Genomic DNA, 70,381 nt, shown 5'->3' on the forward strand with positions numbered 1-70,381 from the left:
ACCTATTTCAATGTATTTGGCTTAATTGCGACTTTCTCTTCAGGTTCTTAAACTTTAGGTGGTGCAGTTACAACTGAAGCATAAGCTAGGCAAGGCTTCCTTGACTACAGTCTGGTAAAGACCTAAATAGTGCCTCTATGTTTTGGCTTTAGGCTATGGTGATTTTCATGCTAGTTCTAAAGTATGAGCATGCACTTGCTTTATTTTTAGTTTTGAATTGCTCACTTCAGTTCTTTTTCTTGCAGTGCACTTTAAACTGCATTTTTGCCTTGGTGATTTATGTTGCCAGGTAAAACCAGTAATGCTCTTGTAGTACTGATAAGTAAGTTCTCCAAGCAGCAACTTTCAATTAAATATTTGTGTACAGATTATCTTTTGCCACTTTAAGTAATACTGCTATTAGAAAAGTGAACTGTTATAGTCCCTGGGATTTGGACTAACTGCTCCTTGGAGACCTTTGTTTTAAAGGAAACCAGATTCAAATTTGATTTTTTGAAAAGGGGAAGGTGGGAAAGAATAGATTGCATTAAATGTTTTTTTTTTTGTTATCGTACCTGGATGAAAGTGTGGTTGGTATGAGCTGTCTTAGCAGGAGTGCAGTTTGGCTGATATTAACTAGGTCCACTCAAAGAATGTTTTGCAGGTAGAGTACCCAGTAGACAGACACGTAGAGTTCATAGTATAAAAGCAGGCATAAACTGGATCTAGGTTAGAGAAACATGTAAAGGCCATAGGAGAACATATGAGAAAATTGGCTTGATGAGATGTTATGTCCAATTTCTTGATAACTAAGTTGTGTGGTGATTAATAGAAGGTTACAAAAGAGCTAAATCCATTGCAGCATTTATACTGTGAGGCTGTACTGTCTTCCACATCTCTGTCAATGAAGATAGTTTGTTTCCTTTCTAAGTTGTAGGCAGTGAACTCCTGATTGTTTTTTATATGAAGGGAACACCTACCAGAGGGCTAAATGATGTTCTTTATCCTCATGCTTCTATTCTTCCCTTCCCCACCCTTCCAAAAGTTGCCACCTCCTAGTTATGTATAAAATCTGGTAGATTTAAAAATACAGAAGAGCTTGTTAAATCTGATTTTAAATGCCTGTTTTGGCAGGTGCCTAATATTCATTTTTGCCTTTAAAGTCCAAGTTATTAATGTTTTATTTACATTTAAAGGCTCCTTTATTTTAAGCTGTAGATGGTCCCTACATGTCATGCTTGAGTCTAACATGGCTATGTAAAAACTTGTAATAGTAGTTCTTAAGTCAGTTACAATTGTTTAGTGAGAGGAAGGGAGCAAAATCCAAATGAATAGCTGGACTGTAGCTTCTTGAGCACCCTTATTGTCACTTCTGAACTTGGGCAAAAGTATGAGCCCTTTTGAAATACAGTAAGTGATGTACTTGGTGAGACTGGGACAATTTGTACGAAACATCCTTTCTTTGTGTGGATGATGCCTTTTCCTTTCGCTTCTGACACATCTATCTATAGTGTATATACCTTTGAGTTACTACTTCTAGTCTATGAACTGTGTGCTGTCTAGTGGGGCCGAACAGATAGTGCTATGCAGGCACAGATATTACTATGCGGGCTTTGAATTCGTACACTTGGAAAGTCTCAGATGTGTCCTTATTGCATGCTTTGAGATGCAGGTTTTTAGTGGGAAAAGGAGCTTCATTAAAGCAATGCTAATGCAAGATGCTGGTTAATGCAATGATAAACACCAATAATGGCAGCTTATGGTGTTGTCTTATGGAGTAAGCAACAGAGGAACCATTTCGTAGAGTAAGCTGTGCCATTCTTCAAACAGAGCATCAAAGTTTCTTGTTGCAATATGTGAATTGCTGTTACTTTAAGTGAAAGAACTCTGCAAGTGCATGAACATAATGTCTGCCAACACTTACTGCACAAAAACAAGCATTCACTCTGTATTGTGCTGACGGAATCAGGTATCAGCACACACTTGTTGACTAACTTGGACTTCAGTGTTTTGTTTTTTAAAAGCCTTTTGAGACAAGCTAATTAACTGTGCTTTATGACCTGGCTATTGAGAGAGATTTCACCTGAGGCCAGAGAGTCAAAAATTAGATATAGGGAGGGTGGGCTGGGTAGGGATTACCTGTTTATTATTCTACCTCAGGGGAAGGTAAATGAGAAAAGAGCCTGCTTATGTGCTGAGCTGTTGCAGCTCCAGTGGCTTTTTTTCCTTTTGGTATGGGTGAGAATGTCCTAGGGAATGTGGAATTGTTTGGGAGGCGGGTGGAATTTTAGATAGGCATGTTGCCTGAGGAATGTGCCTTTAGTGTTTTGCTGTTATGTTACCCTTCAGATAACTCTGAATTCATTTCCCTTATTCTTTCAGCTGTTTTTCAAGATCATAATGCAGCAGAAAAATGAAAGAACATAGAAGAAACTTGCTTTATAAAAGAAGTCAGTTGCTTGCCCAGTCTAGAAGATGGACCCCTGGATTTTGGGAGCTCAGGAAATACCACTTCCAAAAGTATTTTTTCCTAGCTAAGAAGAAAAGACAGCATGCTCAGCTAATTGTGACCTTAAATCGCAACAAATTGCACCCAAGACTCCAGTGCAGAAGGAAGGCACTTGAGCCCCAGTGCAGGTGGGCTCCTGATGCGCTTCTAAATGCCAAAACCTATCAAAAACCTACTGTTGAACATGGCGGTTTCATTGCAAAAATACTGAGGGCAGGAAGGTCCTGTCCCTATGGTAAAACCAAAAACCCATCTGCTGAAGCAGTAAAAAAACCCTCAACAATGAATCCTTTCAGCATGAAGATCCCTTGAACAAAGAATTAGAAACTGATGCTGTTCTTGATAGCATCTGAGTCAATATCCATTATGTCGCATGTAGTATGCTGCATGGTGCTGCCTTACCTGTAATGAAAGATGGTTTTGTGTGTAATGGGGAAGAGAGAAATAATGGTGAGGGCAACACAGTCCTAGTAGTTTTAAACAACTGTAAAAGGAAATGCTGTTGCAAAGGGAGTGGAATGGAACTTGTGTCCCCTTGACAACTATAAAGAGGTCCAAATTTAACCATCATACTGTAAAAAAGAGATCTTTGTTTATGATGCATAAGAAACTTTCTATGGTTAGGTTTCGGTATAGAATTATAAAATCCCCAAAACTTCGAGCAAGAGGCGGAACCTGCAAATCAAGAAAAATCAAGCCAAGGCAGGTGGAGAAAGTTACAAAGGACCATCAAGAGACTCTCCAGCGGGACTTTGAAGGTGGATTGTGTAATTGGCTTTCCTACTGGAAATTTAAAAGTAACTGTCTTTGGAACCAGTACAGCTTATCAGATATGAACAGTAATACACCTGACTCTTTAGGCGAGGAGAATGAAATATGTGCATCCGAGATCTGCTGTACACAGGATGTGTTACCATGTACTGAGCTGTGTTCTGAGGAGCCAGAATCCAGAGGTCAGGATGGCAGTGCTGATGCTGTCCAACCAGAACTGCATGCTAGAGCTTCTCTGGAGGCAGAGACCTTGCACGAGGTGGAGACAGACGAGGCTCTGGCAGAGGATCATTGCTCTGACCTTTTCATCTCTGTGACAGAAAAAGAAATTGCTATTTCAGGTCAAGATGATGCAGAATCTAATCAGGTTATGAGTGTAGATGAAATGATACTGTTACAATCCTCCTTGCAGGATTCTGATGTGAATGATGATTTTGCAAATGGACCTTTATCCATGGAGCTGGCACAAAGTGAGGACAGCTCTAGCCAAATGGAAGTAGAGGGCTCTTTAAACCTGGACATTTTTAGCACAAAGTTACTAGATCACCCTTACTGTAAAAGTCCTCTTGAGGAGCCTTCACCAGAAAGCACAGGACTAAAATCGGGAACTTGGAAGGGAGGCAAAAGGAACAGTCAGAAAGCTTCCCGGGTGGCTGATGAGCAGTTGACAACGTGGCTTTGTGGTATACCTCTTACACATCTTAGGGCTTCCAGCAGATCCTGAAAACTGCTGAATGTACCATCAAGTTTATATGTTGCTTTAATTCATTTATTAAAGTGGTTTCTCACTGTGAGTTCTAAAAGATGCTTAGCGTAACGCTTAATGAGATGAGGCTGCAAAGAGGAGGGTTGCATGAAGGAAGGCCAAATTAATGCTTAGCTGAAAAGCTGTTTTGGGGGGATTGTTGAATGGTGCGTGTGCTTATTTTTTTAGATAATACAATGTAATTTAATTGGATGCTTTGTGCAGGATTATTGATAGACATTTTAAATATCTCTTACCATGTGGTTTCAGAAGATGATGTGGGGTTAAAACTTCCAAATTTTTAAAATGGGTGATAATTACTACTATTAACTTGATTTTTGAAAACCCTTAGTGTTCTAATACTGTCTCCCAATCTTATTTACTCACCTTCTGCTCTGTCCTAAACTGAAACTAAACCATGTAATTCCATTATCTCATGTTTTATAGCCAGATGCTGGTCATCTTACACTCATTTCTCTCCATGATTATTGATAAGTAGATTAAAAAATTGTCTGATAAGATTTAATTAAGAAGAAAGGCAAGACTTGTCCTTCTGGAGCTTGTTTAGCGAAAGGCTTTGGGATTCTTAGTCAATGCTAGGCATGCATAATTTGATAGTCTCTAATATGAATATGGTTAAAGTTGTAATCATTGTCTTGTGTGTATCAGGATACTTATATAACGTAAGGATTAGTAAGCTAACGCTGTCATCTAGTACCCTTAATTAATATAACATTCAAGTCCAGTGGGGTTCTGATAAGAAGTCTATTTTTGGGAAAGTTGGCTTTATGGATTCCCACAAACCTGAAGCTGGTGTCATCTAATTTAAAACAAACAAACAAAAAATACTGTGAGGTTTGACATGCTCTTTTTTCTTTTCTCCCCTTTGTCCTTGCCTAGAACTCCTGCCTTTCCCTGCCCCTGGAATTTTGTAGTTGATTCTCTAAAGCATAATGTGAAAGAATGACAAATTGGATGCACAAGATGATTTAGCATTCCATATCCATATATGCAAGTTAGTGTGGGACAGGTTGCTCTGTGGTTGACTTCACATGATCCAGCAAGGACTTGACACTATGTAAGAAACTGAGAAACTGCGGTACTACAACAAACAGGCTGTTTCTGCAGTGGAGTTTTAAAGTTTGTCCAGCAGAAAAAGGGATGTAGTCCTTCTTGCAACAGAGAACCAAGATTGCGTCAGGGTGACAAAGGTTAAAGTTTTGGGGTCTGATAAGCCCTCATGTTCCTGTTCATGGGAGGCCTGAATAACTTCTAAAAAAAAAAACCAGAATATTTATAATGGCAACCAACTTTCCAACACTTCACGATTTTTCAGTGAATTCTTACTTAACTTTTGAAAATAGGTGTGAACAGCTTCCATTTCAGGATTCCCCTCTGAGGACTAAAGCTAGGTCTCCACTAGGAAAGACTTATTGATATCAGTACATCAGTGTTCCTGGCAGAAACTAACAACTTACTACAGTTCATGCTCATAGCATAGCGCTTTTGAGTTTTCTCAGCTGAGAGAAGGGCTACAAAAGCGTTTTAATATGGGTATAACTATGTACATGAGTTCTTGCCTGTATAGGAGCGTTAACAGTTAACTATACCCCAAAGTGATAGTGCTAACCTGGCAAAAGTTCCTAGTATAGATGCATGAAGGAGATGTCATAAGTGTTATGGATGCTCTCAGGGTTTTGAACCTCTCTGCAGCAGCTGAAATTGGATGCTAATGGGCTGCAACATTTAGTGCACTCTAATGTACAACTAAGTATCTAACAGGACTCCATGGTAGATTGTTTGTGATGGTAGCCTGATCTCACATCAGATCTGAACTTCGGAACTTGAACTTTCCTCAAGTTTTTTAGTTACACCAACTCAAATGAGGTCAAAATCTAGCTAGATGTCTGCTAAAACTTTCTAGAGCTTTACTACTGTGATTGTAACTCCAAGAATAATCCTTTTTGTGTGTGTATGAATAAAAAGCTTTTTAAAATTTTATGTATTAAAAGTGAGGTAGACTTCTAAGCCCCATGCGTTTTCTATCTAGACTTGTAGCTAGAGTGCAAAATATCCTTCATTTCAGTCGTCTAAGATGCAAGGGATAAAAGTTGTTAGGTAAGTGTGGCAGAGTTGCAGTGAAGGATATCTTCCAGTGATGGATGCTTCCTTGTTGTCTGATCTTGCTCTTGAATCCTCCCTTCCTTCTCTCACATCCAGGTGTATTTCTTGCTATATCTTCACTACTTTTCTTGTCTCCTTGCATTTTGTTCTTGGTCTCTCTTTTTTTGTTTTTTTCTGACTGCTGTTTCTCTGGCACTTTATTCTGTCAGATGTATCTCTTGTCTTCTTTCCATCTCTATCCTTGAAAGATTCCAGGCAATATCATTAAAGCCTAATAAGCAGGGAGCTGAACATCACAATATCCAGTGATATTCTCTCCTGTCATACACAGGGGCTGAGAGAAGTACTGGAATTTGGATTAGAACAATTTCTCTGGACTCTGTTCAGGGATCTAGCTTTATTTCTGTATATAGAACACATGTTTTTTGCTGCATTTTAAAATTCATTTTTGGAAAGCTGAAGAATTTGGCTTTTTTCTTGTTCTCTAAGTGCTGAAATCCTGTTGTTCTATTCTTTCATTCTCAATGTGGTTTTGGATGCTTGGGTGGGATTTATGTCTCCACTGTTCTGGTCTTGTCATCTGTATGAAAATCAATTTCTTAGGGTGTGTTTTAACCCCTCCAGCATTCATCTCTTACTTTTCAGTTAATATCTTTGGTGTTTTGGTTGCCCAGTGCTTTTCCAGACAATGTCAGGCTGATATGGCTGACCATGACACCTCAAATGGCATCCCTAGAATATTAGGGTAAAGGAATTAAACTTGCTGTGAATCTAGTGTATTTTCCACTTGCTATGGTGGCAACTGAGGAGCTGAACAGACTGCAAGTCTGCTGACTGGGGATGTTTACAGTTGAGGAGAGCAAATCTGCATACTGTAAGGATAAGATATTGAGTTCTCAATGAAAACTGTTGCAGAAGGTGATGGTCTTTCATGTTGCACTAGAATTACTTTAGACGCTAATTGAAATAGGCAGTGGGTTGGATCCTCCTCTTAGTACTGGTGTAATTAGTTTGATGTAGGAATCTGTATATGGCAAGAATGGGGTCTGAGCTTTTCCTGTAAAGCTGAGTGATCAGATTCCTGCCTTCCTGTTCTTGTCCTCTCTTCCACCCCCCGCCCCCTTTTATTTAATTTTTGCCATGTGCGGTGCTGTCTGGTTGGGTGCCGAATGCTTTGCTGCTAATACTTGGTAGAAATGACTGCTTTATTGGTCCAGTGAACTCAGAGGCTTTTTCTTTTACATGTTTGCACTTTAATTTTTCTGGTGTATTTAAAGGATTCCTAGATGAAGTTATGAAGAAATATGGCAGTTTAGTTCCACTCTGTGAAAAAGATGTCATGGGAAGATTAAAAGAAGTCTTTAATGAAGATTTCTCCCATAGGTGTGTAGCAGTAACATTCTAGACTTTGTAAAGGAAAAATTGCTTGCATTGCTAATGCACGCTCCATCTGGAACACCTCACGGAATAGAAGTCCATTTGGTATGACCTTGACATTGACTTATTTCTTTCTGCCTCTTCAATCCTGTTTTAGAAAACCTTTTATCACCAGGGAAATCATGAAGTATCGGGAAAAACATCCAAAATCCTCCACTTGCAATTTCCGGGTCTTCTATAATAAGCACATGCTAGATATGGACGATTTAGCTACACTGGAAGGCCAGAACTGGCTGAATGACCAGGTTAGCAATGGTTGGTGTTTATGTGGTTCTTTACCCCTTTCTAGCCCTTAAATGTTAGTGTATCAGTAGCTCGCATACTGCTGCATTATACCTAAAGATTATCCTTAGTTGGGAGGCAAAAGAAAGTGTTGAGGGGCTTTTACAGTGGCAGGTGCAGTAATAGTGATTACAGGTCTGGAAGACAGGAAGTATTACAACTAAATCATTTCCTTTTTGAGAAAATGATGCACTATTTTGAGAAAATAATGGTTACCCATATACACTAAAGTGTACATTCCCCCTCCCCCCCCTTAGCTTAATATTAGAAAAGCAGAATACAAGACCAGCAGAGTGAAGCAGCAGGCTGTGGCCCATAGCCAAAAAAACAAGAAGGTTGCAATGCCCAGGACATGCACCAGTAAACTAAATTGAATTAAACTCTTTCAAATCGAGGCAGCCTTCAAGGAGCAAGTAATACAGTCTCTGTCCTGGCAGGCCATTATTAGTTCCAGAGTGCTTGTCCTCCAGACTATAGCAAAATGTTACTATAATTGCTCACCTCCTTATTACTGTTTTAAGTGTGAAAAGTCCTACTTTTTATGGAAACTTGTGAATTTTAGTTTTACAAAATTATTCTGTACATATTCAATATCTACTAACTCTTACAGGTAATTAACATGTATGGTGAACTCATAATGGATGCAGTCCCTGAAAAGGTGAGGGGTTTTTGTTTTTATGCAAATGTAACTAATGAAAGACTGAGTGGGAAAGGTGAAACACTGAATATTTAGGATACAAGATCAAGATTTAGCTCAAAATGATGTGCCAAGTGGTTTGATTACAGTGTAAACAACACCCTTTTGGCTATCTGCAGCTCAAATTTTGTTTCCTTGCTGCACTAAAATAGTTTCCAGTGCTGTTGCTCTTGTTTCAGGAAATTGTTGGATTAGCTCTGCAGGTGGGCTCTGTGGTAGCCTGGTGTTACTGACCTACCTGCGGAAGGCAGGTGCCCTGCTTTGCTTTCCCCACCCCACGGTCCCCTCTCCTCTAGAGCTTTCCGTCTCCATCATACCTGCTTCTAAAGCGCTTTATCCATGCCCTGGTTCACAGTCCAATCTTAGATGAAATTTCCCCTGAAGATGGATTTCTGCTGTGATGACAGGCCATGAATGGTAGCATCTGAACCATGCACATGTGCTACTTGCCCCTGCCTCCCCCCCCGCCCCAGCTGTGGGGCAGTAATAGTAACACCTCAAACAGCTACAGCTGCCTGTCCAGTGAATGTGAATTAACACATGGCTGCTTGGTTCCTCAGCAGTGTTGACTTTGCAGGACTTTTCTGGTTTGTGCATCCTCAACAGAATGCTAACTGCTTTCTAATTGCAATGCCTCTAACTGTTGATGGTAGTACATAGGACACTTAAATAAATAAATAAATCCCCCCCACACCTTCTGTGACTTGCACTTGCAGCAGTGGCAATTATAAAGAACCATCTGTTTACTAGTAGAGCTGAACAATTTGCAGGTGAGACCACAAAGGAAGAACCAAGCAAAGCCATTTTTAGATCAGCGCTGCAGAATGTAATGCTTAAAATCTTCAAGCTCAGAAGAAAGAGCATTGTTGCTTTGATTGGTGTTGATGGTGATTCTTCATTAATATTCTGTGTACTTCCTGAGCGTGAACTAGGGTTGAGGTATTGGAGATTGTATCTGTTTGCTTGTGCCTGCTTTTTTTCATAGCGCATAATTGAAATCCTCCTGGGAGATCTTGTGCTAGTACCTCAGAATGTGGTTTTGAAGTCTGTTGGCATAGCTAATGGGTGTTAGCCTGCATTTTCAGATGCTGAATTCTCTTAACTTTTTTCAAGTAATAACTCAAGCCTTCTACCACCTCTGCTCTAGCAGAATTATTAAAAACAGATGTCGCAGGTTTGCATTTATATTAATCTGTTCCTGTAATTGCAAGAAGCTAAGCACAGGGATAATAGTGTTAACCTGGAGCTAAATAATTTTTTTAATATAAGTCTACAGTCTCTTGCCATAAATGTAGGTTTTTAGTTACTCGCAGAACAGATGTGGTATAACTTAAAAATGCTTTTAACTAACAGAATATTGCTTTTGTCTGAAGTCTGGAGCTGGCTATGCCAGTTGAATACAAATGATCATGTTGGATTAAATCTCATCACTTTTTTGATCAAAAAAAAATTATTTTTGAGTCTCAGAGCCTCTAGCAACTGAAAGCAGAAGTTATTCCCTTCTCTACCACCCCAGCTTTCCCAGTCCAGTGATCTCTTCCTTAATCTTTGGAAAGGAGAGAAAAACAAAAGTTGCAACTCCTTATCCTCGTGTTCTTCTACCCAGCCTACCCTCAACGAAAGATTAGATATGATATGCCTGGAGATATCAAAGTGTAAATATAAATGCAGCAGTGATTTATATCACATGTTATGGGGCAACAAGGCTTGCTCTATCTGTTCTTCAAAGAACAGCAAAAGTTTGGGCTTGGTAAAGCATCTCTAGTGTTGTTTATCCCTATTGGGGTTCTGTTTCTAAACCTGCATCAAATATTGCCTCATTAAAAGTTGTTTTGTTTAAGTTATCCTTGGGGAGAGGGAATGACTATGCATGAAAATTTCTGTGCTCATTCCTCCTCTCTCTTTTTTTAGGTTCATTTCTTTAACAGCTTTTTTCATAGACAGCTCGTAACCAAAGGATATAATGGGGTAAAACGATGGACTAAAAAGGTATCTTTTAATTCCATGTAGTCAATGCTCTGATTCTTTTGGGCTGGGTTGAACCACTAGCTTGAAATTGGGTATGATGCCTTATATGCAAAGGATGGGGTTAGGAGCTATGCAAAATTGGGTGTGGTTTAAAAAAAAAGCACAGTGATACTGTTCAAGTTAGTATGATTATGTTCTGAAAATGTATTTTGTGAATGGCTATATCTTAGGTGGTAGGTTAATTCCTTGGGTGTGTTCATGCAAGCTGTTTATTTAGCTGCCAGAACTGTCTCTTACTGCTCCTGACAGTGCCCAGTCCACTAGTCTACAGGAGAGCAGGCTTAATCCTGTTTCCTTTTATCTCAAACTGGAGCCATTTGATAAAAACAAATTATTACTGCTTAGTAACATGTACAGATACTAGAGAGCAGATATTAGAGCAATAGTTAATAGGCCAAACTGTTGTTTGTATGACAAAGACAAAATTCACCTTGCTTTCCAGAACCTATGCTGTATCGTGGTTGTGATATTTTACTGGGGCAGCTAATATAAAGAGCACTTTTCTCCTGTGAACATTTGGCCTTTCTAATATGGGAGATGAGACACTACTAATCAAGAGCCACATCTGAATATATGATCTTTTTGCAGAAGCACTTAAATAGCACACATCTGTGAAATGCTAGAGATGAACTCAATGTCCAAATATAAAATCTATTCATATCATTTATTAAAATCACTTTAAAGAGACACTAAATCAAAGCATATTTTATTGGTGCTTATTACTGCTGGATTTAAAAAAGAAAACCGATTTTCTCCGCTTTCTGAAAGCAGAACCCATGTTTGTGTTGCTACTGAGGAGTGCCCAGATGAGAACAGGACAGTTATGTAAATTCCTGAAAAATCTCTAAAGCTATCTCAGCCATTTCCATTGGAAAGATGCAGGTAGACTGCTTCCTCCTGCAGTATGCAATTAAGGCGAACTTGTTTCTCCCTTATAAACACGAGTATTTTACAAGGTTCTATAAATGCATTATGCTCTTTCGGGATAGAGCCCAGAAGGATGCGTTCTTGTGCATCTAGCTGAAGTGGTATCAGACCTCCTGTTCATATCTGTCTGGTCTGGCCGCTGATGAGATCGGCACTCCTGCTCTGATTCACTGTCATGTTGGCTAGCTGACTCAGTGCTGTCTAGGTGAAGTGACTCTAGGCTGCCACAGCCCTTTCTGTACATCAGGTCTTGGTTAAGACACTTCCATCTTTTCCATTTTTCTGCCAAAGGTTTGCACCCCTGCAGCAAACCCAAAGCTGGAGTCCCATGAGGACCCTTGAATTTAGCTTGGCTCTGCCGTTGCTGCACGTCAGACTCTGTCAGCATAGTTCATTTGTCTTATTTCAGTTTTCCTTTGTGGGCTGGGCTTGCTGCTGGCTGACATCTCCCTGCTTCTCCTGCTTGAGCATGATGGATTGTTGTGTACTAAGTGTGCTGTAATCTGGTCAGGCAGCAGTTTCTGCAGGTGGGAGCAGGCATAGTAGGTGCCTCTGACAATCAAAATAGTATCATGAGCAAGGCTCCGCGGATAACTGCTGTGAATGCTCAGACCTTTTCATGCCTTCGGTTTCTTGTTGTTACTCAAAAAGAGTACTTTTCTTTCTTGCAAATGACCTGTCTTGTACCGGTACAGCAGCAATTATGCTCTGTTCAAATTTCATAGTGCTTAAAAAAGGCAGCACGGGAATCTTTCCATAGGATGAGTTCCTCTATTTGTGTCCTATTTCTGTTCCACTGAAACTGCAGCAATTAGATATCTGTTTAGAGAGAGGCTATGAGAAGGAAGATTATGGAAGGCCCTGTCTTATGACTAGCTTCCAAAGTGTAAAGGGACTTGTCTGCAGAGACACCAGGGGTGTTGTGTCTGATCCTGCTTATTCTGTACTTCAGAACTTCCCTTGTCTGCTACAAGATTAAATTTAACAAAGCATGAATCTCTGCTGTCTTCGCCCGTCTCCCTTCCCTTGCTTACCAAAGCATCTTGCACTCCTTGTAGGTGCTGCTCTGAGAGTGACATAGCCCGTGTTACAGCAGAGGGAGTCAGAAAACTGCACCAGCTTGCTGTTTTTGTGGGGTGTTTTTAATCACAACTGCTTAATCTGTCACTGTGATGCAAGTCTGATATAAATCAGTGGCGTTTATACTGCAAGAATGTCATTACAAAAGAGAAGTAATTGACCTAACTTGAGTTGTATTACCAGCATTACTTAAAACAAGTCCCACTTCACCATAAACTTTCAAGTATAATGTGAGCAGGCTTTGCTGGAAATACAGTGGTCCCTAACTCTGGTACTGTACAATGCTCCTTAGGTGTTTTACAGACCATAACTGTATGTTTGTGCCTGCTAATGAGCTATGCGTGAGAGAAACACGAAGAATGTTTTGGAGGAGTGGAGGGTGAAAAAGAAGACTTCAATTAGGGATTGGTGGAGAGAAGACTTAAATACAATTTGTCTCATGCTTTCCTGTGTCCTGCCTGTGGAACTGTTTCTAATGTATGTTGTTCTTCTTGCCAGGTGGACTTTTTCAAAAAGGCTCTCTTGTTGATTCCTATTCACCTGGAAGTCCACTGGTCCCTCATTACTGTGAACATCCCCAATCGAATTATTTCGTTTTATGATTCCCAAGGCATTCATTTTAAGTTTTGTGTAGAGGTAAGAGTGACAGCTGTTTGCAAAGTTTGAACTGATTTCTTAAAAATGAACAAAACCCCTCTGTCAGTTTATCCTTAAACTTTAAATGCAGTGTGTTTTGCTGTTTTCCTGCCACGTATGAGATGAGAATTAGCTTGTTCTGCTAAGGAGGAGTCTGACGGATGGACCTAGAGGGTCATAGAGCAAATCCACACCAGACCTGGGAACTGAGGACGGATTGCCTATTGCTTAAATAGCCTGACCATGTAATCAGCCCACCTTTTGTTGCTCTGTCTTGTCACTCCCACAAAAAGCAGGGTCTCAAAGCATAGTGACATAGGGAAGCAGACTAGTGAGAAGCAGAGCAAAAGCAGCTCTTAAAACATTAGCGGACTTCTGTCTTTAGGAAATGATGAATCTTGGTCCTTTCTGGGGGAGGGTGCCTGGCTGGGAGAACAGGACTGAAGAGGCTGTAGTGCTGCCCGGTGTGCTTTACCTGTTACTGTGCTATTATAGTGCGTTGCCTTTTTCCTGTCCACACCGAGTCAGGGTGTGTACCCCTGATTATAACCCAGCAACCTTTTGAAGCTCTTACCTGAATACTGGAGTTAAAGCATCAGTCTTTCTGGTACAGAGCAGTCAGGAAGCTTTTGCTGGGACTAGCAAATCATAATGACCCTCTTACAAAGGCTAATTTTGTCAACTTAATTGCCTGCTTGATGCAGCAGCCCTCTACTTTTAAGTGTGTGTAGTTGTTGGTTTACAGCAGAGTAGTAATTATTGTACCCAGGAGAGCTCACAGCTAGGACATCTGAATGGAGATACTTGTTCCCTGCTGGCATTTGCTGATGTTGAAGCTCATGTTTGAACTGGGAGGGAGTGGCCTTATGCTCTCTAGCTTCTGAACTTGCTGCATAAACCAGGGGTCCCTCTCAGCAGCGCTACAGTCTCCTGCAGTTTTGCAGTGTGGCCTATCCCATCCCTCTCTGGGCAAGGGATTTGCCCTTAGCTGTCTCACAAATGAGAGACGCTTATTCCTGCCTTTTGGGGGGTTGAGGGGATCAATATGCAGAACTCCCCTGTGATGTGTGGGACTAAGGTGAATGTTAGTGTGCTGGAATGTGTGTTTAAACTGTACTATTAAACACCAGCCTGCTTACAGAAAAGTAGAAGGATTTGCTTAACTCAAGACCAGAGGTTCATTTACCTTGCTTCCTTCTCTTCTTCCCTTCGCTTGTCAAACTTTTTTTCCTATATGTCACTAAAACACTCCCTGGAGCTTTGCTGATGAGCTGCAGAACACAAAGCTTTTCGTATTGAGATTCAAGCTGAAAATGCTATTATCTTGAATGTAAGGGCCTCAGTGTCAGGTGAATGAGTCGGTAAAAAACATGTGCTGGACCGTGTAGTATCTCTCCAGATCCGAGAGCACAATCACTCTGTCTTAGCGCTACATCTAGTCTAGTATTAAATATACCGGTGTACAGTGGGAGTGAGAAGTGTTAAAGCTCCCTTGAAAGACCAAGATGAGCTTTGATGGTAGAAGGTACAGTACCCACCAGAGTTATGTCCTTACCTCTAGGTCTGAGCTCAGATCCTTATACTTAACACTCACCTGAAGTTCATCCTCATTGTCAAAAGGATGCCAAGGAAGATGTCAGTGTCTTTCTCCTGTACTTTAACTGGTGAATAATACTGTTCCTTTTTAATCTCCTTTTAAAGAACATTAGAAAGTATCTGCTGACTGAAGCAAAAGAGAAGAATCGCCCTGAGTTTCTTCAGGGTTGGCAGACTGCTGTGACAAAGGTAAATGCCAGCACCTGAAGCCCTGCAGTTGGACCTTCTGGGAGACTCTAGGACACTGTTTCTAAACTGGCATATTTTTACAAGTAGGAAATTATTTTATACTGACTGTAGGCAGCGTGATAGGAGCTACACAAGCGGCTACACAAGCTAATTAGTACTCTGCTCATTCAGCTCCCATCAGGTCTTTAATACTTTCTGTAAGTGACTTGGTGATCTGAGCCTAATCTCTAGTCAATTAAATACCCATGCAGCAAAACCTGTAGCTGTTGCCCGTGTTGGCACAAGGTCAAGGACTGAATGAGCTGGAGATTCAGCTTCCTGACTTCTCCAGAAGGGACTGTCCCAAATCATGTCAAATGGGTGGGATTTGGTGAGAGAGCGAACAGGCTAATGCTGTTACTGCCTGTATTTTATATTCTCTGTGGATGGAAGGCTTTGGTCTCCCGAGCTGTCTGTGACACATTTTGATCACAAGTAAACAAAGTCTGGCAGCCATAAAAGGGAACAACTTGTATGTAGTGCAAATGAGGGAATCTGTGATTTGCGTAACCCTCCCATAATGGCTTCAAAGATATAAAACAGGTCATTGCACACTAGACACACTCCCAACAGCTCCCTGCTTGCCCAAGATTATTTTTAGGTGCTGATACAGTGATGAAATGATTTCCCTGCACACTCATGCACACCCTGTGTAGTCAGTTTGTCCTCTTCCATTCTGTCAAGTGGAAGATCTGGGAGCTGAGGAAAATTACTTTTCCCCTTTGAGCGCTAGAGACATAGTAGCACTAGTGAGTGGGGCTTTTTAGTGCTGCGTATCAAAATTGAGCACATTTGAAGAAGTTAAGAAGGTTGAAAGTTACCATTTGAGGTTGCCTCACTCAGCCTTGCTGCCTGACAGCATATCGCCCTCTGTTTCTGAGATCCTTTGGTGTGGCTGGGAGAGGAAAGCCACTGCCAGTAGCATGGATGCTGAGAATAATCTTCTAGGCCTGTATGACTTTGCTGATTTAGTTTGGTTCTGTGTAAAGCAGATAGTGCTATACAAACATTTATTTAAACTAATTGAGCAGCTGTTCTGCATAGGTCACCAAAATAAAATAAACTTGAGAGAAAGATCTGTAATTTGCTTTCTGTCCTACGTTATATATTTTTCTAAATGTTAGGTGTTATTCTAACAAGGTGCTGAGTGTCACCTTGCAAAAGTTCGGCTCAGAATAAGTAATTGCAACTCCGGTTTCTAGTGCTGCAGAACAAGTTAGCTCTGAGAACAAAGATCCCTAATCTTTTTTACAGGATCTCGTTCTGGATTTTAAATAGGACTTAGAATTAAAGGACAGCTAAAAATCTAACATGGCGCTTCATGTTTCTTTCCCTTCTAGTGCATTCCACAACAGAAAAATGACAGTGACTGTGGGGTTTTTGTGCTCCAGGTAAGTGTACTTTAAAAAAAAAATTTTTGAGTGGCCTGTATTGTTCATCTTGTAAACTTCTTTTTTCAATTGAGCCTTTTCCTTTCCCTCAGTACTGCAAGTGCCTCGCCTTAGACCAGCCTTTTCAGTTCTCCCAGGAAGATATGCCCCGAGTGAGAAAAAGGATTTACAAGGAGCTGTGTGAACGCCAGCTAATAGACTAATAAAATACAGCCAACCAATTTCTCTAGTATTCCTGACAAGTTGCAGCTGGTGTTTGTGTACTTGAATTTCTGAAAACTTCCGTGAATTTTGAGCGACTCTCAGCTGAGTGGTGTGGCCACTGTTGTTACCTCAACTTTTTCTGACAAGCTCTTTACCTGGCAGAATGTAACAGAGCTGCCACAAAAATATTTCTAATGTCTGTTTTGTTCTCTTACATTCTTTCCTGTATTTAATATTTATTATCTAAGCATGCATATAGGCAAAGCATGCAACTAAAAACATAAAACTGTAGATTTGGTGCACCTTTGAAATGTAGCTAGAAATGACAAATACAGGTGAATTTGTCTGGAAACATAAAGATGCATGATCTGTTTTCTGATGCAATAATGCTTTGAATGTATCAAAAAAACTCAATGCCATAAAAAGAACAGCTAGAAGCTATTTGATTATTCCATTTTTCCCCATTGTGGCTGTATAATACTGAATTGCCACTCTTTCAGGGTGGCAAATTCATCTACAGATTTGATTTGTGGAGACCCCCTTTTTAAATAGTTCAAGTTGCTAATAAAAAGTTGTTCTGTTTACATTATCCAGCTGTCATTATCAGCCTGTCTATATATATGAAAAGCAGCCTTTGCACAAATAAAGCTTCAGCACTTCTCTGTACTTTTTATTATACAGACATGTTCGGCCAGTCTGATAGTATATTTCTGTGTGCTGCAGAAGTTTCCATGACGTGTATTAAGGGCATTATAAAGCTGGTCCTGAAGTGTTAGTTTAGATGCCAAGATAAAATCCTTGGCTGTAACCATTTAAAACTCAAATGGCTTTGAACCACTTTCAGTTCCACGATATTAATTGAAATGTACCATTTCAGCATCTTTCACTTCAGTTCTGTTTTCGAATCAATTCTCACATAGCTTGTTGTCTTTACCATTCGCTTTTGCCTTTGGTCAAATATAAATTGATTCATTTCTGCTGCATCTGCTATTTGATTGTCTCAAGCATCTCTAGCTTTGTTTCTGTTCAGTAACACTGATGGGTCTATTTGGGAATAACAGCACTTGTGGTGCGTGCTGTGCAAACTCAACAAAATGATGTCATTCCGCTCCAGAGAGGCTGGAGCCTGCAAGTCCGGTACCAAACTTTGCCCAGGGCAGCAATGCTGCACAGATAAGTGAGAGCAGTGGATCTTGATGCTTCGTCTGTGGCCTTGCTCTGTAAACTATGATGTGCTTGTTTCTGAAGAGAGCTTGTTTTGTCTGAAGGGACTGTTGTATGGGATAGCTACACCAACAAATGTCTTTAACTGTGTTTCTCTGCCAGTTAAAGGACTGAACCCAGGGGAAAATTATTTTCAATGCTAAATTTCATCCATTGCACTGCTTCATCTAGTGTCTGTCCATAGCCTGGACTTCTGGTGGAGGAAACCACCTTGGCTTCCCTGTGTCTTGCAAATTGATTCAGGCTTGAGCCAAGCTAGGTGCAAATCCCTCTTAGATTGCTGGAGGGAGCAAGGAGAAATGAGGGAGTGCCAAGCGCAGTCAGGCTAGGAAATGAAAGTGTGTGCACAATGTATTATGCTGGAGAAGGAGGTCCTGCAGTTTCCTTGTGTGTTCCTACTTGCCCCTTGTTGGCAGCTGGCAAGGGCTGGCTTACTTTAGCAAGATAAGGAGGGCCTTAAGCACTTGGTTAGATAATTCAAATAGAGAATTTACTGAATTGGAATCCTAAAACCCAGGCTGGCCAAATATAAATTTGCCCATTGTATGGGGCACAGGACCCCACAGCACATGGTTTATATGTGAATCCCTCTCAGGGCCAGTGGCTGAGAGCAGTGGAGGGTGACTTCAATGGAAATTTAAACTTGGGATGTGGTTTCTCAAGTGCTAAGCTAAAACATGTAAGCCGGTACTGCCTTTTTCATCTTCCCTTCAGCTATGTGGTAGGACCAATTGAACTCGTCCAGATTAAAACTAACCCAGCCAAAAGGCTGCTCTTAACCCAGAAGAGTTCTAGGCCCCATCTAGCCTATCACTAAATGTTTGTACCAACACAAATGAAGAGGGAGAATTGGGTGGCCAGGAAGAGACATGAGAGCAGTGCCAAATTTGGATGTGTGAGTGAAGTTAAATCCTCAAGCAAGACTTACTGCAGAAAAGGAATAAAATACAGAAAGAAAACTGCATAAGTAAGTTGTTTTTACTTTCCAAACTTAGCAAGTTCAGTAAGGAAGTGTGGAAGACTTGCTGTGACAGTGTTCCAGCCTGGGAGATTCTCAGTGCCTCCAAGGAAGCCCATTATTTTTCATGGAAGATGCCTTGCTGACAGGCATTTTTCATTGCATGGACATGTGTTGGAGCACTGAACCACAGATAATCCTTTCCTGAAACTTGCTGCCTACGTGGTAGGAATCTGACTTCCCTCCTTTATGAGAAGCTGAGAGGAGTCTTAAATCTTGATCCTCTATCAGTAACATCAGCAAAAAGGACAGTATTTCTGTGAACTTTGTATTTAACAGCAACACAGATGCTTTGAAACAACTTCATACGTGTACCAGATCACTTGAGGGGAGGGATCTTGCATTTGAATCTGCTGCCCTGTGAGTTGGGGAACAGGGTAGAGAAAGATGCATGTTAAAAAGTACTCCTTATTTGCTTGCTCGTCATCTAGAGGTTTGCTGACAAGTGTTCCAGTTGGTTATGGGGCAGTGTAGAGAAGTTGCACTTGAGTATCCAGCTGTGAACACACCAGTGAGAGGCCTCTGGAAAAAAAAAGGGAGGGGGGAGGGGAAATTGAAAACAGAGCTAATGTAAGCAAAGTATGTTGGTGCAAGGTTGTAATTAATCAGAGGCAGTGAGAATCTTAGTCTCTGTAATGGTGTATCTTTTGAAACTGGACTAATTAACTCATCCTTGAGAATGTCTTTGATGCCTTAAAGGAGATGGGCTCCATAATCTGTAGTCATTTGACCATTTCTTAAAGCATTCAGAGCTATGTAGAGTGTTTTTATTACAGGAGGCACATTTATGTGGATGTAGTTATGGCTATTAGCAATTCTATCAGTGTGATATTTAGAATTTCATAAATCACTCTAAACTGATTTGGCTGATGCTTAAATTTCATGACTTGTTCTGAAGCGATTGCCTAGCCATGCTGAATTATACAAATAGTCCCAGAACTGGTAAAGCCTCCATCTCATGCGTGACACATTTAAGCTACTTGAGTTGTAATAAACCTTAAACACAACTGAAAATAAATTATTAGTTTCTATTTTCTGTTTGCTTTAATCTATAGTTTAAAATGACTGTGCAGCTGATATAAATCAAAGAAATGCAAAACTTGGCCTTGATTCTGCAAGGTAGGTAATGTCTATTCTTAAGCCTTTAGATACTTTGCAGAACAGAGGCTGGACCTTCATGCTGTCTAATGTACTGTTGCTCCATTCTTCCCTGGCCCTTTTGAGTGTAAAGGTGATGTTTTGAATGTTTTACTTGCACTGATTAGCAGAGCTAAAGAGGTTTGCAAAGCGTCTCTGGCTTGTGTTGAATCTCTAGCATAATGGTTAGCTTATTTTTACTTCCTCTGAGTTCTGTTGGCATTATCTACTGTAGCATTTGTTGAAGTTAATGTGAAAACTTAAACCTTGGGAAGTGATGTGGATTTAACTCCTTCAACCAATAACTGTCTTTTGTGGGTGTGTTCTTGAATCAAATGAAGCCCATGTTCCTGTGAAGTAATAAAAATGAGTTTCTCCATAAACTCTATTTTCTTTCAGCAGTTTGGTTTCATTTTAATTTTAAAAGCAACTGATGTGATGGTTGAGGGAATGTTTATAGCAGCTTGTTTTGGGATCTGTTGTTAGGAGAAGCCTCTCCAGTTGATTAGTTCAGTAACTCTGAACTGTACGCTAATGATGCTTTCTGTTCCATAGCATTGCAGTGATTTAACTTACTGTGGTTTGAGCTGTGACAACATACAAGACTGGAGATGTCACATATTGCATAAAGGTAGAAATCTTGCATTAGACACTTCCTACTAAGGTGGCATTTAAAAAAACACAGATCTGTCAACAGAACAGGTAGGACTTAAATTGCTTTTCTAGGTCAAGCTAAATTAATGCCTTTCTTGCATTGCTTGTTAGTTATGTAATTACAGAGTTAAATCTTGTCTTTGCTGAATTTTACATAGCCATACAGCTTGTGAATTTGTGATAATAGGAAGACTGAAGGCTTAGCGTGTGTCTCTTTAAGCTATTAATCATGAGACTAGCAACATCACTGCCTTTATTACATTCATAATTTAAAAATCTATCATGGAGGAGGAAACATGGATGCTTGTTAAATATATTCTTTTGGTGGGAAGTGCTAAGAAATCAGATCATTAAAATACAAAATCATAAGAGACACTAGTGCCTTGCCAGGAACAATAATTACTATTTATATGTAGTAGGCATTGGGAGGGAAAGATGAGTCTGGTTTGCCCGTGCCTGAACTTAATGGATTTTTATGAGTATCCAACTAGAAGGATTTGGGGGTTGAATTTAGTTTTCTGAGCATGTAATGTTACAACCTATAGAGCTAAAAATTGTTGCAAACTGAGTGAAATATCATGAAATAAACTAATTTGTTTTCTCTGAACACAAGTAAATAGAACATGTGCAAAGCAGCTTCTACTCCTGCCTGAAATTCTGATGAATTCTTAATTTTTGTATTTGATTTCAGCTTTGCTGGTAACTCATCTCCCTTTACACGGGGCTTTCTCTCGAGGTTCCAGTGGCTTCTGAGGCGACTCAGACATCACCTAGCACTTAGGTTACCTGAGTCTCTTCATGGGGGAGCTCTGGGAGGTGGCTGAGTGAAGGAATTGAAAATCCATTGGGAAATCTATTCCCCCTTCCCCGCCTTGGGTTAAGTGTATCAAAGGGGAAAGTGCAAGGGAGAAAATGACCTTTAAATAAGATGTAGTCAGCTGGATAACATAGGTTGGGTCATGTTTAAGATATTTGGCTTGATACAGAGAAGGAGCTGTCTTGTTTATGGGAACCGTTGGGAAGAGGGAAAGAGAAGTCTGGGGAAGAGACTCCTGCTTCAGGGGCTATTGCTCTGCCATGCACATAGGATGTCTTGCTTCGAGTCCATGCATTTTGGATCAACTTAATGCAGACAGCAACTGCAGCTAAAGAAGAAACTCCCTCCGCAGCATTCAGCTGAAGGTCATGTTTGTTTAGTATGGTGGTGGCTTGACACTGTCCTCAGCATATCTGACAGATTTGGCCTATTGAAAAGCACACAGGTGTGCTGCTGCTTCACTACAAACACCAGGGCTGCTGTGAAGGCTCCTACAGAACAAGTCGATTCCAGCTCACCTTTCAGTTACTAGTTTCTTTGTGTTTTTTTTTTTTAAACTTCTTTTATAAAGAAAAGTCCCAGGTGCAGAGAAGTTTTAAAATGTACCTTCACTAAGTATATTCTCTTATTCAGAAAACCTTTCTTTGGAGAGCTGCTTTTGGTTTTGCATGCTGAAGTGCTTCTCTTCCTCACACAATTAGTCTAAGGAGGCAATCTTTAAACGCTGCTATTAAAGACTTCAGGGCTTAATTTTTGGCAGAGTTGTGGGTTTTGTCCTCCGGTGGGTCACACATCAGTTGAACAGATTTCTTTATGTTCTAAAGTTAAAAAAAAAAAAAAAAAAAATCTGAAAAATGCTTAAAAGTTTCAGGCTAATAAAACTCAATGCCTTAAATTTAATGCTGCTTAGGACTCTTCTGGACATTTGGTTGTCCCTAGATAGCATGACCCAATCTTTAAAGGTGACTAGTATCTACTCTGAGAGGATCAGTACATCTGGAAAACAAGAAGTGTTTGGTTCAGTCCAAAAAAATCACTATTTTATTATTTTACAAGAATATGCATTATAAACTGAGCAGGCAGGTCCTGGTGAAGTTCTTGATAGGGCTATAGCTAATATCTTTTTATGTGTCTTGGGGGGAGGGTGCTCTGGGTGTAGCACCAGTCACGTTGTTCTTCCCAGTGTACTTTTTGACCACCAGATGTCACGCAAGCACCGTAAAAATAGTGTGTGCTGCGCACTCTGGAGCTGAGCTAATAAATTGACTGAGGAATGATGTCTTCTGATTGCGTGCTGCTTGCCACGTTGGTAACTATTCTTGCATGTTTCTCAGCAAAATGTGCACCGCACTTGGAAAAAGAATGTCTGTACACACACACACACACACACACACGCCCCTACCCCTCCTTTCACTGTCCATGAAACCCATCAAAGATGTAAGTGTTTGGCTCCAGCGTGATTACTCTGGAGTCCTATCAATTTTACAAATTGACCAAAACATTTTTTGGTAGAAAAGTCTCGCATACCAGAAGTCTTTAGCTTGATCAAACTGCTACTCTACTGTAGCTCATGACTGTTATTTTTATAGCTCTGTATTACCATGGCGAATGCTGGCAGTGGAGGAAGAGAAACCACATCAGTAGCAACTTCCATCTGATTTGTGGTCATACGCTTATAACTTGACATGGCTTTGCAAATAACTAAACAAAACCAGGAATTCGTTTTGGGAGGAGGGGGAGGGCACAAAATCCACTGCATCAGATATCTGGTGTGGAGAGTCTGACTTGCTCAAAATTTGGATCTTTAAATGGAAAATGGTTTGGAGCAGGAACGGGAACCAGTTGCCCTCTGTTAGGCAGCTGGGGCTGTAGTGTGGCTGTCAGCCACTGCTGAATGCTGTGGCATCCTCTGCGCCCTGGATTTTTAGGAATTCTGATTTAATTGCTGGTGTCTGCTCAGGCTTTAGCCTAAAATTAGTAACATTCAGTGCTGCTTTTTCTTTCTATAATACCTTTATAAATTCCTGTATAATCTGATCTCTGATTTTAACCTGTCATTTTTGAGCTGTATATTCTTTAGCTTTAAAAAGCACCATTGAAGGAAAATTTAAATTCAAGGTCTATCAAAAGTGCATTTTTCTGTAAATTATTCATTGGTTAAAACGTCTTTGAACTTGTGTTTGTGTAGCTGACAAGTGTAAGGGGGCAGGTGGTGGGATGGGATACCTAGATTAATACTCGTGCAAATACCATGTGCATGTACTCCTTGGCTTTACTGCTGAGCACCAAGGCAGCAGTGGGAGCTTACTGCATTTGGTGTCCCACCCTATTACCAGTCTTTCAGAGAAAGCCCCCGTACATGACATACCTTTCTGCTCTTGTTCACTAGGTGGCATTGCTTCCCAGTCTAAGAACTTCTAAATACTTGATTAATTATGCTAATCCACTCAGTGGACAGAAAGCAAACTGCATTGCGATAGCTTTGCCCTTCTGTACTTTTTATTCTGAGTATCTAGTTCACTAATGGGATTTCTCAGCTTGGCAGAAATCTGCACCCTCCTTATCCCAAGTGTTGAAAAATTCTGCGTCTAGGGAAGGCTTTGGTTTGGAAAATTGCAAAGAATGTGTTGGGGAAAATACTGCCCAAACTGACCTTGCTGTTTGTAGCCAGCTCTAGTCCATGTTCCCAAAAGTATTAGTCAATGTCCTCCCTGAGTTACTGTAACATTTTCTATTAAAGGTGGTGATAAAATTAAGTACTTGCTGTGTGGTACCTAGGGAGAAGATAGGTGATGAAGTCTTGCCTGTCGGAGAGCAGGAACTAAGGGTGTTGGCATGGGGATACTTTCAGACGTCTGACAAAACACAGAGACAGTAGAACAGCAAGGCACTCTGAAGGCTAATGAGCTACTGCCCATAGCGTGGGTATTTTGATGGAGATTTGTTCATTTGTTTCCCAGGTAGCCCTGTCATTCTACATTCTTCCTCCCTCCCTCCACCTTCTTCTCTTAGCATGAAGGGGCAGATCAGTCAATTAACGACTGAAGCAAGGTGGATTTAAGATGCCTGTCTGTTGCCCATGGGAATTAATTGGAGCCTTTGGTAGGCTTTAAAATGAGGAGAGGAATTCTGGCTTCTCAGGCCCATTTTAGTACCAGGAGTACTTGCTTTGTCCAGGTGATGCATCAAGAAGGAAGATAGCAAGGTCTCTAAAAAGTGTAGCTCTCCACTGTGTAGGTGTCAGGCCGTGTGTGCAAAATAACGGGAGTCTGCTAGGAAGCAACAAACACAAAACCTGGTGGAGAGCAGGGCGTGCTCTTCACCTTGGAGGGAGATGGTAGTGCCACGTCTCAACAGTTATGCATCTTCCAGCCCTAGATTTCGGAGTATTTCTCAAGCTACAATATTGATGCTCTTGTTTCTTTGCCAACTGTGGAAGCATCACACTTGAGCTTAGACTTCCTGAGACAGCTCTCAGTTCTGAGCTGGGTAGAAAAGTCAGGGATCACTTGATGCTGGAGTAGCAGTAAAGCTACACTAGGGTCAAACATATCCTTATTTTGCTCTGATAAAAAGACAAGACAAAGTAGTTTTAGAACATGATTTTTCATGAACAAGCAAGATAAAAATAAATGTAAATTGAAGATCCTGTTTCTCATGTGTATTTTATTAAAAACTACAGAGTTGTTCATTCGTGCTGGGTAGTATAATTGCTAAAACATGATTTGTATCCAAATATAGCTGTTTGCGTTAAATATGGCACTCCTTCTTACTGGCGAGGGTGATATGGTAGAGGAATACTCATTTAAACAATTGCATAGCTCAATTTTGTTTTCAGAACCTTAGCTTTTTCACTTTTAAAGTGAATGTCACCTTAAGTAGATGTTCTTTAACTCAAGTTTTGTTGAGGTGCATTTAGTTGAACATGGAATTACAATTAGAAAATACAAAATCATTTTTGTATTTAACTAATTTTGAAAATAAGCTTATCAAACTGTTTTGCATTGCTAGGTGAATTAAAAAAAGGTAATAAATGTGACATCCTGGTCGCAACAGGGCAGATTTCATAACGTACTTGGGGACTCTCTAGATGTGAAGGGATTTCCAAAAATCACCTATGAGAGACCAAGGGTCTCCATTGTTTAGTACCTACAGATTTTTGAGAAGTTTCGTGGGTGTTTTTTTTCCTGCAAGATTCTAAACTTGTAGGTCTCATCCTTCCCCAACTGACATGAATTTATTGGATAAACAAGAAAAGGAAGATTCCTTGGTTTATCAGTTCCCGTTGAGCCAGACTAAATGAAGATCACCTTGCCCTGCATATGTTAGCTGGACTGGAACTTGGTGTTGTTAAGAGAAAAGCTCATGACAAAATATGTAAATATTTGCATTAAAGTATATAAAATCATCCTTTGTTCCAGTCTAAAGACTGACATTTTAGTGTAGTAGACAGCACATTTTAAGTAGCCCAAAGTATTAGCTATATTGTAAAGTTAAAGATGTTTTCTTTCTCATTGTTACCTATTAAAAATTCCACATCCCTTAAGCCATTAAGACTGAGGAGTGAAGGCAGCATATTTTTATTTATTTAGGTAATAGATTACATGTAAGTTTTTTTGCCTTGGTGTGTGGTGTTGCATTCAAATTTAGAAATAGGTTTTTTTTTTTAAGAGTTTGATGTGCAAATGTGCTTGATTCAGATCACTTTAAGATAGCATTTTTAAAAATCTAGTTGTAGTTCACCTGCGAGGAGGTGAAAGCTGTGAGCTGGTTGCTGTTCTGCTGTGTAGCATGTTTCTTGAGCCCTCCTTGTTTCTCCTTTGCCCTCAGCTGAAAGCTTAAACATCTGCTGGCTGAAGTCGGATGTTGACTAGAAACTCAGTGTTTTGCAGCAGTTCAAGAGGGTAGGAAAGTGGCTTTTCAAACCTCCTCCGTGGTGTTTCCCAGAGACTTTCAAGAGCCAGTCTCATCTCCACATCTTTAATTCCAAAGGGCCCCTCTCATGAGAGCTAGATATAGGCTGCTTCACAGATGTCGAAGAATCAATAGTTCTGGAAAAGAGTAAACAGGTTTCCTCTGAGATTAATGTCTCCAAGAACCTGCAAATGGCTCTAAGGAAAACTAGTCAAAATGATTTTTTTTTTTCCCCTCCCTCCTGTATCAGAGTTTTCATGTGGGGGAAGAGAGCACTTTCATTTGACATAAAATGCTTTGAAGAAATGTTGACGCTAATTTTTTAAAAGAATCAGTGGAATGTCCTATATAACTTCAACGTTATCAAAACAAAAAAATTGAGTTTGGTTAGATGTCTCCAAAACCACCCTTCTAAAAGTTCATTCAACAAAATGTTTAAAGATTTTTATTTTTGTCCCAAAGGTGAAAGAAAACAGCTTCAAAATGTCAGAAATACTGTTAACTGACAAACCCTGTTTCTTGTAAGGTCAAGAATAAAAGATGGATACTGTAACTGTTACCTTTTAGTATATATGTTATGCTCAAGTTTATAAAATAGTGCATGCCTTTTTAGAAGCTAAAAAATAGCAGCAGAAACCAAGAGTCCTTGGTCTGTTCCTCCTCCTTTCTTCTGAAATCGATTTTTGTTTTAAGTTCTTGTAGTGTAAATAATTTTAATGAAAAGGAGAAAATTGCTAGCTAGAGTGTATCATCTGGAATATATAGGCTTAGACAGTTTCTTGAAATACAGAAGTCAGGTGAGGAGTGTTGTGTCGAGCGCCCTGGAGAAATAGTACCCTAACCATGAAACGGGGGGCGGGGGGAGGAAGAAGTCATCATCCTGCAAGTAGGCTGACCTGGTGCAACTCAGAGTGAGAGGAATGGGGTCTTTGTGGTTCAGATGTTACATAGCTAAGTTTTATTTGAGCGTTTGATAGCTATTTTGAATTCCAGTGAACTGCAGGAAGCTACCAGGCGTGAGGCTGCAGCTGTGCCCCTGGCCTTGGGAGATGCTGCAGTGGCTGGACACCAGACCCCTTCCTTACAGCCCATCTGAACAGGCAACCAAGAGCGGGTGAGGAGGTATCTTTAGTGATAGCCCTGCAGACCTCCCTCTGGCCCCCATAAATGTTTTTCTGCTCCCTGACAGCAAACAGTGTCTTCTCCCTCCTACCTCACAGAGCTGAAAGCTGGGCAACCTGTCATTCCTCTATGAAAGCTCACAGTTAACTTCTCCCCATTTTATCTTTTCCAAAATGTGATCCCAAGAGATGGGGGAAGCATGTATTTGGGGGGAGGGGGGGGGAGGCAACAAGGGGACTTGAACAAGGTTCTGATCTGTCCCGCAGGGTTGCTCAAGTGTTACAGGTCCAGCTGAGCACAGCATTTGGGCTTGGCCTTTAACTATGTCAATTCCTTGCTTGGATCAGACTGTCTATTCAAAGAAGTTTCTTCTATAAAGCATCTTTCCAAGGGGTTTGTGTGAAATTGTGTTTTCGGTGATTTCAGACCGATGCATCCAAGCTGCTGCCCTAATTAGCAGGGACCAGTTGCAGACACAGTGTGAGAAGAGAGCTGTGCTGTCTCTGTGAGGAAGGGTTGTTGTGAAAGCGAGGATTGTGAGGTTGTAATGTTTTTACTGTTGCTTGCCCTCCTGGACCTGGGGGAACAATCTTGTCCTGGCCCCAGGACTGGATGAAATTAAAAAGGCAGCTTTTTCTCTCTGGTCTAATAACTCAACAGCACCTGACAGAATCCTCTGCTGGAAAGACCAAAGCCGCTGTGAGTCTGGATATATGAGTAAGAACATTCAGCTTTGGTCTAACTCCTCTCTGGGTGACAGTGGGAACTTTACAGCTGACTTCATTGAAAACACGACAAAGTAGGAGTTGAGCAATTGTAAGATCTGAGCCAATGCTCTCTTTTCCCTTGGGAAGGTTGCTGCACCCAGCAAAGCTACTTTTGCAGTGCTGGGGCCCCATTGGAAGAGGTCCAAGCCGGCACGTTGGCTGAGGCATGCAGAGCTGACATGCAGTGAGCTGCAGGGCACAGGAGTGGGGAGGAGTGTTGTCACATGCAAACCCTCTTGAGCTGGGAGAGCCAGTACCACCCAACCATTTCCTGTTAGCCGCTGCCTCATGCAAGGCATGTCCTGTGAGGACCAGACTGTCCTGTCCCCTCTTCCTCTTCCCTCTTGTGATCACACTTGCTCTCTGTTCCTGTTTTCCTCCTCCTCTGAGCAACTCTGATAAACAGATGTAGATTAGAAGGGTAACCAAGCAGAAGAGGAAACACACTTGAGTTAGAAACCAACTGGGTCCTGTCCCTCCATGCCCCTGCCAGGAGAGGGTTGTATGCAAGAATTGATGTGTCCACAGAGCTCCCTGCTGTCAATGTCTTTAATGCTGGGGCATCTTTTGAGGCAATATTTCAGTATTTAGCCTGTGTGTCTCCTTCCCACCTCCCTCTCACCTTCATCATGGTCCTGTAGAGCATCCTCAGCACTCCTGCTCCTTCACGTCCGTGCCTTTCAGGGGCTGGCACAGATGCAGCTCCTAGCCTTGCAGTCCTTGCTCAGCCAAGCAGCCCAGCTCTGCTGCAGTAACTCTGCCTCCCAATCCTGTTTGTTCCCCCCACTCATTTTAACTGCTCTTCGCCGATTCTCGCCTCAGTCACATCAGCGTGGTTTGGGCAAAACGTTGCCCAGGGCTAGGCTGATGAGACTGTATTCGGTGACGTTTGTCTGCTCATGCCTCTGCAACCAACGTGGCAGCAACCATCGTCATGGCCCGAAGTCTTGCTGACGTGAACAGGAAGCTCTGTGCTGACTCCAGTGGGCGTTAGAGGGGGTCCATAATGCTTTGCAGACCAATTTTCTCTCTGTTATTGTTTTAAACTCCCTGTTAGCCATTCCTGCTTCCCAGGTTTCCGCGTGTTTCAAATTATTTTCCCCAGAGGCATCGACGGCATTTTTCCAAATTGAATCTCATTTATTTTCTACCTAGGTTTCCAATCTCTCTGGGGCCCTTTGTATTATTTCTCAGTCCGCACTGCCGTGTACAATATATCCTAATTTAGTATCGTCTGTGAATTATATTAACATGCCCTTTAGTTCCTCTTCCATTTAATGAAGATATTTCCAGGAAAAAAAAAATAATCTAAACTACATTTTATTGAAATAAGAAGGTAGAGTCTTAAAAACTCCTTTGTGGGTTTCCAGTATGAATTCTAAATCTTTTTCAGAGAAGTCTTCAATGCTTTAAAGTGAAATTAAAACCTTTTAAATATCAAAAATGATAGGTGTAAAAATTAATCAGATTTTCAATTAGCTGAGACCTCTATCCCTATATAGCAAGCTCTGCAGAGTGCAGTCTCCAAGGGTGATGGAGACACCATGCTTTTTTTTTTTTTTGCAGTAATTTTTTATTTAAACCAGCTCCAAACGTATGTTTGAATTTCTCAATAAATTTGTTCACTTTCCCTTTCTGACCTTTTTGGGTTTACTCACTCTGGCTGTTCTAGCAAACGTACACTGGCAGCAATGATGCTGAAGCAGCGTATTTTAATGCAAACTGTGCAGGCTTATTCATAGGAAGTGATTTTCAAATTCATAATCATGAATATTTGCACTGTAAAGTTGATTCTGTTGTGAGCTTTTATTTATAAGCTAAGAACTGCTGCCTGTTGGTGCAAGGTCCTGAGAGCATCATGCCTCTGTGACAGGAAAAAAGCCGTGCTATGGAGCTGTATGTTCTATCAAAACAGCTCAGATTTCCAACTGTGAATAGGGAAATAGCACTGGCAGCAGGCAATTTGCTGAAGATACGTATACTGAAATATTTGCTGCATAATTTCTAGCAATGAGCAATTTCATGGAAACTATGATCTGCTTATGAACAGAAATAAGGTGTAAATTGGATGAATAAATTGTTCTCTGCAAATGGTTTGCTACCTCTGGAGGACTGTTCTCTCTGAGAAGCACTGCAGCTAGTTGGTATCTTCAGTCTTCTGGGTATTAGTGGTTAGACCACACATGCAATCTAAGGAGAGACATCTTAAATGCCTTGTATTTCAGCATGAGCTGACTGTACTAGCCTCCCAACAGTCTGCCTCTTGCAGTGTGCTCCCCTGGAGACTTGTACCGTGCGGTGGATGTTGCCACACGAGCGGGGCTGCGGCTGCTGCAAGGAGTGGATCTGGTGGTCACTGACGGCTTGGAAAATTCCTGCTCTCTTTACCTTCAAGAACACGTGAGCTACAGGGATATGTATAAATCAGGGTGGGAGGTGCTATGAATCTTCCCTATCCTTGAGGAGTAAGAAGGGGTGGTATTATAGCCTGCGAGCTATCTCTGAGTGTCTTGGGTAACTGGCTGAGCTGCCTGTATTTCTCTGTTCCCTTTAAGATGCTGCTGCCTTGTTTTATGCAGATGTGGGAATGGGGAATCCTCTGGCTCGTGCGGGTGTGATGTGCCACCGACCTCCCCACAACCTTCTCCAGAGCCACGGGGTAAGGATGCTCGGGGTGGAGCTGCTGGCTCACTGCTGTGGTGGCTTGTGACAGCTGTAGCAAATCAGAGGAGCCTTAGGGCTATTCTGGGAAACACCAAGGGAGATTCCTAAGGTTGCAGGGGAGCAGAAAACTGTCTTGGAGCTACCTCCCTTCAGCTCCAGACAGTGCTGATGTGGAGCTGGGGACTGAGCCCTGTGAAGCAAAAGGTCTCACAGACAAAACAGGAGGAACCCGGAGAAGCGATGCAGAGGCATGGGCCATCAGGAAAAGATACCGTGTATCCGGAGAAGGTCCAGCCCTGATGCATGGTGTTGTGCTTCCAGACTGCAAGGTAGGCCCTAGCCGAGGAAGGCTGGAACAGCCCTCACTTGTCACTGCTGCCTCGTGGCGTGCAGCTGGAGTGTGTAGGGCCTGACAGCTGATTTGTGAAAGAGGGTGTAGGATATTGCATGCCTATCTCTTGTGTCAGAGAAGATATTAATTCTGCATTGTATCGGAGGGTTTCAAAGGCAATAAAGATAAAAACTGCCCTGTTCACTGTTACCTCGTGGAAAGTTCAGGCCCTCAGGACTTTTTCTATCTCTGACTCATGCCTATAGAGAGGTGCCTGGTTTTAAGAAATATCAACTCATCTTGTGGACAGGGGCACAGTTTCCTTTAAGTTCACCAAAGATGATGAGAGTTGGATTGCTTGTCCCTAGATGCTAATTTTTGTCTTTCGTGGAACTAAAACCTTCCAGAAAGTGTGTCTAAAACCCGTGTAATGTGAAGTGGTAATGTTTGCACTGGGCTCATACATTAGCACATACATATGGGGAAAAAGCTGGATCCTGCTATCTCCTTAGGAGCTTCAGGTCTCATGAAACCACACTTCATTTGCTCTACCTGAAGGTTAGAGGCACCTTTTATCACCAGAACCAGTTTTCCTTTAAGTCATTGTCTTGATGGAAGACTCCAGCTTGGTGGGAGGCATTGTGTTAAATGTGCCACACTCGGACCTGAGAGCGACTTCCTGGGCTTGTAGCCTGCGATCCTCCTGCAGAACAGCTGCTCCGTACAGCACAGGATGGGGCCAGATTCCTGAGACTCTGGTTTAGCTGACCTTGCCTCTGGTTTTGATGGGAGGAAGTGGCCCCAACCTTAGACTCAGGTCCTCTGTAGGGTAACCCCAACATGCAACATGTAAAACATGTTGGATTAGGCACGTGTGGTCACTGGAAGCTTCTGTGCTCCTGCAAGGAGCTCATGGAGGAGTATTGCAATTCCCTTCCCGGCGCCCTTGTGCGCATATAGGAATGTGTCTGTATGGCTCTCCCGTGAGACCAGGGCTTTAAGCAAGTGTTTGGGGGGTGGCACATCCTCAGATACAGCTGTGGCTTTACCCCATGCAACAGACCCAGACCTGTGTCCTCCCACGCTAGTGCTACGGGCTGAATATCGAGTTCTCTGACCAAACATACTTCCTCCCCTTTATCAATAATTTTAATCGTTTTAATAACGTCCCCTTGCATGGATAGGATTACAATTAGAAAATGTCAGAGCCTTGTTATCATCTAATTAGAGTCACATTTCAGCAGAATAGAAAGGAAAATCTTCAAGCGCTGCCTTGTGTAGCAAAATGGGAAGAAAGTGATGATTTAAACCAGCTGCAGGCCGAGCCCCGGCTGCAGTCCCGCCGCAGGCCTGCCCGGCTCGAACGCGGGGTACGATTAAGGATAAGGCGATGGTCCCTGGTCAGAGCCCTCTGAAGCAATCAGTGCAAACAGCTCCCAGATCAGTTTTGCAAAGCTAAAAACTCCCATGCAGTCCAGTAAAAACAATCACGCTGTCAAGTTTGCCGTCTAACAGCTGAGGGGGTCAGAGCAGCAACACAACACAAACCAAAATAAACACCACCTCGCTCTGCCAAAAAAGCCTTTATCACTCTTCTGGGAGGGAGGCACTTTCAGATGGCTTTAACTTTTTCCATTTTTTTGTTTGTTTTTGTACGCTCGGGTCTGAGCGGCGAGCTGGGCTCTCTTCCCTCCTTTCCTCTAATGCCATTATTGCACACGGCGCTGCGTGGGGGTTTGCTCGCCTCCGAGACCCCCGCTTTGTCTCCCTTTTGTGAGAAGGGAGGCAGGAGAGGCAGCGGCTCCCTCGGCCGCCATCGCACGGCCGATTAACCCTTTGGAAGCCGGCTGCTTGCTTGCTTTGCCTTAGCTCAGCCTCTGGCCTTCGCAGCATGGCCCGGAGAGCATTGCCTTCGGGGAGGCTGCGACGGGGACAGGGCTCTGCCGCAGCCCCGGAGCCTCCTTGTCTGGGCCCCGCGGAGCTTCGAGTGATCCTCAGTGCTTCTGCGGGTCCGGATTTAACCGCCTTCCACAGGGACTAAACGTGACCAGCTCCTGACTCTTGCCTCGGGGTGCCGGAGGGGAAGGAGATGCCCTCCGCCTCTGGAGCCGCTCGCCCGAGGCTTGCCAAGATGACGCCGGTGTTTCGTGATGGGAACACCTGTTGTGCAAGGGCCCGGACCGCGGCAGCCACCAACTTCACGTAATAAATAACAGTAAAAATAGTTATCGCTTGTATAGCGCTTTACCTCCTCGGGATGCTGTAAACCACTGACTGATTAATCACAAGCTGCTCTCTTCATGTTTACAGGGAACTGGAATTTTTGGTCTCTGAGTAAAACGTGTTTTCTGGTGCCAAGAGCTACAAAAGGCTCAGTTACCAGGCCTATTAGGAGAGCAGAATAAGGCCACATCGGAGGCAATTAAAGCTCACGTGTCACACCGGCAAATTAGAGGGTCTCGGCCCGCTTCCAGGCTGCGCGGGCGTCAGTGCCTGACACTGCAGGGGAAACGAGGACAGTTCGGAAACAATACCTGTTCCCGCGCCTCCTCGTCGCAGCCGCCTTTGCAGCTCCTGACGTTTCGCACAGCGGTACGGGGCTTGCTATATTTAAACAGCCAGCTAGTTCAGCTCTCGCCGGGAGCCCGCGTCTGACGGGGATCTCCATCAGGCGTGTCCGTGGGCTCCCAACCAGCCCGCCGCGCTCCGGGCCAGCGGTGGTATTTCTGCGAGGCGAAGCTCGCCCCCCTGCCCAATTAGGGATCACCCCGTCCTGCAACGGCAGGGCTGGGAGCGCTTCTGATTTTAAACAAGCTGCTGCCGTCGAGTAGGCGTCCTTTAAAATTTCACGCAGCCGACGTGTCTTTGGGCAGAGCTGAGTCGAGCCCGGCCGGGGCTCGTGCGTTAGGTGGATCCGAGGTCTCCGGTGCCTGGTGTTTTGGGGCAGGGAGAGTCAGACAGATGCGGGACTTCTGTCTGCAAGAACTGGGCTAGGAGGAGATGGGAAGGGAGGTTTCTGCAGATCAGCGTAAGCCAAACGCTTTCCAGAGTGTGGGGTGGGGGGGAGGAGAGTTTCTTTAATCAAAATGAAACCTCCTCTGATTTCAGTTTAAGGTGTGCTAGAATATTTCATTCAACCTGATACAAAGTGCTGCCTTTCATTGTGGGTTTTAATGAACTCTGTGATCCTTTAAAAGTTTATTAGGCTAATTGGAAAGGAAAAATGTTTCTCTCGGAACTGGAAGTCAAAGCACTTTCATGATCATTGCTGTCTCTAAAGCGTTGCTTAAAAGCATTAGATACTTTTCTGCCTTTCTAGAAACCCGGGTTAATTCCTGCTTTCACAGAGACCATAAGTGCCTTGGGAGTTAAACCTAAGGATTGATTTAGAAAAAAGGCCTTGTTCCTTAGAAAGTGAGCGCTGCTGTCTGTGATCCTGGGATGAAAGGGACGACAGTCTCATCTCAGACCTTTCCTACTCCTGAAAAAACTCAGGGCACTCTGATACTCACAAAGGGAACCTGAGCCCATCTCTGGACGAGGCACCGATGACTTTAATCAGCGGGGACATTCCTTTGCTTGCTCCGAGAAGCCCAGTAATTCACCCGGCTCGCAGGGAGCCTCGCTGGCGACGGTGCCTCTCCCGCGCAGGAGGCAGCGAGGCACGAACTCCGGCAACATCTCTGCTCTGACAAAATCTCCAGCTGCTCCTTGTCAATACTCAGCAGGAGGATGTGGCTGCATCAGCTGATGCAGCCCTAGGACCTGGGATGCAGACACCGGTGAGAGATTTCCTGCCAAAGGCAGGAGAGCCGAACCCCCAGTAAATAGATTTTTCTCCTCCTGTATTTCCTTGCTGCTGCAACGGGGTAGGAGCATGCTACCAGGAGGGATGGAGTGCCTTTGGCGCAATAGTCAGAGGGCTGAACCTCTGCTAGCTCCAGGTTCAAACACTGCTGCTTCTGCAAGCAGCATCCTGTGCAAATATCCAAAATCATTTGACAGTTTTTCAGATTTTCATTTCTTCTTAGTGCATCACATTTTTCAGTCAATTAAAAAAAATCATAAAACAATATCAGACTATAAAATATATACATGTTTACATAATATTGTGGCCAATAAATTCCACTATGAGCTCCCATGGGTTTCCCAGAGCCATCTGGGCTCAACTGAGCTCTCTGCATTTCTAAATATAGAGGCAAAAAAAATTTTTTTAAAGAAAAGTGTTAAAAATTGCAAGTGACTGCTATAACTGCATGCTGAAATGATGGCCCTGGAGGCAGATGCTTTGCCACTCCTCTTGTGCTGTCCCTCTGCACACAAAAATCACTAATGCCAGCATGAAGGAGACCTGTAGCCTCCACCGAGCCCTGGGAGGAAACAGTTCATCTGCTGACCATCAGCAGACCTTGGGCATAGCAAGAGTTTACCGGAAGAGGCACCTGCTGTGTAGGGGTGGCTCCTGCGTTTATCATCCTGGGATACTGCAAGGTTGACTCCAGCCGTGCCTCGGGTGTCGTGGCCTCCGGCTGTGCAGCCCTTTCTCCGTGAGGAGCTCTCCCAGGAAAGCACAAGGCCTCCACACTCCAGAGGTCACGTCCGCTGCTGGATCTCTAGCTACAGGTCAGCTGAAGAGGAAAAACTCTTATCTTAATCTCACTCGAGCGGTTTTAACCCAAGAAAGAAGACAGAGACAGCTTCACAGACCGTGGTTCTCCCTCTATCGTACAGGTATGACTAAACCGTAGCCTGGTCCCGGCAGCGGACTTGCCTGAATGAAGGCCCCTGTCGCAAAGGACCTCGCAGACTGCGCTCATGTGCTGCTGTTACACGTGCTGCAGGCTCCTGAACACCATGGACTCTTCTGGGTCCCTTCATGGGGTTACACGTATATGAAATTCAGTTCGTAACTGGATTGCCAGGAATTGACCCAACGTTGCATCAGGCAAAAAGTTTCGTTGGGACACTTAGCGGGCACTGGAGGAGCTGACTGCTGTGTAGGACATCCCTTTTTCAATGCGGTGCTGAAAGGAGAACAGGTACCAGAAACATGAACTGCGTTTGCCGGGTTTTACCATTTGTTAGCACGAAGGAGGTCTGCATTAGCAGGAGGTACCATGCCACGTGCACAGGCGGCGTGGCAGGGGCGCGCAGAGGAACGCGAGTCCTCTGGGTGCGTGAAGCGGCGTTTTGATGAACGTGCAGCCCTGGCTTGACTCAGCTGGTCGACGTGCGTCTCCCCCCGCCATTGATCTGCTCTGAGCCCAGCCTTCGGAGGGCTGTCTCTGTGTTGGTATGCCAGGGCGTATTTTCTCTGCTCAGATGATTAAAAGTCAGCACTCAGAGGCTCCCAGAACAAAACACCTTCCTTGAGATGGCATTTGCATCTGAAAGGCAGGATGCCTGTTTCAGGGACTTTGCTATTTTGTGAACTCTTTCTGTGCAGTTTCCCGGCTCCCTCCTCCCCATGCTTAATTTGGGACTCCATACTCTTGTCCCAGCAACCTGCATCTGGCTTGAAGCCAGCCTTAATTGTCCCGTCTTGGGGTAGTTAGGAGATCCGTCTAGCTCCAGTGCAAATTACAGCCATTGGAGGGCGGCTATAATTTGTGTCCTGCTGCCCCTAGTTCCTGGGAATGCTCCTGGCAATCAGCAAATGATATGACTCATGTGTGAGGAAGCCAGATCCACTTTAGCCTAGCTTAATATTTTGATTAGTACGAGGCTGGCATAAGAGCTGAGAGGTTCTCGCCTATGTGCCGGGCTGCAAAGTTCATTTGCCCACCGCCAGCTACGCTTAGTGCTGCACCGTGGGGCGAGGGGCAACTGCGCCGTACCAGGGAGCACATTTGCGCTCCTCCTTCGATGCAATGGGGTGGGGAGCTGCAAAAGTGTCCCCCTGCTGATGGCTGAGCCCCCTCTCTGCCCCTGGGCTGTCCCCACGGCAGTGGGGCGCTTGCGGCCGTGCTCTCCCCACACCACTAACTCAACCCTGGCGAGGCAGGTTCGGTCGTGCAAGTAGGAGAGAGGCAGGGCTTCAATGCCCAGCACAGCTGGCTTTAAAACTGAGCACCGTCTGGCCCTCGTTTCATTGCACGTGAATTCTATGGCTGGAAGGAGGGCTTTGTTTGCCTAGAAACCTGGGCAGCTTTGCAGGAGTCTGACTTATGTACCCAGATGTGTGGGCGAGATGGGGACATTGCGTACGCTCACACCTGTATACATGTGTGCAGGCTGGTACGTGCTTAGAAATGCACGCTTTTATCAGCTGCGCCTACTTGTGGAGATGCCTGGTTAATTTATCAATTGAGAAGTTCCATCTCGCTAAAAGTCTCATTTCCATATTCTTTCCAGATGGTCAAGATGCCACAGAGACAGTTTCTAAGTAAATAAGTCGCTGCTTCGTGCAGCCTACCATCAGCCTCACCACTAGCTGCCCCAGATGGCAGGAGAGTCAGAGACGGTACCTGGGTTGCGAAAGGAAGCGCGCCGCTGCATGAATAATAGAAACGGTGCGACTGCAGGATGGTAAAGCAAAATCTCTCTCCTCGCATCTCCCGCTTCAGGGCGAAGAATGATTGCTGCTGGGAAGCGGCGGTGCCCCCCCCCCCCTCGCCCGCGAGCGCGGCACGGCGCGGTTCGCCGGCTTCATTACATCTTGTTTGCTTTTCTGGAATCATAGGCGCTAACGATGGAAAAGGCCTGCGGAAGAAGCCGCCTGTAGTCGGGCTCTCCGGATACAGGATTGTTTTCCGTGGGTGCTGCCGCGGGAGGCAGGGCACGAGGCTCAGTGAGCTGTGTCAGATCGGTGAAGCAAGACCTCACGCTCCCACGTACCCTGGTTTTCTTTTGCTGAATCCTGATTGTGGGCTAAAAACCGAAAGGTTAAAAGCATTTAATTATGCCGATCTTTCCTCCTGGATTAAACAAGAGGATAAATAGGTTAGCGTGGTTTTTTTGGATTTGATTTTGTTTTTTAAGCGAGTGAAAGGAGGCAGTAGGCTAAGGATCCTTGGCAGCTGTCACATGTTTCGCTTTTGATGGTGTCAGTTTTGTCTGTTAGGAGGTGTTTCTCTTGCCACTGTCAGCGTTTTCCGGGGGAGGATGAATTCATTGATACAGTCTGTTTGCTGTCCACATATTCACAGTTCATGTGTTACATTTTACATAAAGTAAACTTAGCAAGGGGAAAACTAATTCTGCAATTCTTCAAAGCTAATGCACAGTAAATATATTCTGACACTGACAGGTATTTCTTATTAAATAGCTCTGAACTGTGGTACTAGGTTTTGCTTAAGTGGCATTATTCTCCCTGAGCAAAGACAGTTCATTTATTAGTCATTCTGAAAACCAAATAACAAATATTATTCTCTAAGCAAACTAAACAAACCATTTAAAAGGGGCCTGTCTGAAATGATTAAAGTACAGTGTCTGAAAAGCAGCTGACATTTTAGTGCCAAAATACCATATGGAGACTCAACTGCTTTATTAACATGCTTTGACCTAAGCTGCAAAATCTCCCAACACCTTTGAACAAGGAGGAACAGTCTTCCTGTGTGCAGGGGAGAATTCAGAGGCAAATCTTTCTGCCAGTTCTTAAGATGTCATTTTGGCACAACGAAGAGCGAGGTGCAATAATTGAGGGCTGGATGCTAGCAGATTTTTCAATTTCTGCCAGAGATACGCTGTAAAATAATTCAGCAAAGCTGAAAGCTTGGGCTTTCCATTTACACCATAAAAAGTAAATATATAGTGTTTGTCTTGCCTTCTTACAACTCTCTTTCTCTCTTAACTAAATATTTTCTTTCTTCTGAGCATCAGACATTATTTCTAGCTTTCAGGCATGCAAAATAGAGGAATGCATGCGTGTATATATACGTATGTATATTTATTTATGGCCTATGTGGGGGTGTGCTCATATGTTTGTGTATCCCTGGCTCAGCTCTGAAGATTTTCTTCATGAGGAGAAAAGCAGTTTTCTATTGCAGGTCAGACAGAATAACTGATATTACTGTTTACGGATCTTCGTTCACTGGAGAAGCTTATTAAGTTGCAGTTCTGCAAGAAAAAGGTTGTTCATCCACAGCGGGATGATAAGGATATGGGTAAGCACTCGCATGGACAGTGCACCACGGACTAATGAGAACGGCCCCAGCGGGCAGTTGTGCACGAGGGAGCCCCTGGGTGCTGTGATGAGATGCACACAGAAAGAGCCATTCAAATGTTCTTGTATAAATTGCCTGGTCAGTTGTTTTAAGCCTGTTCTGCACACAAAATACTTGTGGTCCGACCTGGTTTTTTATTTTTAAGCAAATGTTTTCATTATTCATAAGAATTCATCAGATAGCTAGAGCAAATAGGTTTTAGCCTGAGGTTTGTTCACAAAATATCTCCTGCAAATGTCTCCTTTCTTGCTGGAGCGTTCCAGCATCTGAAGCAGGGCAGCTTGAGTTGGCAGGGAGGAAAATAATATAGAAGTTATTTGAGGAGTTTAATAAAAACTAGCAGATACTGAGCTGATGTATATTACTAACTTGCTTCACTGGGATTAGGTAGTTCTGGGTAAATGAGGAGGTATCAGTCCAGGTTTGCTTTCTTTCAGTGTTGTCCCAGTGACAGAAGATTACTCAGCTTTGGGGATTAGCCTGATGACGTTACATCACCAGGGTAACAATTTATGTGCCGATGTAACTCGGGACGTGTGGCCGAGTCGAGAGTTTCTGGTGTGAGGTGACGTCTCTTCCCTTTGGTAGCATGCTTGGGCTGAAACCTTGCTGAAGGCAGATCTTGCTGAACCTGCTGGAATGGCACATTTCTCTAACCGGGTACGTTTGCAAACAGCAATCTTTTCTCCCTTTGGCCGAAGTGTATGATCTGTCCAGTTACCAATTTCCTCCTTGTAGACAAGAGCACATAGATGTTTTTTCGTAGCCAGCCTCAGCAATCACTGTAAGATGTCAGAAGTGCTAGAAATTCCTTTATGGACAGACCGAATGGTTCAATACGATGTATTAAATAGTTCCTCCCTGGGGAGAGAGGGAGATGGTCCAAAAGGCTCACGGGCTGTAGTGTCAAGGTTATGTCAGCATCGCTGAGTAACGATAAGAACAGTGGATGTATTTTGCACTTTCAAAGGCACTACTGCAGATAACTCGCATTAGGAAAAAGGAAAGCTGATCTGCTCCTGGAAGCTCAGTACCAGGGTACAAGGCTCCCGCGTGATACCGGTGAATATAATTGGGGTCTGGGGAAAATGCAGCAAAGCGCGTTCTGGAGCATGACCCGCGCGCGCTAAGCTCGGCTGCTTCCTCTCCGTGGGGGCTGCTGAATCCTCGCAGCCGGTTTCCGGGAATGATTTTTCCCTTCTCCAGCTGGGTGGCAGATTGCAGGTGAAATCATGGCCTGCACTGATGAAACGCGCAAGTGCAACTCGAACAGCCTCAGCAATCCGCCCGTGCGCCAGCGCCGCCAAGGAACTTCGTCTTTAATCTGACATCGAGACCAAATGTTGCTAATGAGGAACCCAGTCTTGGGTTTCTATGACAACTTATGTTCCTGAAAATGCAAAACAAAGTAAGGGAAGGGGCCGATTCTGCTACCCTCCCTGCTCGCACGGTCTCTGCCGGTGCCGTTCGGGTCGCAGCCCGACGCCGGCCCCCGCGGGCCGGGGGTACACAGCGCGCCTCCGCGCGGGCTGCCTCCCGCCACCCAACAGCGTCAGCCAAGCGGCAATTCCTTGTTCGCTCCTCAAACCGTGTCGCTAGGGCCAGCTGGGTTCCCGATAAATTTTTGTAGAAAATATAAAACGACATGTGGAAGCCTAGGGCAGAGAGGTTGTCGTTCCTCCTGCAAGAAGGGGAGATCATCACCCGCTCTTCCTTTCTCACAAACGTTGTCGTCGAGCTCCGTGGAGAGAAGAGCCTCCTAACGGGGTCGCCCGGCTGGTAGGCGCTCTCCCCAGTCCTCTCCCAGTGCAGAGTTACTACCAGCCATACGTATTTCGAGGGACAAGCGCAAATCCCAGCCCATGCAACGGTCACGGAGCTGCTCGCAGCCCACCGGGCAGCAGCGAGAGCTAAATCTCCGTGGCGCAAGCGGGCAGCAGCGCCGGGGATGCTTCCCGGGAGCGAGGCCGGTCCCGTCCTGCCGGCAGAGAGGGCCGGCGCGGGGGCACCCGGGGCGGCGGAAACCCTGCGGCGCGCAGGCGCGAGGGTGCTGTTTGCTGCGCGCCGGGGCCGCCGGCTTAGCTGATCGAAGGGGAGCCGTGAGTCGAGGCCTCCGCGGCAGCGGCTGCTGCAGCGCGTCCCTCGCGCGCAGACCCGAGCAGAAAGGGGAAGCTGCGCCGCCTCGGCGTAGCCGAGAAGGCTGGATAAAGAACGGTTTGGGCTGATTAAGCCCCGGGGAAATTTGCTGGTAAGTGAAAGCCTCTACAGAAAGGAGGGGCTTCGTGTTAATTAAACTGCAACCGGGCTGCTGGCTCAGAAACCTGACAAGGTTTGGGGGGATTATTCCAGCTCGAAGCCGGGGAACGCCGGGGGATGCTGAGGAGCTCTCAGGTCAGTCAGCGACATCTGTTACAGATGCCAGCGGCGCGGCGGCAATCACACTAATCAGTGAGGGGAAAGCCGTGTCTTACATCGCTGTCGAGGAGCGGCAGGCTGAGATCAGAGGTAAGTCGCGGGAAGGTAACGCGTGTTAGACAAGGGAGGGAAATGAAAATAGGCAAATAGTGTATAAAAAAAATAAAGAAGGTAGCAAAACAGCACGGATGAAAACCTCTGCAGGTTTGTAACTGGAGCGAAGCTTAGAAAGCAGATACATCCGGATCCAACAACAACTGCAAAAAAGGCTTTGACACAGCAGACGTTTCTGACGCATGCTGAAAGAATGAGAAGCCACCGCGTGCTTTATTGCTTCTATATTTGCACTTTATTTCGGAAGGGGAAGGTTTTTTCAGAAGCACCGGGAGCACGGAGGGGTTTGTACAACTCCTACGAAGTCAGCGGAGCGATGTGCCTATAGCACCCGTTTTGCACTTTGGAAGATCATGTATGCTTCCAGCTCCTCGGCATCCGATGTGGATGCCAGGAAACTTGGCGCGAGGGTCCTGGCTGCGAGGGCCAGGGCCGGTATGCCCAGAGGGGTCGGAGGACCCCCTTTCCCCTCGACCAGGGCTGGTTTGCAGGGCGCCTTTGCTTTTTCCCCGGTTCCCCCAGCGCTTTGGGGCCGGCAGCAGCTGTGCCTGGTTTCTCTGCCCACGTCTCTTTGCAGGATCGAGCCGGTGTTTCCTTGGCTCTCCTGCCCCTCCCTAACCTCACTCATGTTTACAGGCTTCGGGGGAATGATGCTGGTATAATGGCTCAGTTGTAAAAATTTTTTTTTTAATGAAGTCAGGGTCTGCATAATCCTTGTGGACTGCCTCAAAGGAAGTGTTAGTTTTATGTGCAGAATGAGGCAAAAAAATAATCTATTTTTTTCTCTCTTCAGAGCAAGAATTGTCCTCTCTCCAGCTTGACTCAACTCCCTCCCTTCCCCTGCGGCTGGGAACAGGGTGGAAGAGGCTTGCTGCCGACGCTGCCGGCGTTTCTGGAGCCTGCGGGCATTCCCTGCGAGTTGGGTGCACCCTCAGGCCTGCGTTAACCCGCTCTGCTGGCTGCCGGCGCGGGGGCAGAGGCCACGGCAGTGCCGGTCGCCCTCCTGGCAAACCAGCTCTGCCCAGCCCCGGCTGTCGCAGTAGCTGGGGGGATGCTCTGGGGGTCCTGTGCGGGGACGTCCTCGGCGGACCGGTCTCACTCGTCCTCCTGCGCTGTCTCGCCATCGCTGCCGAAAGCCTTACGGTCCGCGGTGTGGGGATGGGGCGCGGAGCTCTGCTGGGTTCCTCAGCCCGGCACCAGCTTTTGGCGTCGCTCGTTATTAACCGGCCGTTCGGATGCTAAGACGTCACGTGAGGCTGCCGGCTCTGCGCAGCGTCCGGCGCGTCTGCGGAGTGGGCTGGACAGAAGGTGGCAAGCGGCTGTGGTCTGACCGCTTGTCCGAGCGAAGAGCAATTCCTCCCGAGAGTTTGGTGAGTCTTGCTTCATCCTTATTTGAAGACCTCTCCTTATAAAGAGCTTCCAGTATCTTTCAGGAACTGGTCCATCAAGTAGCTACAAAAAAAGTCAGAAGCAAGTAAAAAAAGGCTATACAGCGTTCCCTAATTGTTTCCCCTTTCCTCAAATGATTTCTTGGTCATGTCTCCCTCCCTCAAAATCTACTGTATGTTCCCGTGTTGCCTGCAGTAGCATCCGTGTCTCGGGACCCTACCCTGACTCATGCTACCTCTGTAACTGCTAGTAATCCAGCAAGAAGCAAGGCTTTCTGTGTTCTGGAGATCAGCGCTAGCATGCTGGCTTGTATTCGCATGGTCACAGCGAAGGCTACAAAACACGCTGTCATTCTAGATAAATATTTTAGCTGGGGGCAATGCATCCCCGTTGCAGCGCTGCAGTCGGTACCTGGCCTTTGTGCTGGGGTCTGGAGGTCAATCTTATAAATCTCCGTAGCTAACTGCGGCCCCAGGCTTGGCTTCTCTATATAATTAATTTGTGTTTAAGGACTCCTCAGCAGATCTCCCTCCCTTGATAACTGAGCCACAGCCGCTTTGGCTGTGGTGCCATTTGGACGGCTTCCCAGTTCTCGTGATAGTTTCAGGGTGATTCATCAGGTTTCTACAAAACGAAGCACTAGATGCTGGGAGGTCCTGAGCCTGCGATTGTAAGGGCACGGCGTGCTCGGCCCACGCTGCTGAGTTACGGACTCGAGCTGCAAAGGGCCGGGAGGTGCATCGTGGTGAGGTGCAGCATCAAGGCAGACGAGGGGCAGGGAAGAGGTGGCAGAGGGGAAGACGGACGGGAGGGAAAGGAGAAGAAACAGCAACCGTGCACCTTCAGCAGCACGTCAGCAGGGCTTTTAGCGATGAAAGGTCTCAGGCTGAATATGGGCCATCCTGCTTGGCCAGATAAGCAGCAATGTTTCAAAACCGCTCTGTGAGCTACAGGCAGAGCTGGGGGAGTGTGGGCGCCTGGGCTCCTTGGAGGGCTGCCCACGCTGAGAACAGGCGGCCGAGAGCGGTGAACCTCCCTGTTTATGTCTCAGGGCTTCAAGCTCAATCTTATTCAGCTTACGGTCACTTTGTGGAGGGGTGTTTAATGACAAGTGCCCCGCGTTCCCCAGAGGAGCTGGGAGCCGTGCTGTTTCCCTCCGTCTGTCCTGCCACCCAGCCCTTCTGCATACCCAAGTGAAGCGTCGCTGCGGTGCCTGCCTCCAAACAGCCCCAGGTAAAGAGTTTGTAATTGGAATTAAATCCGTTGCCTGCGGATAGGTGCCTGCTGCTTAGAATTCATTAAAAATACCGTGACCTCATCAGACCCAATTCGAGGGGATGGCTCCACGGCGCTGCCGCCTGGGTGTTTCTGGCCAGGAAGGGGGGGTCCCTGTTTCCCGAGTGCCTTCCCAACACCAGTGAGCGCTGTGGCCTGGAGAAACGCCCCCGCCCCGGTGCAGGGGACGAGGCTCTGCCGGGCCCCCCTCCATTGCACAAAGCCTTAATTGCTCCCTTGCTACTTGAGCACAGATTTCGGCAACAAGTTCGGCTCCCCCATGACTCCGGGAGCTGGCAGTTTTCAAGTACCTCCCCAAGGATGAATAAAAAGTGGCAGAGCGGGTAGCGATTTCTGCAATCAGCCGGAGTTTCTGTGAAGATGGTCTCAAAACCATCCCTGTGTCTCAGTGGTCAGAGGATGCCTGTCATTGCCAGTGGGCCTGGAGGTGGATGGTTACCGCTCTCTAACACTGTCTTTTGGGCTTGATAGGCGCTTTTAAAATTCAGACAGACAGAGAGCCCTTGCTGGAGAAGGGAGGGAGCACATCGCAGCCCAGCTTTGGAATCATGCTGGTAAGGAGGGATTTGCAAGGCATGTTGTTAGCAAGCGGGAGCCGGCGAATGCCGCTTCTCACAAGGCTTGGCTAAGCGGGGTGCAGCGCAACAGCCACCGGCTGCTTCGTGCATCCCCGAGGTTAGCAGGGAAAGGTCAGAAGGGGAGATGCAGAGGATTTCCAGAGCCGGATGGGTGAGTGGGAGCTTGTCGTGGGGTTGATGTCATCCGTGCATGATGTCACCGCTGTCATCTTCAGCAGAGCACTTCCATTGATAGCACAGCGACTCGGTGCTTCTGCAGTCTGTCTGCCAGCCTGGCACTCACTCTGTACAGCGTAATTAAGCAAATATATTAATAGAATGGGAGTCTGTGCCTGGTTAATGTTCGTCTGTGACAGACAAATGCAGAGACAAAGCAGACACTTACTTTAGAAGTGCTGCAGGATGCTATTAGCGGGCACAAACTCGCATCCCATTAGTGCCATTGCTGTTGGGCAACGTCAAGGCATTTGCATTTTAAACGAAGCTCCCAGATCCGCTCCGGTGCAGGATCAGATCCAGGAACACTGCAAGGCCATGTCTATACAAGGGGAGCTTTGGGGGTCCAGGAATACTCTGCTAGTAGAAACGCACGTAGGCACGTAGTGTGAGCCTGGCTTTCATACCAATCACAAGCTCAGGAAAGTGGATTGGGACGGCAGCAAGAGCACAGATGCTGCTGGCAGGACTCGTCTCTGCTGGGGCTTTTTCTAGCCTGGCCTGTGATGCCGTGACTCGAGTGCAACCCTTGGTGTCGCAGAGCCCTGGCCCAGGCTGCACAAACAACTTCTCCACATTCACAACACTTACAGGGAGACTATGGGCCCGTATGCCCCATCTCCACATAAAACTGCTCTGCAAGCCCTAAAACTGCCAGTTTTCCATCCCTGGACTAAATGATGGTCTTAACAAATTATGGCATAAAATATACCAGGAGAGGGAAAGCAGCGTTCACAGAGAATTGAAAATGCGATAAAGCAGAGGTTGCAGGGAATGTTTTTTTAATAGAAATGGAAATCTATTCATTTTAGTGGGCAGCTCTGCAGAAACGGGCCTTTTGGAGCCATCTGAAGGGGATGAGAGGGGTGCCATAGGAAAAGAAAAAAAAAGAAAAAAAAAAGAGGGACTAATTGTCTAAAGCCGGTGAGGAGATGCCTTGGTCTGAGCTACAAGTGTGCTAATGGAGAGGTTGCTTGGATACCGTAGCAGTGGGTACCTCAGGAGCACCCGAGGTAGGAGAGATAAAGCAGAGCGTAAACAGCAAGGAGGAAGAAGGGTCATTAAAGTGTTCCCTAAAGATGTTTAACTAGCAGTGGTGGGAGGAAATAAATAAGGAGGAAAAGTTGGTCTGAGTGTCAGGGAGGAAGCAAGCCTGTTAGAAAGACGGCTTATTTTCTGCTTGAAGCTTGCTCTTGTTACTAATTTCAACTCGAGACTTTTTTCCTAGCACAGTTTCTCCTGCTCTCAAGCATCCCTGGCTTTATCCTCTTTCTGCCACGTTCTCATTTAATTTTGCTCCTTCAAGGAAAAGGCTGGAAAACTCTTGTGTGTGGCACTTTGAAAACCAGGCTACAAACGGGGCCGAAGGCGCTGCTGAGCTGCTGGGGAAGTGCTAATTGCCCACACGCTGGAGACCACATGCCCCACGTTCACATGGCCTTTAAGCTTTACAAAAAGGGTAGTACAGTTGTTTTGTGACCCTTCCTGTATTAATAAACCTGGCCCAAAGTGACCTTAGACTGAAGTCTAAGTTTCATCTTACCATGAAATCTTTAATGAAGATTGCCTGCGCTCTGGCCTTGTCCAGCACTCCATTTGACAGCGGGAAGGGACGAAATCATTGAAAGCACCACTGCCAGCATCAGTCCTAAACAACAGTTAGGAAGAGAGTTATTTTAATGAATACATTTCCTTTCAGTTGTATGCGAATGGCAAGATCCCATTAGAATGGGGAGGCAATTAGAGCTAATAAAGATGAACGCGCAGCGCTTGGTGCATGTGGAATAACAAACAGTGAACAAAGGATTCGGGAGAGAGCTGACTCTAATCCAAATAAATGAGCAGTGATGAAAGGGAAAACGGCTCTGGTCTCCTACAGTGAGACACGCTTCCTTACTGCCTTCCTTCTACCAGTATTTCACCTAATCGCAGCAGGGAAAGCAACACTTGGATTCAATCACAGAGGCAGAGAAGTCAATGGGATGGTCCCCGCGGGGATTTCGGGCTGCCGGCTGCCCTGCCGATCAATGGGGCAGCCTGCTGCCGGCTGGGCTATTCGCAGCCCCGCAGCCTGCGCGGTACAGGGCAGGAGGTGTCCGCGGCCGGCTGAATAGCAAGTCCAGCGGCACTTTCTGCCGCCTTTCCCGGCTGGAGCCACAGCACGAATGCACATGCTGGGGGTGCTGGCTGCAAGCGAAGCCCCCGGAGCGAGCCGGGAGCGCTCCGAGCCGGAGCCTCCTGGCCACACGTGTGAACCTGGAGAGCTTTTCAGCTGCGGGATGCTAACCTGACAGAGCTCATGTGGCAGGGAAATGTGCCCTTCTTGCTTTTCCACATGGGCTTCTGGCAGTCCAGCCCTTCCCTGGTGGCATCCTTCTGTGGGAAGAAACCAGCATCACTGCGGCCCCCGGCGCTGCAGGTACCGCCCGGCTGTGAAAGCAGGACCTGCAAAGCGAACACACTCAGCGGGCGGAAAAACTAAAAGCAGCAGGGGTTGCTAACTGCCCCTAACAACCATCTTTTCCGAAAGTCAGGTTTATTAGAAAAGTCAGTCTAAAATGAGCTAAACTCCTTTATCCCTCTTTTCCTTCCAACTGGGAACTGCACAGTGCATCCTGCGCTGCCTCCAGGAGCACTACCCGATCTGCGACCCGCTCTCCAGTGCCAGGACACTTTCTGTCATCCTCCCCAGGTACTTTCATGTCCGCGGAAAGTCCTGGGATGGTGCAGAGCCAAAGAGATCAGTTCGGCAAGTGGACCGAACTGGTGCACAGGGGCCGGGGCACGGCCAGAGCCAGATGGACTGGGAAGAGGGTTCAGAGGCGTTTTGCAAGTCTGGAGCTGGAGCTAGACCAGAGAGAGGGGGCCACGAGGGTTTATATGCTGGGAGGGTGGAGGGATTGAATCAACTAATTGCTGTTTCACATTTTAATATTTGATTATTGGTTGTGACTGACTGCCAGAATTAACAATCCTGATCACAATGGGTATGCGAGTAGCCCGAAACTATCATCAGCGCTATGGCTTGGTGGAGCGTGGAGGAAATAATAGCCTCTTCACAATGGTGTATTTACACAGTAGGCTCACAGGAAAATTGGGTAAACCGATAATTACCCAAGGATATTATTGGCTTTGGCAGAGTTAATAATAATTAGCACTCTTCCTTTTCCAGACTCCTTACAGGAGAGACCTTTTATAATCCACAGAATACAAAGGACCCAAACCGCCAAGAACTGCTTCCATGTGTGGCTTGGAAAAAAAACCTCTGAGTTTCTTTCTGCTGATAGACTCCAAGGGTGAAATCACCCAAAGAGATCAGGGAGCCAGACTTAAAGGTGATAGGAATAGTGGTGGTAATAATGATAAACAATTTTGCATGTTTAAAAAAAAAAAAACAAAACAAAAGAACACTTGCCTTGGGGACTGCACTTGCCACTGGCCTATCTAGCGCTGCTGTGCCAGAGAGAAATTTAGCCCTAACACTTGACAGACCTCCGGATCAGCATGGGACGCTGGAAACTGCTCTGCTGTTCCTCTCCCTGCTTTGGCAGCTCCTGGTTTGCTTTACAGTTAGTGCTGCTGCTCCCAGGTTTGCAGCGCAGCAGCTTCCCATCCCAGAAAATGGCTATTTTTCTGTAGGCGTTCTCACTGCTCGTCCTTGCGGCGTCTCCGTGCCTCCCCCGGTGCCTGCAAGCCAGCAGCTCTGCGCTGCCAGCGCCTGAGGCTGTTCAGCCGCCCCGAAGCTGCAACCTCTGCTTTACGCCAGCACCTAAGTGGTCCCAATTAGTGCAGCCCTCTCGGCAGGGAAGCGCAGAGCCTGCTGGCTAGCGAGGAGCAGAAGGAGCATCGCCTTCCTCCACCTCCCCTGGGAGAAGCCTTCTGCAGCCACGGCCGGGGCACAGCCCCTCCTCACGCCCACCAGCCGGCTCTGCTTGTTGCTCTCCCTCCAGGGCACATCCTTTTATGGGTTGATGCCATGCGATAGTTTGGGTTAAACGGGGTGAATTTGTTACGCTTGCTGTTGCAGGCCCGGCCCGAGGAGAACGGGGATGTGGGGCGAGAGCGATCAGCACCGTGATGCATGCTCCAAATTGATATGTGTAGTTGGTACGTGTGATGCGACTCCTGCGTCTGTGCTGCATTCGCCGAAGGGGCTCTGCTGAGCCCTGGCATGGCGCTGGGTGCTGATAGGGATGGCTAAGGACGGCATATAGGGATACCTAGTCTCCATTCATCACAACCTATGAGAGAAATGATCTCCTCCTAGATCCCCCACATCCAAGCTCTGTCTAAATCTCAGCAGCTCTCTAGTCATCTCCGAGATGCGGCTTCTCCTACCATTCCCACAGCTCCAACTCCCATCACAATTACTGAGGTATCCTCCTCCCTCCCTCCTCCCTTGACACATTCAGTCTTGCTCAACTCGTGTGCATCCGTAATGCGGTTGTAGATGTTGCGGCAGCTCCCGGCCCCCCGGATGCTGCTTCTCCAGCACGTGAGATGTTGGCTGCACGTCTCGCTATGGGCCACCTTCAAAAGATCAAAAAAAAAAATCACAAGTGAAATCCCCCCTGCCCCAAGCTGGCCCATAAATCATGGGATTATAAAAATGCAAAAAAAAAGTTGTGTGTGTGTGTGTATGCACATTTCAGGTTGCCTTTTAAACCTGAACTTATTTCTCACACGTTGGCAGAAGAACAGAGGGGAGCTCGAGTCAAAAGGCAAGCTTGAAAAATAAACGCATACTTCTCTCTTGCTGCTCGTGAAGGGCTCCCATAGGAAAACAGTGCAGAACAGGGCAGGAAGAGGCCCCGGCGGGGGTCATCGCGTCCGTTCGCCGGCGTGGGGCTCGTTCCAGTCGGCCTGAGCTATTCCCTGCAGATGCTAGGCCAACTCGTTCCCACCTCGGCGGCGACGGAGGGCTGCCAAGGGGGTAGCTGTTCCTCGGCTCCGTTGCGCTCCCAGGTTTCTCCTTTCCCCCTTCTCTCGCCCTTTTCCTCTGCTTCCCTGTGGCCCCCTGTTCGTCCCCCCGCGCCCGCGTGTGGGGAGGCGAGGAGCCGTCCCTGCTCGCACCGCAGCTGGGACACGGCACGGCCCTGCCTCGGCCAGGCCACGTGCGCCCAGCTCCAGCGTGAGCCGCGCAAGGAAGAGACCAAAAGCTGTGCTGTCTTAAGCCACAGTTTAACATAAATTAGACATCCTGGCTTGAGGGCAGTAATTACTTTTATAATCCCTAAACATATTTTTAAAAAAATAATTGCCTCCCCATTCAATGCCTTTCAAAAATCCTTTTAAACTGTGCTGCCTTCTTCAAACACAACTCAGCCAACAGTAATTACAATAAATTATTCCGAGTTCTAAAAAAAAAAAAAAAAAAAATGTATAAATTAATCTATGTGCGCAAACTGCTAAGCATTTAGTGTTTATCCTTCCCTCCTGCCAGCGCGGTGCTTCCCTGCTCCCTCGCCGCAGCCCCGGCGCTTCCTCGCGGCCGAGGTCTCGGGTCCGTGGGCCCGGCAGAGCTGCCGCCTCCCCTGCGGCTCCGCTCTGCTCTGCCCGAGCGCCAGGTGGGGAAGCACCCAGGGCAGGGCAGGAGGACAGGGCAGCTGCAGCCGGCGCGGGCAGGGGGAGCGGGGGACTCCGCATCCGCTGGCCCCGGCTGGGGGACCTCCTCGCTCCTCCGGGCCGCGCAGAAAGGGGGCTTGTTAGCACGGCGTTAGCCGCGCTCGTACCAAAACCAGCGGTGTTTTGTGATGAAAAATATGGTTGGCTTCGTTTTCCGGGTGACAGGAGCAAGGATTAAATCTGTCGTTAGCGTCTGGCTCGGGGGCGGGTGTTTACGGAGCAGCGATGTGTGCCCAGCTCAGCTGCCCTGTCGCCAAAGGGAAACGGGGATGTTTCTGGCTCCTGCATGGTGCCAAGAGCCTGGAGGAGGAGGAGGAGGAGGAGGAGGCGGCCCCTGGGAATGGAGGAAGCAGAGGCCACACGGACAGCTGCCCTGGCGGCGAAGGCCCCGGTGAGGGGCTGCAGGCTCTGCCAGGGGCACCTCCCGCCGCCTCGGGCGAGTCACCTTGTCCGGCCCCTGGAAATACTGAGCGGAAGACGCCACCAGAGCGGTGCTGGACCTGCGAGCGCTGGCCATGCTGCCCTCGCCCGCCCGCCTTCGTGCAGCAGGGCGAGCCGGGGCTGCCACCGCGTTCCTCCGGACCGCGGGCTCCACGGGGCGGAAACGCGCTCTTACAAAACGCGAACGTGTCGGACGCTTACTGCGACGCTGCTCTGATTTTCCTGTGCCCTCCAGGTGCAGCCGGACGAACGGTCCAAAGGCACCACCCGCCTCCAGGCGACGCGACTGAAGCCCTTCCGACCGGGGCCAGACCGGCAGCAAACGGCTTCGGCTGGGGCTCGTCTCCCCACCTGGCTGCGGCGGCTGCATTTTGGGGCCGACCGGCCTTTTAGGAAGCGCTTTGCTCTGACCCGCGAGGCAGAGGCTGTACGAGCGCTGGCCGGTGTATTTGATCCTCAGCTGGGATAAATAAGGCATAATTCTGCTAAAGTCAAAGGAGAGCCCATGATTCGCAGCAGCTGAGGATCTGGCCAACAGTGCTAGGATCACGACAATAGCGTAATGTTTTCATTATGCATTGTTTTTTTCCCAAATACTTAAAAAATTATCTAGGAATTACTCACACATCCAGTAATAGTTACCAGTCTCGGGTGTTTAGTCAAAGGTTTCATGAGACAGAATACAACTGCAAAAAGTTTGGCCGTAACCTCTCCTGCACCGTGCTCTTCTCCTATCACTTCTGCTCTCCTCCTCCTCCGTGTACATAGTCCAGTAACCTCTTCCTGACAATCTCCAGATCCACAAAATTGCTCACTTGGAATTTTGCAGTAAATAGAAAATTGCTTTGCTCCTTTCTCTCAGGACAGCGCAGAAAATGAATCCAAATGAAAAAGCAAGCAGTGTGTATCTGGTAGACATAAACAGCGAAAAAAAAAGGCAGTTCTGCTTTTCAGCCTTGTTACAGAGCAAATGACCTTGGAAATACTAAAAGGCCTGGGGCCTGAGCCCAGGCAGACGCATTCCATAACGGCACAACCCTAGAAAACAAAACCTGGAGAAATGGATATTTTGATGTGCAAGTCTCTACCAGCTAAAACATCTCCGGTTACGTCCCCAGCCAGCGGCAGAGGGGGAAGGAGCTCATTAGCCCTTTCAACCCGCCCCCCCCAGCCCGTTGTTCATGGGGCTCTTTGCCCAAGTCGTCTTTCTCCCCTCCGCCAGCTGTTTAGCGTGTGCCGTCCCCTGTTTTAAAATGCCTCTCCCCAATCAGCAGGGTGAGGCGATGCCACGTGGCTCCGGGAAAGCAGCCTGCCCGCGCCTCGTACGCCCAAATTTATTCATCCCGGCGAACATTTGCAAACGATGAAATCGCGCAGAGGAAATCAGGACTAATTCGCAAATGGGGGAGGGAGACCCGGCTAAATTTATAACTAATAATTCACCCCCCTCCTAATTACACGTCAAACCACTGCACCAAAAAATGGCCAAATAGAAAGCATGTGTTGGGCCCCCCGGCTCCAGAGGCAGAGCGCTGCGAGCCGTGACGAGCAGCATCTCCCGAGCCCGGGAATCCGCTACGGAGGGTCCGCCCGCGGCCGGGCCATCCGGAGGGGCTCCGGCTCCGGGCCCGGGGGCGCTCGTAACTTTTCTTTGGAAGGGGTCAGAGGGAGGAACGAGAAGAGATAATGACAGTTTGGATTTGATCGCTGTTTATGTCACGGAGAATAGCTGCTTTTCCTGCCGGAGCTGCCAAGGGGTTGATACCACCCAGAACACATCTTACAACACCAAGCGTTTCTCCTGAACTGTTGCCATTTAAGTGGTTCTTTTTGTAGTGGTTCCAAAACGAGCTGCTGGAGCTTGGACCCGACATGCTCTCCAGTTCATTGTGTGCTGCGAGAAGTGAAATCGTTTTTTCTTTCTTTTTTTTTTTTCTTCCTGCGTTTCTTCTTAGAAATGTCAGAAAATTAAAAAAAAAAAGGAAGAAAGAAAGAAAAAATATATAAAAAAAAAAAAAATCCGTGGCAGGCAGCCAGCAGAAAGGATGTGTTTAAAAAATACAGAACCCTGGAAGAGAGCAAAAGGGCAGCGTGTAAAATCTCTCCTCCTTGCAGCTCTTTGCTTCTTGCTGGGGACTTTTTGTCTGGCCGCTCCGCTCTCCGTAGGAGCGCCTCGCGCGCTCCCCTGGGAAGGCGGCAGGTCTCCAGGGACGGCTTCGCCGCGCCGGAGCCTGGAAGAGCCTTTGAAGCGTGCCGTCGCCTCCCTTGCTGGGTAAAACACACTGCGGTGCCTCACAAATTAATGTGTTTTGGGGAATGTGATTTGTACGGAAAGGACGATTGCCGGGGAAAACGCAGCCTGTGATACAGCACAAATAACCTTCACAGGGGTAGAAAAGTGTCTTACGAATCATGTCACTAAAAACAACGGTGGTTTCGTTTGCTGCCCAAAAAAACCAAGCTCGGTCCCCATCACAGCTCGGTCCCCGGTGCCACCCGGCGTTTGGGACAAGGCTCGAGGGAAGTCATCGATTTCCCGAAACGACCCCAAAAGTCGCTCTGCTTCTGCCGCTTTCTCAAACGTGCCCGGTGGTAGAGCCGTGGCCCCTCGCGGGCAGAGCGGGGGCTGGATGGCGGTTTCGGTTTCGTCGGCATCGTTAGGGGCAAAGCAGTTAGCCCCGTGGTCTGGACGACTATGAAATGCCCCAGGAACCTTTTCCTGTATCTCCCGGAGCGGTGTCTCCCTAAATCTCAGAGCTTGTTAACTTGGTTACGTTTTATTTTGTAGCGAGCTATTTAATCCGAGCTTTGGAGATGCAGCTTTTTCCCCTGCAAAAGGCACTGAAACAACGAGGGGGAAAAAAAAGGGAAAAGTAAAAACCACCTGTTTCCTGTTTTTATTCCCCCCCAGCCCCTACCTTTCTTTATTTTCTTAGCGTCCCCTGGTTATTTGGTAGCTCCTGCAACTTGTCCGGGAATACCTTTGCTCGGTCGGCGGTGTTTTGGAGCCCAGGAATTTAAGGCGAGCCTGGAGTTCCTAACGCAGCTTTAAACTTGTGAAAAAGGGGGCAAAAGTAGCCCAGTGTCCTCTGAGCTAGCACTTCTGCTCTCCTTTGCGTGTCCCTCTCTGTTTCCTGACCTAGGAACCCTTCCTCTTCCTCCGCCACCCCAGGGGATGGTGCACGGGGCTTTTCCTCTCCCAGCCCTTTGCCGGGGGGGTGCTGGACACATTTGGTGCACATCTGTGGCAGCGGCAGCAAGGACCGAATGATCTCCCAAGCAAACCATCCCTCGTGCTGCTATCTTCTAGTAGCAGCTTCTGAAGACTTTTGTTTCCCTGCTTGGAGTTTTGTGGGGAAATTTCCATTACGCTTCACTGTAGACGGATACGTTCCTGGTCTGCTGTAGCTGCAGGACTGGTTTGAAGATGGGGAATTTGGAGACTCAGGTTTAATCTGATTTCTTGCAGGGTCCATTGGTATAGTGGGATGGTGCCGTGCTGCCCCTCACACGTTGTGAGCAGCATTCATTCTGGGACAGTAATTTCCTAAACTCTGCATGTCTCAGTAAGAAACAGCGAAACTTCCTTATTAGAAACATACCCCAAGAAAAAGGTCATGATGGAACCCCCCCCCCCCTTGAAATACATGTCACCCTCCATGCCACAGCAAGCCATCGTGGGAGCCTAATTCCTCCGTTGTCTGTAGGAGCTGGGCTACAACTGCAGCGAGAAAGATGCTTTTGAGATGCTGCGCCGCTACCTAGAAACCAGCATACATCTTCAATATGATCTGTACTACTCGCCTTACAATAAACCAATATATTTTAACTATGACCCAAAATGTTGCAAAGGAACCTTTTGAGCAAGTCTCTTTGGTGCAATACAGATACGTCAAGGCTGATCGTTATTGTACATGTCAGGGCTGTTGAAGCGGAGGATAAAGAAGGCCATTGTGCTCCCACGGAGGGGACAGCTCGTATGATTAATGACTGCTCCCTGAATTCTCCGAAGAAGAGATGGAAGTGGAGATAGGGCCTCTGCGCGCGGTAGGGGCAGAGCTCCAGAAGACACACACGGGGCAAGAAAGGACTGCGCTCCGCACAAAGGGTCTGATCAGGAGACACCAGCTTGAAGGACTACCGGCAGCCTGTAATCTCGGCATGGGAGCAAGGAGGTGCTGGCTGACACTGCTGCTTGTGTTTCTTCCTGTTACCTTCTTTTCTAATCCAGCTTTTTTCTTGCAGCTTTTCTTTCTGTGCACGGAAGAAAGCGAGGTACAGAAACACCAGTGATTGTCCATTGAGAGAGACGAATGGCAAAAAATCAGGGAAATTGCAAATTGATCTTTTCCTAACACACACAGCGACTTTGTTACCTATTTTTTGAGCCTCCATGCAAATACCTCGCAGCCTAATTCTAAGGCGTGCCAAAGTAAATTACACTTAGTTTGCCTTAAATAAACAATGACTCTTCCAGGAAAGGTTTGTCTCTTCTGGGCACTTGCATCATTTATCATTCCTCCACTGTTTTGAGCTGGCTGCCCTTTTAGGGTGAGATGTCTCTTGGTTTTAGTGTGTGCACAACCATAGAAAGGACAAGGTCTTACCCCAAGAAAAATGTACTGAGAAGATGTCATTAAAGCTAATGAGAGTCCAGGCAGCTGCAGCTCATTAGAGATTGCCCCAGGCCAATTGTAACTGAGACCTTTAAATATACATCATAGTCAAATAAACAACATCATATTCGATCTGCAGAGTCTCTGTCAGTTCCTGCACAGTCCTTATCGCTCAGCCTTACATTTTGCTGAGAAAATGTTCCCTGTTCAGTAACAAACTCAGATGCAAACAAGACCATCACACTCAGGAATGATATGCTGAGAAATGGGGGTGGGTGGGAAGAGACTTGTTTTCTGAAAGCACCATTTGAAATTAATTGATTGCAATGGTAGGAGACAGTCACAGCTCAAGCTCTCTGCCCCGCACGAAGGACTGGGTGGAAAACAGGTTGAAGGACCTGCAAAAATGCTGGAGACGGGAACGTTGTAAGCAGTGAATGAGCAATTTTTTTTCTTCCTCTATTTGGCTTCGGGACATGACTTTACTGTAAAAGAAAATGAACGTTTTCTAACATCACTTTATTTTTGTTGTTGTTATGAAGCATTTAGCTAGGAAATACAGATTTACAAGCGTGGGGGTTTCCTCTTCAATCAGCAGAACCCAGAAATGTTGCTTCCCCTGCCTGCAGTAACAGGGCTCCTGTTTCCTGCGCAGGTAGGAGTCCCAGCGAGCTGGAAACGTGGGCAGGCTACATGTTTTCTTGGATCCTCACCCCTGAATAGCTTCATGTGTGATTATTAAGTTCTTATCTCAATAAGGAGTCACTGACACTGGGCTGCTTTCCAGGGAATGTTGCTCCCTTAATAGGCCATTATATCTCGGTAATAAGGGCTAAACTCTTCTGGGGGCATTTAGTCATAAATTAAGTAAAATAACACCACCGATCCCGCCTTTCTCCTAGCCCTCACTAAGTGGGTTTCTGATGCCGTATGTAGATCTGTTCTCTGCTGGCTTGTTAGAGTTGACGTAGGGAGCGCATAGCTCTGCTTGGAAGCTTCTCGAGACAGCGCAATGTCCCTTCTCGCGTCAGGCGCCGTCGGGGCCGTGTCTGGGTGCCAGGAGGTAATGTAGGAAATAACAAAGGAGAAACTGGGGCCAGGCCGTGGCTGCGCTGACGGATTCCCAGGCCAAGATCTGGTTCCCTGTTGAGGTCTTGGCACCCTCCCTCTCTCTTTTTATTCAAGGGGCATCAGTCAGGCACGAGCTGGCCATAACACGGCTGGGATTGGGGATGGACTCTTCCAGGGACTATTCGTCTGCCTTAGGGCGTGACCTTGCAGGCCTGCCTCTCTCCGTGGACCATGAAGGCAGCATAGATATCCATATAGGCTGGAAGTGCTGCATTTGGGTGGTTGAACACCACCCTCTGGAGCTACGCTGTTGGCTGGGCGCATCAACCAAAGACCTGGATTTTTTCTGGCTGTTGGCTTGGCCTGAAAGGCTGCTGAGTCACGCAGCATGGACTATGCCACCCCCAGGGTGCCAAACTCTCTCTGCGACCCAGACGGGGTGACCACATCCACCCTGCTGCCTGGGAAGGATCCCTGGCCCACACCAACCCCAAGCTGCGTTGAGAGGAGTGCTAGACAGCCCAGGCCAAAACCAGGCTAACAATTTCCCACTGCTTCCTTTATTTCCATGGATGCAACCAAAACGGTCCCTTTGCACTCTGGGAGAGCTGGGCTCGGGGTCTCTGTTGCCCTCCTGGGGCTGCCACCTGCTCGGCTTGGCCACGCGGGTTAGTGCAGCCTGCGGGAATGAAACCCTGGGCCCATCTCCGCCCCTTTCCGGGAGCTCTGGAGCTTGGGATGGGGCAACCTCCTACCAGGGCGGCTTGGGAGGTGGCCTCCTAGCATGGGGGCTTGCGAGGTGGGTGGTGGGCTCTTGCCTTCTTCCTCTTGTCTATGCCGAAGCACAGCGCAGATGAGGACACCAAGCGAGCGAAGAACATGGGTGGGAGCATAAGGAAGGCCGGCAGCATGGCTCGAGCAGGGACCCTCCTGCATGGACTCAGGAAGGACCAGCAGGAGAGGGGGCTGTTTGCACCCTTTCACCTCCCTGAAGCTCTGGCAATTTGGAGCAGCATGGCTACAAGAGACGGCCAGCGCGGAGCTGGGGCAGAGGAGCCGCGTCCTGCCTGGAAAAAGGAGCCGGGGTGTGCGGGGCTGTGCGAGGGGCCTCCGACCCCCGCGCTGCCAGCGCGCTCGGGGCCTCGGAGCAGCGAGGACATGTCTGTGTCCCCCAGGAGCCAGGGCACTAAGTGCTCTCTGGATTCACACTGTGCCTTTAGCCCTCGTTAAAAAGAGGTTACAGCTGTGCTGGCCTGGGAAAGCCCTGCAGATGCACGGCTTGTTGGAAATGGAAGTTTGCACCGCTTTGACTTCAACTGGCTTTAAAAGCTATCTGGTTAAAGCCACGCAAACCCTTCCACAGAGACCCTCCCATCTACCGAGAGCCAGGTATATTGATTTAATTTGCACCTGTGCATTTCTTGGCACAGCCCAGCCCGCTGCAAGCCAGGATTAAATTCACTGAGGAGGCTTCTGGCACAAAGCTGCCCTGGCTGAGCTAAACTGGTGTAAAACAAAAAGAGTTAAATATGTTCGGCTTTGTCCCAGCCATAACTTCAGCCCTGCCCTGAGACAGCAGAAGAAGACGGGAGGTATTTTGGGTGAAGGGTTTTGCTGCATGTAATTTATGTCTCCTCAGAGCGACTCTTTGCTGCAACACAAACTGCGAGGGAGCCGAGCGCGCGCTCTGGGCTGTCCCTGCTCAACCCGGCCGCGCCGCGGGAGGCAGGGATGCCGTGACCGAGCACGTTATTCCCTGCTCCTCTCCCCAGGCCCGCAATTCGGGAAGCCCCAACGCGGCTGTGAGCACGAGCGTCGCGGGAGCCGTCCCGCTGCCGACCTTCGCACGGGGAGACCCGCAGGGCTGCGAGCAGGATGCTCACGGTTGTGCTTGAGGTTTCGTGCTAGGTTCCTTTTTAATCCCGGTTTTCAATTGCTCATAATTTATGTTGTTTGGGCTGGAATTTTCCAGACACGAGCTCCCTACAAAGGTGGCTCTTTTTTCCTTTTTTTTAACCGAATGAATGCGTTCAGCCAAATGGTCTGGCCATGTCCCTTTTCTTTCTTCCTTTTTTTTTTAGTGTGCATACAGCAAACACAGACTTTTCCCATTAAATATTAAAATATATATATATATGTGTGTGTATATATGTATGTATATATATAGTCACCTTTCCTGCTGCGGTGTCAGCGGGGAGAGGGCTTCCAGCCAAACCCCGGGGAGACAACGTGGGCGCGTCGTGGCCCACCAGCGCTTGGCTCGCTGCGGCCAACGCGCCGCCGGACCACGTTATACGCTCGCCCCTTTTGCTGGGCACTAAAGGGGTTAAACGCGGTGCCTGTGCCCCGGGCCCCGAGCGGCGGTCCCGGGGGGCCCATACGGCTCCGCGTTCGCCGAGCGGCGGCCGCCCCCTCCTCCACGCGGCTCGCCATGACGTCACGTCCCTGCTCTCCCTCCAGACGTTTTAAACGAGCTTATATATTTAATCAGGGCGGCCAGGCTGGGCTCGCCAGGTGGGACGGCACCTGGCATGGGGGGCGGCTCGGCCGGGGCCGAGGACCCCGCGCGAGGGGCCGGCGGGAGTCCCCGCGCGTTGCACCTCCAGCCCCTCCGGAGGACGAGGCTAATCGCCCTGCAAGCCGCTGTTTGCTTTGCTTTATTTTTTTTTTCCCCTCCTGCCCCCGATGAAAAGCTGCAGGAGGGCAGAGAAACGCTGCCCAGGTGCGAAGCGGTGGCTGGAAGGGGCCCCGGCGCTCCTGGCCGCGGGGGTCTCGCCGGCCCCATCCCGCCCGCGGCGCTCGCCCAGCCGTCGCCCCGGCGGGAAAACTCCCCCCAGCCTCCTCTCCGCCGCGGAGAAGGACGGCACGCAAGGGAAGATCCCGCGTGTTTCTCCAATTAATGCCATTAAGAGAATTAAACTTTTGGAGAGAGGGAGTTTTTCATTTTCCTTTTATTCGATTAGGGAAATTCCCACCGCGCTCTTTGTGCAAATGAAAGCCAGGCTCCTGCCCGTTGTGCCGGCGGCCCCGGGAGGACGCGTTACCTTCCCGCGGCGCACGCTAATGTGTTTAGAGTTAAAATCCCACCGCCCCGGGCGGATGGTGGGAAGATCCTGAAGCCTTGATTAAAGCACGGCGTCCCGAGCAAGGACGCCGCGGTCCCGCACGTGCGGCGCTGCCCGGCCAAATCGCCACGCATGGTCTCTGCATCCCGGGTCTTTCCCACCCAGAGCGGCGGGATAACCGCTGAGGAATGCCATTTGGGAAAGCCCTGGGGCCAGGCGGCCGGTGCCCGCGCTCAGCCCGCCAGCCGGCCCCGCACGGCCCCCGAGGCCGGCTTGCCCACGCCGACTCCAGCACCGGGGAGTTTTCCCCGGCCGTCTCTACTCCCGTCAGCTGGCCGGGATGCTTTATTGCACAATACTGGAAACTAATTATTTTTGTCAGCCTGAATATTAAAACCTTTTCTCCGCAAGACTGGGTTTAGCTATCAAGGTTACTAAAAAATAAAACACAGGGAAAAGTCTTTGTGCAGTCCTACCATGAGGCCCGGGGAGCTTATGCGATCCCGCAAGCATTCAAAAATTACGAGCCAGGTCCCCAAAATAAGATAGGCTTAAAAATCAATAAGAATAAAAAATACATTATGGCTTTTAATTTTTCTTCTGCTTTCTGAGCTTTTTGGGCACACGGGGGACATGTTATACATTAATGAAAGCTGCTATTCTCATCTAAACACAATTTCAGGCGGTCGTAACTTTAAGAACCGCGCGAGACAAGGCCAGGTTCGTAGCGGGTAGCGGGAGCTGGCAGCACCCGCCTCGCTCCAAATGCAGGTGAATGGCACGAGGGAGCGAGCGCGAAAATAGACGAGACCTGCGCGGAGAACAGCGATCCGAAAATCAGGGCAAAATGACTCCTGCAGCCTCGCGGGGGCTCCTCGCAGCGCCTCCCAGCCACCGCGGGAAACGCGCCGCGCGCGAGCCGAACCATCCCCCCCTAGCAAAGATCCGCTGACCCGCAGCCTGGGTTTCCAGTTCCTCCCAATTAACGGCCTGAACTGGCGAGGCATTTCCAGGAACGCCCTGCAGGATGGAGGAAACCACAGCCGCCTCGAGCCGGGTCGCTCTCCCGCGGCCGGTAACCCGAAGCTCCCCGGAGGGTCGCGGTCCCGCTCGGTGCCGGCCGTAACCCCGCTGCAGAAGCGCCGGTGGCCAGAAACCGGCGGATCGGAGACGCCGCCGTGAGCGGACTGGAGGTGAAGCTTGGGTCTCCTCGAGCTTGTCATCTCTCCAGTAAAAACGTTAAGCGGCTGTGAGATCCGCCGCGGAAGATGGACGGGGTTATCTGGATTTAGCGTAGCGTGTTGGCTCTCTCTTCCCCTCCAACGGTAGACCGGGAACTGCTCCCTGTGGTCCGGAGCCTAAATTTGAAGCTTTAAAGCTCATCAGGTTTTTGAGCTAATGGCGAGAGCTCCTGATTGTATCATTTTTTTGATTAGGTGAAATATTTTTCTCTGTTAATCCCTAATTCCTCCGACTTTTCCAAGCGCTACCTAGAGGACAGGCGCTCGGAGGGAGGAGGGACAGGTCAGTCGATGCCACCGCGCTCGCTGGCGTGAACAGTCCTTAGGAAAATTGCATTTTATGGCTTTTATGGAAGATGCACTTCTAGGCTTCCTCCTGGCCCTTGGCCACGCTCTGTAAATAACAGCAACGGCAGGGACATGCCGGTGACAGCGTGCTGGGGCAGCTGGCCGTCCCCGGCGGGCGTTCGCGGGGGAAACCGCTCAGGCCTCCGCTTTCGGAGGGGACCAGGCGTTTTTGGCTCCGGCACCAACACGATAAAACGCCACAAACTGCTGGTTGCCAACTTCTGCTGGTCCTGCTTGGAGCATATGTGGAAGGGAAAACTTCCCAGCGTAACATCCACAGCCTCTTAAGTAAATAGTCTTTAATGTTTCACTAAAGGGTTGTAGGCTTAATATGTAAAATCTGTTTAGCTTATTTAATTCTTGGATCGCGCTGTGGAAAGTCCTCCAAAACTCGCCTGTTGGCTTTTTTCCCGCCAGCCTTTGCTCTCCGTGGAGCCGGGCGGGGGAAGGCCCTCCCGCGGAGCCAGCGGAGCCGGGAGCTCAGAGCCGGACCCTGGGGAGGGCAGCAAGGCCGCGGAGGCGCCGGCGGCCACCGGCCGGGCACGGGGCAGAGCCCGCGGGCACCGCACCGGCCCACGAACGCTGCTGGAAGCAAATATTTTGCTTAAAAAAAAATAAGGGGGGGGGGGAAGAGCCGTTTCGTAGTAACCCCAAAGCTCTCCCCGCGGCTGGCGCCTTCTGCTAAATGGGGACGGAGCAAATCGCTTTTGCTCTTTGCAGAACGCGGCAGGCTGCGGCAGGCGGTCGGGGAGACGGGGCATCCCGCGCCCCGCGCGGCGGCTCAGCTGCGGCGCTAACGGGCTGCGGCTCGTCAGCCCCACGCGCCGGGGTGCCTCCCCGCCGAGCCGCGGCTGCGCCTATTTAAAGGCGACGGAGGGGAGGTCCTGGTTCCCCGCGGCTCGGTGGCTCTGGGTGCAAGCGGCTTGGTGCAGCGGGAGCCGCTCGGGAGGGTCTCGGCCTTTTCCCTGCTCCTCTCCTTCGGCTCGGTGGGCGCGACGCAGCCAAGTGCGAAGCGGTAAGTGCGTGGGCAGGCAAGGTCAGGGCAACACGCGCGTGTTTTTATCCAAGTTAGCAGCGTCGCAGCCTTGTGCATGGGAGCCCTCCCAGAGGAGGTGCTCCCTTGGCACTGCGGGAATTTGCATCCCCCTGTGCGGGCCGGGACCGCCGCGGAGCACAGCAGCCTCAGCCCAAACGCATTCATGCAGCTGTGCCTATTGCTGAGCTCCAGCCTCAGACGTGCGATATCTTCCCGAATTTTCTGCCTGGTATAAATGAGTCGTGAGTTGCCGCCGGGCTTCCCGTGACGGGCAGCACCTCTGGCTCGCGCTTTCCCGCTCCCGCCTCGGTGCGGCACGGCGGGTCCGCGCTCGCCTCCCGGCGCTCCGGAGGCCCTCGGCGAGACAGCGCTCGGTCCCCTCGGCCTGGAGAGGTGCCAAGCCCTGAGCAATGATTTCCAATACGTGCGGTCAGGTTGTGCGTCGGGAGGATTAATGATAAAGGCTTCGCGGGGCTTTAAGGGATCTGGATCTAATTTAAAAGCCAAACAAAACGTAGAAATTTAGGAGCATGGGAGTTGCTGTCCCGGGGCAAGCCTGGGATCCAGCTAGTCGTGTCTGCTATCTTGCAGTAACATGTGCCAAGACCTTCAGAGAAGGTACAAGCAAACACCTGGTACACAGGAAAAACCCAGCCTCCCAGAGGTGCTTTCGGCTTTGTCTTTTGCTATTAGTCATTAGCTTATGCTCTGAAGCACATGGCCTTATCTCCCCTCCAGGCACCTCTCTTTTATCTGCCTTGACTCATGGAGCTGCAGGAACTTTTATTAGCCACATAAATGTCAGATCTTCTTTAAAATCTTACAAAACTCTCTGCCGCCTTGTAACTTACAGCAATGAGTTCTCCACATTAATCATGCATTAGTGTAAGAATGAGTTTCTTATCAGTTCTCAGTCTTTGGATTTTGCCACCCGTCCCAGTACTTCTAAAAGGGGGTCAGTAAAAATACCCAAATTGCTTTCTCTGTTGCATCCAAGAGCGCCCGTCTCGGATGCGGAGTGAGCTGGATGCTATGATGAGCTCTGTTTTTGCCTCACGTTTCCTGGTGATGGGCTTAAGGCCAGTGACTGGAACAACCTGACAGTTGCTGAAGATTTTTTTATTTTATTTTTTGCGAAAGGAGGCTTGCTTTCTTGCTGAAAAGGGGGGCTTGCGGGCCTGGCGCTTGAGCAGCTCTGTGCATCGGGTAGATGGGAAGCTCAGGCTGAAGATGTCTTTACACGGCAAAGGCTTGGGGTTGTGCCAGGTTGTGGGAGCTGGCGATGTGGGAAAGCGCTGCAGAGCGTAGCCAACGACCAGAGGAAGTGTGGAGCCGGGGAAGGTTTGTCTTGATTTAATTTGACACTTAAACTGGGAGAGGGTGATTTGTAGCTGTGTGCATTTAAAAAAAAAAAAAAAAAGGCTCAAGATAGGGAAACGGAGGCAACAGCAGGTTTGGGTGCCAGATCAGATAAGAACCTGGGGTAATGTCTCTACCTTAGCCCTTTTTATTCAGCTCTCTCCCCAGACTCTTTTGGAGGGGAAAAAAAAAACAAAAACCACCTGATGGTTTGAAATCCTCCCCTCCTGACTCTTTCCAGCATCTCCTTTGCAATAAGGCACCACAACCGCGTTGCTGAGGACCGACCCAGGCCGATGCACCGCGCTCCAGCCTCTTGGTCGCGCGCTGAGGTTCTCGAGGTCGGCTGCTCGCCCGCTGCCGCTGCGCCGAGCTCCCGGGTCGGGCCTTCGGCGGGCACCGGAATGGCCGGCGGCGCGTGGAGGCTTCGCGGAGCGTCGGCCGGGCTGAACGTGTGTTGGCGCGGGCCCTAATCCTTCCGCGCCGATACGCTGATTGGAATTGAGTTTCCGATGCGGACCGTCGCGGCGCTCTATCTGTGAGCCGGAGGAGAGAGCTATAGATTTTTATCATGTTATTCCTTTCCTTTGAGTAAAAAGGAATAGCCATGGACGGCGCTCTGGCACCGGGGCTCCTCAGCCCCGAGGCAGCACTCGGCAGGCAGGACGGGTCAGGGACGCCACTGTGGCAGCCGGGGGTCCGTGGGGGGACGCGGCCCTGGAGCGGGGAGCAGCGGCTGGTGTTTGGCCCAGCCCCGGCTGCTCCCTGTGGATGCGTGCTGGAGCGCTCTGATGCCTCCCGGGATGCACCCTGGACTCCTGACACCTCCTGTGCCAGGGTGGAAAATGCCTTATGGCTAAACTGAGGATTTTCTTTCCCTCTGGCTGCAGCTTAAGCCTGTTATTTCTCATGCTGAGCAGACAGGCCCCTTCCTCCCTGCAGCAGCTTTTCTGCATCCCGAAATGCTCCGGTCTCCCCCTCCCGCCCCGTTTCTGCAGGCTGAGTGACCCCGGCCCGGCCGCCTCTCCGGGCGGACCGTGTTTTCCAGACCTCTGGCGCTGTCCTTGACCACGCGCTCGCTGTTGCTTCCCGCCTTTGCCGCCCGCCGGGGCGCAGAGCGGGGCACGTTTGCAGGCGAGACGGTGGCGGAGCTGGGGAGAGCGCTGCAGAAGATGCTCTCCGTAGATCTCAGAGCAGCGTTTCCTTTTTAATCTTTTATTTTTTCAGCCGCAGGACAAGGCTGCCTCGCGTTCAGCCCGCGGTGTGTTACAGCCCCCGGCCCTCTCCGGCAGAGCGGCTGCCTTGCCCGTTCCCCCCTGCCCTCGGCTCGGGTTCCCCCCGCCCCGCGCGCCCTCGGCTGATCCTCGCCTCGTCGAACGCCCTCCTGTCTTTCCCGGCTCTCTCCGACTTACCAAGACCGCTTCGAGTCCCAGCCCTGCCTCCCGACGTCCTCGCGGTCCCTCTCGCGCGGCGCCGCCTGAGCAATTGCGGCTCCGATTCGAGACACCACGGCTTTCTAGCAGGTGGAGCGAGGCGGATTTTGCCCGTTCAGGGACACGCGCAGGTTAAGTGTGGGGCCGGGGGCGCTCGTCCCGATGGCCCCGCGCGGTTTCCTCTTCCTCCGACCTCTCCGCTGTCGTTTGACAAACGAGGCTGGTCCGCGTGGGGCAAATTCCTGGGAACGCTGCTGCTTCAGGGTGGAAAAGATAGGCAGCGTGCCCAGGGAAAAGAGAACAGCCTAGCGGCGCTGGGAAAGGGCCACAGCACGGCTTTGCTCGGGAAAAGCCTCCCCCCACCCGTGTCGTTGCGCTGCTCTTCCCTCTCTTGACCTGAGCAGTCTGCAAATATTTTCAGTCCTGCAGGTTGTTTCCATTAGGAGGAAAAATCAATGATACAGCCAAGACTCCGTGGCAGAGGCCGGGCTAATTGCTAAAAATGGACCAAAAGCTGCTTTCCTAAACACAGCGGGGAGGGCTGCCCTGCTCCGAGCCCCGGGCCGCCCGAGAGCCGCTGCTCCGGCTGCTCTCCTGGGGGCCGGCAGTGCTCCCGGCACCCTCCGGCCTTCTCCCCCCGTCGCCCGGGCAGATCCACCACGCTGCTGTTTCGGCTGCCCTGGCGAGGTGCCACTGCCCCTTAGCCACCCTTCTCCCGGGCTGCCTCCGGGATTATCCCATCGCCGCCTCCGTGCGCTTTAAGAAGCCCCGAAGGGCTACAAATACCCTGTAAATACATGACGAAGACCCCTCTGTAAAGGAAAGGGGAGGGAGGAGGGTAGAAAGGATGCTGGGCCGGACCTGGTCCTGGTCCTGCCCTGGTGGAAGGGGAGAGGAGGCAGTCGGAGGCGAAATGGTTTCCGCCGATGTGGAAACATTCATATCATTTCATCAAGCCGCTGAATAATTTGCCAGAAATGTCTATTGATTTCTCGCACTCTTCTGTGCAGACAAAGGTAAATAAGAGCCATTCATCATTGTATTATGTATCGGTAATTAAAAATTAGTAGGTAACTTCAACCAAAAATTGAATAATTTGAAGTAAAATTAAATAATTCTAGGTAATCAGCACTAAATGAGACCATTATTTTACTTATCAGTGACTAAAAATTACCAGGCATTTTTCCTCGTTTGGATGCTCTTCCTCCCACTCTGTGTCAGTAGAGCCTTTCTAATTTGTTTTAATTGTTAATTTTAATGAGTAGTGTTTTCCTGATAACATTTTAGTGTGCTTTTTGTTGTTGTTTTTTTTAGAGATGGCTTTTATTGCATTGCGCAAAGCCTGGAGCACCTCAATGTGGGAGCAATTTGGAAGCTAAATTATTATTATTTATTTAAATCAAGCCCTCCAGCCTCTTTAACCATTTGGCTGGTTCTGCGGTTGCTGTAGCAGGATGATGGAAGTGTGCGGCGCCGGCGTCTCCGCGCTGCGGGGCTGACGGAGAGCGACCCCAGGGCTCTTCTCAGCTCCGTCACCCTCTGCGTGGCATCTCCCCCGCCACCGCTCCCGGCGAGTTTTATCGATGTGGAGGTGTTTTTCCACCTGGGATTTGCCCCTGGAGCAATGGGGAGGGTGGGCTACCAAGCCCGGCGGGGAGAGCCCAGAGCCGCTGCTTTTGCCGTGCCCTCGCGGCATGGGGTGTTAGGGCTGCCCTGTGCCTGTCGCAGGCCCCGTCGCCTCCGGTCCGCGCGGAGAAGGCTCGTCACCTCCCTGCTCCGTGGCACGATGCGTCTGTGCCTTCGGCCAAAAATCATGCTGGTTTCTCCGCGGCTGCTGTGTTGCCTTGCAACCTCCTGCCTGCAGCGCTTTGCTGCGCGCCGTCGCCCCAGGGCACAGCAGGCTCTGCTCTTCCCCGTGTTTTTTTCCTTGTGAGCCGTGCAGCAGCTTGTCGCCCATGGGCTGAAGCTGGGGGAATCCCTGCAGGTGTCTCGCTCGTCCACGTGCAAGCGCATGTGCAGGCGTTCGCTCCTTGGAGGTGTGAACAGGTCTGCAGCCGGCTGTGCCCCTCGCATGGGGCAAGCTGCCAGTCACCGTTGTCCTCCCAGAAACCGGTCTCGAAATGCAATCGCTGCCTTTTTCCCCGGTTATTCCCTGTGTCCCGGCTGGAAAGGCCGGGCTCTGTGGCTGGGACTTCTCTGCCAAAGCCGGGCACCGAGCAGAGACATAGGAGAGCTGCCTGCAGCAGGGGCCTGAGGCTTTGCAGCGGACCTGGCTCAAGCCGTTCTGCGCCTTAGTGGCTATTAAAGGAAAAAATTGCTGCCTCTGTGGAGGATGGAGTTCATAAAATATCCTTATAGTGTCCATTTACCAGGCAACAGCCCTCAGCCTGTGATAGCTCCTGCTTGGGGCTGACCAAATAAGATGGCAGATGGAACAAGGAAGTCACTTGGGGCTTTTGTGTGTGGTGGTGGGGGGGGTTGTTTGGGGGCTTTTTTGTTATGTTTTTTGAGACCCTTCTTCTCTTCCCTTCCCTGAGGTCCTAGAAAATAACTCCTTGATGAGCTTAATGCACTGCTGGTGCCAGCTCCGGCTCAGCTCGGTGCAGCGGTGCTTCCCCGGCTGCCTCTGGGGCTGAGGGCAGCGCACGGGGACACAGCAGCATCCTTATTCCTGCAAACCTGCCGCCTCTCCCCTGCGCTGAAAAGCTTCAGCTTCCAAAATCCAAGCATTAAGAAAAGTAATAATACTAAATTGGGGGATCTTTCTGGCTCTTGAGCCTTCCGACAGGCCCGTGCTCGGCTGCGCTGTCGGGAAGGACGAGTTTCCTCCAGCTTCAGCCCTGCACTGGGACCGGCGCGAAACGCCCGGCAAAAGCTGGCGCCGGCTCTGCCGGGGCGCACGTCGGGCCCCCCAATTCTCCTGCCCCGCTCAGCCGTGCCGTGGCCCCGCCGCCGGGTGCGTGGCCAGCCCCTGCCCTCTGCCGATGAGACCGGGAAGTGCCACGTTCCGCCCAAGCATCCCCGAATAGGGGGGGCGCACGCTGCCGGGGCCCCGGCACGCTCGGCCCGGCCTCGCTGCCCCGCTCTGCCGGGGAGACTCGTGCCCCGGGACATCGCTGTGGTATTTGGCATTAATTTGCCCTTGCTTAATTTCATCCCGTTTAGAGCTAGTCAAGCTATTCCCTGCAAGCAATTTATTCAACAAATGGAGCTGGCGCTTTGTGTTACAGAGTTGTCCAGGAAGAGATCACAATTTTTAATGTTTTTCTTTCTTTCTTTTTTTTTCTCCATTTAGTGAATGCTCTTTATGGCTGTATTTGAGCTCAGGGTTATTCATGAATGGCAGCACAGTAAAACTATCCGGCGGCCTATCTGCGGTGCAGAGTTTGCTATTCGTGCCGCCGGGCTGGCATAGCATTCCTCGGCCCCAACTAGCAGCCCTCGTCTCCCTCAACCACCTCTGCTTCCACCCAGAATGAAATTAATTTCATTGCGCAATAAATCTGGCTGCTTGATTAAATGAATCTGTTGCCGGCCCCAAATGGTCTCTGTGAGCAAAATTTCATTTCTGGTTGAACACCCGCAGAGAGCCAGCCACAGATGCAAACAGGTAGTACCCAAAGCTAGCTCGTACCTATATTTACACTCCTAAACCAGCTCTAATCCCTTTACTCCTACTAATAATACCCTCTAAGTAATCTCCTGGAGGTGTGCAAACACCCAGGCACTCCCGGTTCCCCATCGCCCTCCCCTGCCCTGATGCACACTCCGGGCTGATGCTTAGTCAAGCTTGGCAGATTGAGCTGTTTTAATTTTTCCTTAGAAATGAATCCCTCAAGCCCCTTCATCTGTTGTGGGTTTCCCCCCCCCCCCCACTGATTTCTCCCCGATGTGTTGGTGTGCTCCCAGCACCCCGGTGCTGGTGCCATGACCCTGCTGGTGGCGCCTGGTGACATTGGCGTCTCTTTTTGCTGCCGCGTTGCACACTTGCCCCTTCTTGGTTCCCAGGCTCGCAAACAGCACCGAAGCCCATTTTTATTCTGCCTAATTATGATAAACATACTGGAATGCTCACAATCGCTCGCTTGGGCAGGGGGCTGCCAAAGCCTTCCTATTCTGGAGCATTTTTATAGGAACTGTGTGATGAGGAAAAGATGGCGAGGGCTCACCGTTCTAATTAGGATCGTTTCTGTCTTGCAAGAGGGATTGGAGGGCAGTATTTACGGATACAAGTTGGTTTAGAAAAATTCCTAGCACCATCTGTTTGAGAGCGAACAGGAAGAATTTCAATATGCTTTAGACCTTGAAGAGTAATGTTTGTATAACAGGCTCATAAAATCAATTTCTAATAGTTACAGGTACCCCCTCAGGAATTTAAATAGTCTGTTAACAAAGTTATTCCATCTGCCAAGCAAATACATTAAACATGCATGCACGATACTGTATATACACTTGCATGCTCCTTTCTACTGTACAGCGTGCCCTCCAGGCCCACGAGCGCGGTTACGCTCCCGGGTTACACGCGGTCTTTCCCTGTAGCACCACGCCGTCTATTCCTGATGATACGGGAGCATCACTTATTTGGCTTGGTGGATAAATCTCCTTCACGGCCACGTCATCGTCCCAGGGAGCCAAGCGCCGGGGTTGCTCCTGCAGCACCCACCCTTGTCCCTTGCCCTCTCCGACCCAGT

At 48.1% G+C, this 70,381-nt stretch overlaps 1 protein-coding gene across 3 annotated transcripts; it reads left to right on the top strand.

Moving 5' to 3' along the window:
* Window positions 1–2,883: 2,883 nt before the first annotated feature.
* SENP5 (SUMO specific peptidase 5) lies at window positions 2,884–33,408 on the top strand. Of its 3 annotated transcripts, XM_026071020.1 has the most exons (10): window positions 2,884–3,942; window positions 7,406–7,511; window positions 7,663–7,810; window positions 8,458–8,505; window positions 10,456–10,533; window positions 13,078–13,215; window positions 14,917–15,000; window positions 16,380–16,430; window positions 30,557–30,687; window positions 30,843–33,408. In XM_026071020.1, exons 1-10 carry the CDS (start codon window positions 2,985–2,987, stop codon window positions 31,057–31,059), a joined length of 1,959 nt encoding a protein of 652 aa, XP_025926805.1. In that variant the 5' UTR covers window positions 2,884–2,984; the 3' UTR covers window positions 31,060–33,408. The 3 variants fall into 3 exon arrangements, with proteins under 3 accessions (XP_025926805.1, XP_025926806.1, XP_025926807.1); XM_026071021.1 differs by lacking the exons at window positions 30,557–30,687; window positions 30,843–33,408 and adding an exon at window positions 16,505–20,396; XM_026071022.1 differs by lacking the exons at window positions 30,557–30,687; window positions 30,843–33,408 and adding an exon at window positions 16,523–20,396.
* The last annotated feature ends 36,973 nt before the right edge of the window (window positions 33,409–70,381 follow it).

This window comes from Apteryx rowi, unplaced genomic scaffold (genome assembly GCF_003343035.1).
Source record: "Apteryx rowi isolate R43461 unplaced genomic scaffold, aptRow1 scaffold_32, whole genome shotgun sequence".
In the NCBI taxonomy this organism is placed as follows: domain Eukaryota; kingdom Metazoa; phylum Chordata; class Aves; order Apterygiformes; family Apterygidae; genus Apteryx; species Apteryx rowi.

Coding starts and splice junctions, on each gene's coding strand:
- SENP5 (XM_026071020.1), top strand. CDS start 2,985: ATGCTGTTGCAAAGGGAGTGGAATGGAACTTGTGTCCCCTTGACAACT. Junction 3,943..7,405: donor GTTGACAACGTGGCTTTGTG/GTATACCTCTTA, acceptor GTGTATTTAAAG/GATTCCTAGATGAAGTTATG. Junction 13,216..14,916: donor ATTTTAAGTTTTGTGTAGAG/GTAAGAGTGACA, acceptor CTCCTTTTAAAG/AACATTAGAAAGTATCTGCT.